The sequence below is a fragment of the Oncorhynchus mykiss genome, chromosome 23 (genome assembly GCF_057628025.1).
Source record: "Oncorhynchus mykiss isolate SJ-2025 chromosome 23, ASM5762802v1, whole genome shotgun sequence".
Taxonomy (NCBI): Eukaryota; Metazoa; Chordata; class Actinopteri; order Salmoniformes; family Salmonidae; genus Oncorhynchus; species Oncorhynchus mykiss.
In genome coordinates, this window is record NC_143044.1 from 25,881,543 (window position 1) to 25,953,631 (window position 72,089).

Consider the following 72,089-nt stretch of genomic DNA (forward strand, 5'->3'; position numbering starts at 1 on the left):
GAGCAAGGATTTCTTTCCAGAGAGACATCGGGGCCTGTAACATACTTTGTTTCACGGAAACATGTCTCTCTCGGGAGACTGTCGGAATCTGTACAGCCAGCAGGATTCTCAATACATCAAGCAGACAGGAATAATTATCTCTCGGGGAAGCAGAAGGATGGAGGGGTGTGTTTCATGATTAACTACTCATGGTGTAATTCTAGAAACATACACAAACTTAAGTCATTTTGTTCACCCGACCTAGATTACTTTACAATTAAATGGCGACCATATTATCTCCCAAGAGAATTCCCCTCCGTCATCACCACGTTTACATCCCACCTCAAGCCGTTACCTTGACGGCCTTCAAAGAACTACACTGGATTTTTTGCAAACTGGAAACCACATATCCTGAGGCTGCATTTATTGTATCTGCGGATTTGAACAAAGCAAATCTGAGGACTAGGCTGCCGAAGTTATATCAACATATCGACTGTACTACTCGCGCTGCTAAGACTCTCGACCATTGCTATTCAAACTTCTACAAGGCCCTCCCCCACCCTCCTTTTGGCAAATCTGACCACGACTCCATCGTGCTCCTCCTGTCCTATAACAAGAAACTCAAACAGCAAGGACCCATTCTTTCGAACTATTCAACGCTGGTCTGACCAGTCGGAATCCACGCATCAGGATTGTTTTGATCATGTGGACTGGGAAATGTTCCGGGTAGCTTGTGAAAATAATCTAGACGTATACACAGATATGGGGACTGAGTTCATAAGGAAGTGTATAGAAGATGTAGTACCCACTGTGACTATTAAAACCTACCCTAACCAGAAACCGGGGATAGATGGAAGCATTTGAAATTGACAGCACAAACCACCGCATTTAACCATGGCAAGGTGACTGGTAATATGTCCGAATATAAACAGGGTAGTTATTCACACCGCAAGGCAATCAAGCAAACTAAACGTCAGTATAGAGATAAAGTGGAGTTGCAATTCAACGACTCAGACATGAGATGGATGTGGCAGGGACAACAGACAATCATGGACTACAAATGGAAAACCAGCCACGTCACTGAGACCGACTTCTTGCTTCCGGACAGCCTAAGCATATTCTTCACACACTTTGAGGATAGCACAGTGCCACTGACGCGGCTCGTTACCATGGACTGTGGGCTCTCCTCCTCTGTGGCTGACTTGAGTAAAACGTTTAAACGTGTTAACCCTCGCAAGTCTGCTGGCCCAGACAACAGCCATAGCCGCATCCTCAGAGTGTGTGTTTACGGGCATATTCAATCTCTCCCTATCCCAGTCTGCTGTCCCCACATGCTTCAAGATGGCCACCATTGTTCCTGTACCCAATAGGCAAAGGTATCGCCTTGTAGCACTCACCTCTGTCATCATGAAGTGCTTTGAGAGACTAGTCAAGGATCATATAACCTCTAGCTTACCTGCCACCCTAGACCCACTTCGATTTGCTTACCGCCCCAATAGATCCACAGACGATGAAATCACTCTGCACACTGAATACCTATGTAAGAATGATGTTTATTGACTATAGCTCAGCATTCAACAACATAGTACCCTCCAAGCTCATCATTAAGCACGAGGCCCTGGGTCTGAACCCCGCCCTATGCAACTGGGTCCTGGACTTCCTGACGGGCTTGATTACCATCACCTCCACTCCGCTCAACACTGGGCCCCACAAGGGTGCGTGCTCAGCCCTTTCCTGTACTCCCTGTTCACCCATGACTGCGTGGCCAAGCACACCTCCAACTCAATCAAAAGTTTGCAGACAACACAACAGTAGTAGGCTTGATTACCAACGATGAAGGGACAGCCTACAGAGAGGAGGTGAGGGCTCTGGCCCTGTGGTTCCTGGAAAACAACCTCTCACTCAATGTCAACAAAACAAAAGAGTTGATCGTGGACTTCAGGAAACGGCAGAGGGCGCACCCCCCTATCTACATCGACTGGACCGCAGTGGACAAGGTGGAAAGCTTCAAGGTCCTTGGCGTACACATAACTGACAAACTGAAATGGACCACCCACACAGACAGTGTGGTGAAGAAGGCCTCAGGAGGAAGAAGAAATTTGGCTTTTACAGATGCACAATCGAAAGCATCCTTTCGGGCTGTATCACCGCCTGGTACGACAACTGCACCGCCCGCAACTGCAAGGCTCTCTAGAGCCGTTCCGCTCTTACATCATTTGTCCATATGTATTTAATCTTAATTCATTCCTACTTAGATTTGTGTGTGTTGGGTATATGTTGTGTAATTTGTTAGATATTATTGCACTGTCGGTGTCACGCCTGCCCCCGCTCCCCCTCTCTGGCGCTTGAGGGCGCCAGACAACCCGTCTTTACACGCACCTGGCACCATCATTACACGCAGCAGCGCTCATTGGACTCACCTGGACTCCTTCACGTGGTTGATTGCCCCTGTATATCTGTCTGTTCCTCGGTGGTGTTCCCTGTGTCCATATGAATTGTTATGTGTTCCTGTCCAGACGCTGTTCCTGTTCTGTTAATGTCCGTTAGTTATTAAACCTTCACTCCCTGTACCTGCTTCTCATCTCCTGTGTCAATCCTTTCAGTCGGAGCTAGAAGCACAAGCATTTCGCTACACCCGCAATAACATCTGCTAAGTACGTGTATGTGACCGATAACATTTTATTTGAAGTGTCTTAATATGGCTTTGGGCCACCATGAGCCACCAGAACATCTTCAATGTGTAAAGGTTTTCCTCATCTTCGTCTGAAGAGGAGGTGTAGCAAGGATCGGACCAAGATCCGGCGTGGTAAGTGTCCATGGTTGTTTATTTGAAAAACATAAACTGAACACTATGAATACAAAAACAATAAACGTGAACAAACCTAAACAGTACCGTGTGGCGACAGACACGGAAACAATCACCCACAAAACAACAGTGAAACCCAGGCTACCTAAGTGTGATTCTCAATCAGAGACAACTAACAACACCTGCCTCTGATTGAGAACCATACTAGGCCGAACACAGAAAACCAACTTAGAAACACAAAACATAGAATGCCCACCCAACTCACGTCCTGACCAACTAAAACAAACAAATAACACAAGAACTAGGGTCAGAACGTGACACAATGCACCTTGGCATAGATTCTACAAGTGGTATGGAGCTCTATTGGAGGGATGCGACACCATTCTTCACATGAGAAATTCCATAATTTGGTGTTTTGTTAGTGGTGGAAAACGCTGTCTCAGGCGCCGCTCCAGAAACTCCCATAAGTGTTTAATTGAGTTGAGATCTGGTGACTGACACACACATACACACACACACTTTAAACCCCCTATGCTCTTTTGAGACCCCTCTTTCAAAGTCACTGAGATTATTTTTCTAGCCATGGTAGACAAAATAACAGGCAACTAGGAATTTTATACATGACCCTAAGCATGATGGGATGATAAATGCTTAATTAACTCAGGAATCACACCTGTGTGGAAGCACCTGCTTTCAATATACTTTGTGTCCTTCATTTATCTCAAATTAGGATTCAGGTCTAGTGCAAGTATGTATCAGTGGGTGTGCTTTTATTCTGCTCTCATTTTCGCATGGTGTGCTTTTCATAACTTATTCCTGCTTGTACAATGACCACTTGCTGTACTTCCACAGATACCTGTTTTGGGACCCATGTCTGTTCTCCTTCTCTTCCCCCTGCAGGGAATTCTGCTTGAGCACCGTGAGAAGGAGTTTGGGGATAAAGTCAACCTGCTGGCTGTACTCAGATCAGCCAGGAAAATTCAAGATGGCTTGGCTACTGCGAAATAGTTTACACAAACAGCTTAAAGTCCCCATGCAGTCTTTTTAATTGTATTTTTAAATCATCACTGTATGCATAATACATCACTGTATGTGTGTTTATTACATGAACATAACTCAACATATATTTTGCGTCATTTATTGTCCTTTTGCCATTGAAATACTCAGTCTGACCTTGTGGGCATGTTGATACAAATGTAAATATATTTACACACACTGCCCTAATTTGCCAGATAGGATTGTCTGAACTATAGAGCCTACCTAACTTTTAACGTGGGGCGATTCCTATTTTCCACTTAATTTGTATTTAGTGACATACAGTGGGGCAAAAAGTATTTAGTCAGCCACCAATTGTGCAAGTTCTCCCACTTAAAAATATGAGAGAGGCCTGTAATTTTCATCATAGGTACACTTCAACCATGACAGACAAAAAAATCCAGAAAATCACATTGTAAGATTTTTAATGAATTTATTTGCAAATCACGGTGGAAAATAAGTATTTGGTCAATAACAAAAGTTTATCTGTAAGTCTTCACAAGGTTTTCACACACTGTTGCTGGTATTTTGGCCCATTCCTCCATGCAGATCTCCTCTAGAGCAGTGATGTTTTGGGGCTGTTGCTGGGCAACACGGACTTTCAACTCCTTCCAAAGATTTTCTATGGGGTTGAGATCTGGAGACTGGCTAGGCCACTCCAGGACCTTAAAATGCTTCTTACGAAGCCACTCCTTCGTTGCCTAGGCGGTGTGTTTGGGATCATTGTCATGCTGAAAGACCCACCCACATTTCATCTTCAATGCCCTTGCTGATGGAAGGAGGTTTTCACTCAAAATCTCACAATACATGGCCCCATTCATTCTTTCCTTTACACGGATCAGTCGTCCCCCCCCAAAAAAACAGCCCCAAAGCATGATGTTTCCACCCCCATGCTTCACAGTAGGTATGGTGTTCTTTGGATGCAACTCAGCAGTCCTCCAAACACGACAAGTTGAGTTTTTACCAAAAAGTTATACTTTTTTGCCCCACTGTATTTCCCCCCTATTTAGTGTCATTTTCACCCCCTGGTTTAAAATCACATACATTAAAGGTTCTTTATCCATTTAACATGGTAGTTTTGGTTATTTTATGCAAGAATTACTTTCCACTCACATGTGTTAGCCTCTCATTGTCTATGAGTATGCACTTTTGTGTAAAATGTATAGTCTATAGTGAATGTATTTGTGCTACTTCACAGTATGTCTGTCAGTCTCTGTGCATAGATTTGTTACTTTTGTACTTTTTTTCTGGCATCCATAATCCTGTAGATGATTTATACATAATTTAAATTGACCCAGCAGACCCACCCCCAAAACCAGCAGAACCGTTCCCTTTTTCATTGTGCTGAACCCATCCTGATCTCATCCCTGGACATGCCCTGTCAACAGTGCTGTGTAGTCCTGTGTACTGGTCTCAATACTGTCCGGATGTTGTCATGGGACTGTGTGGGTGTTAATGAAGGTCTGTGTCTAAACTCTGAATGATGAGAGCTCAGGGCTGATGCTTACACACGCAGTCACACTGCTCAATGGACAAAGATTAGGCTCGCTACCAGGAAAATGCATGAACTGTTACAACGCATTTGAGAATAATAAAATATATATTTATTAAACCTTTTACTGTTGTTTGTGGGTTTTATGCATACCGGCACTGCAAGTTGTTTACTAAATGGTTGTGTCATGTTTTTAAGACATACAAGTACATGAAATGTTCCACCTAATAAAATGGTTGTCTTCATTTTATATTTGTATACCTACACTTACCTACACACATCTTTATATATTATATATCTTTGTTTTTTATTCGGTTTTACCTAGGTCAATCTGTTTTTATTGTTAAAAAATAAGGTTGATTAGTTGATTTAAATCAAGGGTCCATGTTATCTTGTGCGATTTTCCCTGCAATGACTAATCCATTTATCTGGCTCGACTGATGCGCCTACCGCAAATTCTGATAATTTGAACTGGTAAATTTCTGCTGCGCTCTTCTCCGTCAACACAATATTTGTGAGTATCATACATTTTAATATACATTAGTAAAATATTATTAAACATGTTGCGAGCATTCAGACCCATAATATTTAAATCTGCACGCTAACTTGTAAACGTCATCATGCAGCCAAAATCTAGCTTGCTAGTTTAGCTAACTCAGATAGCCAGACTACAAACTACAGTGTCATTGCTATTACGAACTTCTAACGTTACTTGGCCTATTTAATGTATAAATCAAATAATACCATAATGGAATTTAGTTAGCGAGTAAAGCTCACTTTATAATACTACTTGTCACTTAACATGATTGTCTGTAGTGCAACCTCAAGGTTGCTTATCGTTATAAATAGGCTAGCTAACGTTAGCTAGCTATGCCAAATTGCATGGCATGAGTTGAGCTCTGCAAAATTATCTTGATAGGGTTTGCATGAAAAGCCTAATAATAAAATTCCACTCCGTTTGAAATAAGCTGTAAAACAAGAAGGTGCAGAATTCAGTCAATATTTAGATCTGTAACTAGCTAACTTTACATTTAATCTTTGTCATACTAATAATAGGCCCTATGTCCTCATTTTCATTGTCAATAACATTCCGTTTCTCCACTCATTGTCACTGTAAGATTAACTACTGAATTATACAATGTAAACATTCCTTTTCACTCTCTATCTACATGGTATACAAGGAATCCAGTCAAGTCCAGTTCATGACAGCTGCCAGGTAGTCTTTATTGGCTGCTGTTATCATTAGGGTTTAGTCCTTTGTCCTCTCTGAGAAGTGAACGTCACATTGCAGTAGTTACCCCTGTCAAGTCGCAGTGAAGTGCAGAACAGAGGACCTATCTGGGATTGAATGAGTTTAAATTGAGGGGCATTTCTCGAGTGAGTGCAAACCTTCAGTGGGTAATTGATATATGAATCAATGTTTGAAAATGAAATTAGTTTAAAAATAGTGACTGGACTTGACTGTTTGGTTTAGTCTGGTTTCACATATTTTCAATGCATGTAGGCCTAAGCATTTGGTGGACCATTTTAGAATAATCCATATCTTGAATAAATAACATCTAAGCTAACCATGACAATATATTAACAGTATGCTGTTTGTATTCATATACTAATAACTATGCTCAATTGACTACACTGATGATTTATTGTTGTGTAGCCTACTGGTTGTAACATTGTATGTTATGGCCCATCTTGCTTATACAAGGGGAAAGAGGACTAGCCATGGTAGCTGTGGTCTGAGGCATTAGGGTGTGTGTGTGTGTATGTGTTGAAATGTGTGAGTCACACGCATAACTGTATAACCACATACTGTGACTAGTACAGTTTGATAGTCTACTTAAGATAAAACGTAACATAAAACGTAACAAACTGAGCAGCTCACATGGTTTGTTTACTTATCCTGCATAAGTCATGTATCAGTTTAATTTTGAGGAAATGGAAAGTAGATGAGCAGGTTTACTGTCTTTCATTTGACAATGCATAATGAAATTTGAGCTGCCATAACGCTGTGGTTAGATTTGGCCTTTAGGCACAGTTCTAGGATCAGTTTACCCTCCATTAATCATAGAGGAATCATTGCAACACTGACCTTAGATCAGCATCTAGGAGAAACTAAATTATACTCAGTTAGGAATAGAAGTCGACCGATTATGATTTTTCAACACAATACCGATTTATTGGAGGACCAAAAAAAGCTGATACCGATTAATCGGCCAATTGTTTTTTTTACATTTGATAATTTTTTATATATATTTGTAATAATGACAATTACAACAATACTGAATGAACAATGAACAATTTTATTTTAACCTAATATAATAAATAAATAAAATCAATTTTGTCTCAAATAAGGAAACATGTTCAATTTGGTTTAAATAATGCAAAAACGCAGTGTTGAAGAAGAAAGTAAAAGTGCAATATGTGCCATGTAATAAAGCTAAAGTTTAAGTTCCTTGCTCAGAACATGAGAACATATGAAAGCTGGTGGTTCCTTTTAACATGAGTCTTCAATATTCCCAGTTAAGAAGTTTTAAGTTGTCATTATTATAGGAATTATGACGCTTCGACTATTTCTCTTTATACCATTTGTATTTCATATACCTTTGCCTATTGGATGTTCTTATAGGCACTTTAGTATTGCCAGCCTAATCTCCGGAGTTGGTAGGCTTGAAGTTATAAACAGCGCTGTGCTTCAATCATTGCTAAGAGCCATTGCCAAACTCAGTAAAGTGCTGTTTGAATGAATGCTTACGAGCCTGCTGCTGCCTACCACCGCTCAGTCAGACTGCTCTATCAAATATCAAATCATAGACTTAATTATAATAAACACAAAGAAATAAGACCTTTTGTTCATTAATATGGTTAAATAAAGAAACTATCATTTCGAAAACAAAACGTTTGTTCTTTCAGTGAAATATGGAACCGTTACGCATTTTATCAAACTGGTAGCAACCCTAAGTCTAAATATTGCTGTTACATTGCACAACCTTCAATGTTATGTCATAATTATGTAATATTCAGGCAAATTAATTATGGTCTTTGCTAGGAAGAAATGGTCTTCACACAGTTCACAACGAGACAGGTGGCCCAAACTGCTGCATATACCCTGACTCTGCTTGCACTGAACGCAAGAGAAGTGACACAATTTCCCTAGTTAATATTGCCTGCTATCATGCATTTATTTGAACTAAATATGCAGGTTTAAAAAAATACACTTCTGTGTATTGATTTTAAGAAAGGCATTGATGTTTATGGTTAGGTACATTTGTGCAACAATTGTGCTTTTTTCACGATTGTGCTTTTGTTAAATCATCACCTGTTTGGTGAAGTTGAAGTAGGCTGTGATTCGATGGTAAATTTAACAGGCAACGCTTTGATTATATGCAACGCAGGACAAGCTAGTTAATTAACCTAGTAATATCATCAACCATGTGTAGTTAACTAGTGATTATATGAAGATGAATTGTTTTTATAAGATAAATTTAATGCTAGCTAGCAACTTACTGTGGCTCCTTGCAGCCACAAGGCCCTTTTGATGCTGCGCTCGCGTAACAGGTAGTCAGCCTGTCACGCAGTCTCCTCATGGATTGCATTGTAATCAGCGTCCAAAAAGGCAGATTACCGATTGTTATGAAACCGGCCATAATTAATCGGCCGACTTCTAGTTAGGACACACCTTCAACTTCACAGTAATTGATATCGCTTGCCTCACCCAGACAACACTGACGAGAGTGAGAGATTTACATACACCCAGTGAAACTAGTTTTTCCTTTTTTTTTGTGTCAACAATACACATTTAAACTACATGTTCCCAGGCTGTCTTTAGTCTTTAGCCTACTTTTGGAACCTCAGTCACTACTTCCTAACAGTCATTGGCATGTGAACCCCATGCCATTTTTCGAACACAAATCATTTGACGCTCACGATAAAGGCTTCTGTTTTTTAGTTGTCTTTCCAGAGAATGGCTGAGGGTGCATTATATGAGTCAGAGAGAGAGAGTGAGCGCTCTGGTAGGCTCTGGTAGGCTGTGTTTACATAGTCATAATGGCCAAAGGTCCAGGCCCTAAGCTACAGCCCCAAGGGTCAGACTCTGCACTGCCTCTGGGGGGGGGGCGTCACTCACAACAGCCTCTACCACCCCTACAGCCAGACTCCCCTCTCTGAGAATCCAGGCTGCTGCCTTTTACCTCAGCACAGACTCATCCAGCCCTGACAGTAACAAGCCCAAATCAGGCAAGGAGCATTACATTATATTTCTCTAGTGACACATATTGTAAACATCCCTTGACTTTTCTCCCAGTTAATATTACGGCCTAGATCAGTGACCCTTTTTTCTACATTTTAGAATAATAGTGAAGACATCAAAACAATGAACAGTCTTGAAGGCAAGGGTGGCCATTTTGATTTGTTTAACACCTTTTTTGGTTACGACATGATTCCATATGTGTTATTTCGTAGTTTTGATGTCGACACTATTATTCTACAATCGAAAAAGAAAGAAAAACCCTTGAATGAGTAGGTGTGTCCAAACTTTTGACTGGTACTGTAAATTATGAGGAACTTCACAAGGTGGTGAAAGTGAAAGGTAAAGACTAGCTTGATGCTGCTTTCCAATACATATCGAGAGTCTTATTCTGGTGACATGATGATCAATGTTTTTGTTTGTCAAAACGGAACCAAAGCAATCTCGCTATTATGTCCCTAATAATTTCTTCTTTTTTAAAAAAAACTCTTGTTTATTAAGTTTTACACACACACACACGCAGACAAGACAAAGCAATATAAATAATATACTCAACTAGAATAAAAATTAAAAAAAATAAAAAAAAATAGCTTTAACGATACCATACTTTAGACAAGTTAAACACACCAGGCAGAAGGCTACAGAGGTTAAAGGGCAATCTATAGTACAGGGACAGAGCAAACACCTCACCATTGTTCCTGTAAACAGTCAAGGGATAAGGGTGGAGAAATGCAACCACTCACAGAGAGTCATGGCCACAGACCGACCATCCACTGGACCCCAAAAAAAGTTTACAATGCTTTAAAATAATAATAAAAAAAAAATAGAATGATTATTCATGTAGGCGTGAACAAAATGTAAAAATAACTGGGAAAAACAAGCTCACACTTCAGTCTCTGCCCGGGCAAGATGAACAAGGCATCTGCGGATCACAATCAATAAGCATATGGATCTTAATGCCCCCCCAGCAAAAACACAGAAAGAAGCTCCTCCAACCCTTAAGTCACAGACTTATTTTAGTATTAATTTAAAGTAAGACCGGAATGGAGCCCAAGCCTCATCAAACAGTTTGGGGTTCCCACGTGAATTATTATTATTTTTTCTAGTTTCAGAGAGCACAACACATCCCTCACCCAATATTTATAAGATGGAGGAGCTGCCATCTTCCAGTTCTGTAGTATTAGCCGTCTAGCTAAAAGAGTTGTATAAGCAACAGTGTCCGACTGGATTCTTGATAGGGGGGTACCCATGGGCAGTACTCCAAAAAGGGCTGTAAGGGGAGACGGATCTATAACAGTGTCATATATATCAGAGAAATATTTAAATATTAATTCCCAGAAGCCTGACAGTTTATGACAGCCCCAAAACATATGCAACAGTGTGGCTGGTTCCACTTTACATCTGACACAGGTAGGATCAAAATCAGAGAATATTCTTCCAAGTTTGGCCCCCGACCAGTGGATACAGTGAACCACCTTGAATTGAATGAGGCTGTGTCTAGTGCTAAAAGAGGACGAATCTGTGTGTGCAGCACAGATTCCCAGACGTCTTCCCCAAGTTCCTCCCCCAAATCCTTTTCCCATCGAGTCTTTAAAGGCACCAAAGAAGGGTTCTGTAAGTCATGAATGATTGCATATACATCTGAAATTGCGCCCCATGGAAGCTTGTTCAGCTCCAAAATGCTCTCTATAGCTGTATTCGCAGGCCTATTGGGAAATCCAGGTGTGTTAGCTCAAGACAAAGTTTCTAGTCTGGAGATAGCGGAAAAAGTGGGATTGGGGGAGATTGAACTTTTCCTGCAGCTGAGAAAAAGAGGCAAATGTATCATCAAAGAATAATTGGGCTAGCGAGGAGAGGCCTAGTGAGTGCCAAATGCCAAAAGCCCCAACATTCAAAGATGGAGGAAATAAAATGTTCTGATTGATTGGGCCTGATAGAGAAAAGCCTCGGAGGCTAAAGGCTAAACGGAACTGATTCCAAATTTTAAGAGACTGCTTTACACACCTTGACACACCTTTTGCCTAGGGACACTGGGAGAGATGAGCACAGCACAGAGGAAAGTGCTGCAGGTTTACACGATTCAGACTCCATCTGGACCCAGAGTGGTCTAGGGCCAGTAGGATCAGTCTGCAGCCAGTACAGAATGGCTCTGAAATTTGCAGCCCAGTAGTATGTCTGAAAATTTGGTAGAGCTAAAGCCCCCAATGACCTAGGCTTCTGTAAATGTTTTCTACCAATCCGTGGTACCTTGCCATCCCAAATAAAATGCATTTTTTGTTTGATCCAGTGAAATAAAAAAGATTTTGGAATAAAAATGGGTTAACATTGAAATAAATATAAAAATTTGGGCAACACATTAATTTTAATGACATTAATCCTTCCGATAAGAGAAAGGGGTAGCGAATTCCAAAAAGTAAAAGATTGTTTCAATCTGTCTGCTAGAGCAACAAAGTTTTCCTGAAACAAATTTGAATATTTCCTTGTCACTTTTACTCCCAAGTAGGTGAATTGATCCCGGACAATCCTAAACTGAGAACTTGTAAAAGAGCACTTTAAAGCAGCCCTGTTTACCGGAAAAAGTTCACTGTTGCCTAGATTCAGCTTGTACCCTGAGATTGATCCAAACTTTTTAAGAACAGATAGGGCACGTGGCAATGAGGTATCGGGGTTGGAGATAAACAAAAGGAGGTCGTCAGTATATAGCGAGACTTTCTGCTCCCAGCCCGCCCTGATTATGCCTTGAATGGCATCATTAGAGCGTAGTGCAATGGCGAGAGGTTCGATTGCCAAAGCAAACAACAAGGGGGAGAGTGGGCAACCCTGTCTGGATCCGCGGTGCAAGGGAAAATAGTCAGAGGACAAGTTATTAGTCCGTACCGAAGCCATGGGGGAAAAATAAAGAATCTTTATCCACGCAATGAATTTGGGGCCAAAGCCAAATCTATAAAGGGCAGCTGTTAGGTAATCCCACTCAACGCGGTCAAACGCTTTTTCGGCATCAAGTGAGACCACCACCTCCGGGTCCTCCGACGCTGGGGAGTACAGTATATTCATAAGGCGCCTCATATTGAAAAATAAATGCCTATTTCTCACAAAGCCAGTCTGGTCAGAGTGTATTACTTGGTTCAGCAAGCCTTCCATACGGATGGCTAAAAGCTTAGCTAGGATTTTGTAATCACAGTTTAAAAGCGAGATTGGGCGATAGGATCCACATTCCAGGGGGTCTTTGTTTTTCTTTAGTAGTAATGAAATTGAAGCCTGATAAAGACTAGGCGGTAGCTTTGAAGTATTAAGGCACTCTGCAAATAGTCGAGACAAGAATGGGCAAAGTAGACCAGAAAACGTCCTGTAAAATTCGGTATGAAAACCGTCCGGACCCGGTGATTTACCACTTTTCATTGCGGACACTGCTGTTGCAATCTCCTCAAGCGTAAATTCTTCTTCTAGATAGTCATGGGAGTCTGTATCAATTGGAGGCATATTCAAGCCATTAAAGAAGGAGTCAATCAGCAAAGGGTCTTGAGGGGATTCAGAGGTGTATAGCGCAGAGTAAAATTGTTTAAATTGATCATTGATCTCTTTATGTATAACTGTGGTGGCACCAGATGGGGTCCTTATTTGTGGGATTAAACGTTAGGCCTCAGATTTACGGATCTGATGCGCAAGGAGTCGCCTTGTTCATAGACTTTGTATCGAGCTCACAAGAGCTCACAAGAGTAACTGTTCAGCTTGCTTGGTAGAAAGCTCATCAAATTCAGATTGGAGTAGTTGGCGCTCTTTATGCAGATCAGAGGAAGGATCCGTAGCATACTTCTCATCCAATGTGGCTATGGACTCGCTCAGGTCCCGAAGTCGCTGGGAGCGAACTCTGTTTTGGTTGGCTGTATAAGAAATAATTTGGCCACGTAGGTATGCTTTGAGAGACTCCCATATGGTAGAGCAGGACATACCTGGTGTTGAATTAGTTTCTAGGAATAAGGTGATTTCAGAAGAAATGAAATTGACAAACTCCTTATCTGAGAGTAAAATGGGATTGAGACGCCATTGATAACACATAAGAGGTCGCTGGGGAAACTAGTTCAAGCACTAATGGTGAATGGTCAGAGATAACAATACTCTCGTAAGTACACTGCCGAAGGTCAGGCAGAAGTTTTTTGTCCAAAAAGAAGTAATCAATCCGGGAGTATGTTTGATGAACATGAGAATAAAAGGAATACTGTCTATCTGTAGGATGTAGGAAATGCCAGGCCTCAAACTTAGCATATTTCTGAAGAAAGGATTGAATAAGTAGGGCACATTTAGATGGGCCTGTATTTGTTTGTGAGGACTTGTCAAGAACTGGGGACATTTTACAGTTGAAATCCCCCCCTAAAATCAACAAATGAGAATCTAAATTGGGAATAGCAGACAGAAAGGAAGAAATGAAACTTGTGTCATCCCAATTGGGAGCATAAACACTAGCCAAAACAAGAGGGGTAGAAAACAGTTCACCGGTTACTATGACGTATCGTCCCTTAGGATCAGCAATAACCTCAGAAGCAACAAAGGGAGTAGCTTTATCAACCAGAATAGCAGCACCTCTTGATTTACTATGAAAGTTTGAGTGGAACCCTTGACCAACCCAGTCCTTACGCATCCTAAAATGCTCACCAGTCCTCAAGTGAGTCTCTTGTAGAAATGCAATATTTGCATTCAAACCCTTTAAGTGTGTCAACACCCTCTTACGCTTCACCGGGTTGTTAAAACCCTTTGGTGTTCCAAGAAATGTACTTGATCGCATTATTTCGGCCCCTCTGGGCATTCCCGTTATTCAACCCTGTCATTAGAGCATAGAATGGAAAAGCAATGAGCGCCCAAAACCCCCAGAATAACTTGTCTCAGAGTAATAATGTACGGTGGTAAATGTTTGGAAAAAGTAGAAGAAAAAAAAACAGTAAAAAAAACTAAAAAGACAGAATGACAACATTAGAACTGAACAATTCAACAATTATGTCACGGGGCCTCTCCCCATCCCGGGGCTTTGGGCGCAGCGACCGGTGGGCTCGATCAATCAGGGGCTTTTCATCTAAGGCAAGAACATCCTTCAGCAGCCCTGAAACGAAATCCGTGGCGCGATGCATTTCCGCGGACTCTGGGACCGATACAAGTCTCAGATTATTGCGGCAAGAGAATCCCTCTAAACTCACACAGCTCTCCTTCAACTTTTTCAAATCCGCAGCTAGGCGTTTACCTTCAGCCTCCAGGGATGTAGTTAAATCGGAGACATTAGTAGCGGAGGTCTCCAGTGCTGCAATCGTTGTAGTGTGTGACGCAGTTGTTGTTTTGAGTAATGTGATTGCTGGCACAGTCTCGTTCCGCAGGATGGTTAAATCTGCTTTTAAAGTATCAGAAACCTCCTGTATTCTGGCCTCAATCATAGCAACCACCTGTGTTTTTCATTTCAACTATCTCAGAGCGTAGTAGTTTGATGGCCTCAAATGTTCATTTCAGCGCCGCCGGGCCAAGCCGCGCCCCCGGGTAAAGTGTGCGTCCCCGGGCCCTCAGACTCAGGAGAGGGCGGTGATGAGAGCGGGTCTTGTAGGCTGGGTTTTCTCAAAGTCATGCTTTTGGCCTTATGTTTGGTCGACATGCTGACATTCGGAAGCAAAGTAGTCTTGGTTTTTACGGAAAGGGATCACCAAATTAATATTTGAAAATAAATACGGTTCTGCTGCAGAATTCACATAAACTTTAAGAATACCACGGGAGCAAACGGAAAACACGTCAGTCGCACATGGCGTCCCCTACCATCCTCCCATCCCTAATAATTTAATCATTTAGGTAGCCTATCTGCGAGTTGTTGGAAAGACCAGAGTGGAAAGACCAGAGTGGGCACATTCACTATACAACACATTTTGTTTGTGACAAAATGATCAGTAGCCTAGAGTTGAAAATGCAAAGGAAACCTATTTACTTGTATTTTTTATTCAGTACAATGGGAATTTAACAGCAGAAGTAATTTTTATGTGCACTACGTCATCACGCACAGCTTTTTATCCGCAACAAGTCAATTTGATGGAAACACATTTCTGGTGGGAAAATGCACATTTAGTTTTTATGCAGATTTTCGAGTATTTGCATGAAAATCTGTCGCTTATTGGATGGAAACCTAGTTACTAACGGTAAAGTCCCATGAACTGACCAAACGAGAAGTCATAAGTGTGGCCAACCAGAGTTTGGCCCCCTCCCCCTCACTCCTCTAGTTCTGGTTCCTCTCAGTTTCTTCTTTCCCAAGAACAATATATTTTGTAAATTGACTCCGATAATCATGTTTGTCTATGTCTTCTCCTGTCTTTGTCTGCAGTGCTGTCCTGTCTTCGAGGTGGAACTGTTTGAGATGGGGATTTGGTCTCTGGGTCTGGGGGCCTTAGGAGCAGCCATCGCAGGGATCTTCCTGGCTAATACTGACCTGTGTCTGACCAAGGCTGCTCAGGCCTCGCTGGAATACCTGGAGGACGCAGACCTTCACTCCACTGGAGACGGTACGAGGGCACAGGTTCTCATATTCTACCACCACATAGAAACATTGCACAGGCCATGAATTTAGACCAACGACATGACAATTGAACCAGTTTTCCAAACCTTAACCCTTGATGGTCAGTCCTTTGTCTCAGGAAAGGTGACGTCACGGCGCAAGGCTAAAATCAGCTTCCTTCCTCGACATCGGCAGAGTTAGTCATTTACATTGATGAATTCATTAAAAAATATATATATTTCAGTCCATATGTTTACAAACAATTTAAACTTCCATCCCAAGTGAAAGATTCAATTTTTGTATTATCCTATATAGGTTATTGTAATGTGGGTAAGACGTGCTGTACTGTCCACAAGCTAAATCCTCGCCCATACATGGTAGGCTATAAAACTCCCGCTAAACACAAAACGCTTTGAGAACCCCCAGTGAAAAGCAGTCTTTAAATGCAGACCATTATGAGCCAGCCTATCCTATGCAATTTTCCCTCCGCATGTAACAAGGGCTTAATGTAAAGAGGGAACATGATGTAAAACTGTTACGCTCTCCTTGCTAAGTACATTTATCCATGTGTTTAACCCAGTCTTTATACGGTGCCTTAAGAAAGCATTCACATAACTTTTTCCACATTTTGTTGTGTTACAGCTTGAGTTTAAGATATTTTTTGTGTGACTAGCCTACACACAATACACAATATGAAAGTGGAATAATGTGTTTTTTAAAAAATGTTTACAAATGATTGTAAAATTAAAAGCTGATGTGTCTTGAGTCAATAAGTATTCAACTTTGTAGTTATTCCATAATATTAACAGAATTACAGAATTAAAATAGTCCAAAACATGCATTGTTTTTGCAGCAAGGCACTAAAGTAAACTACAAAACATGTGGCAAAGCGATAAACTTTATGTCCTGAATGAAAAGTGTTATGTTTTTTTTTTTTTTCTCCCCAATTTCGTAGTATCCAATTGTTGTAGTAGCTACTATCTTGTCTCATCGCTACAACTCCCGTACAGGCTCGGGAGAGACGAAGGTTGAAAGTCATGCGTCCTCCGATACACAACCAACCAAGCCGCTGCTTCTTTAACACAGCGCACATCCAACCCGGAAGCCAGCCGCACCAATGCGCCGGAGGAAACACCGTGCACCTGGCCACCTTGGCTAGCGTACACTGCGCCCAGCCCGCCACAGGAGTCGCTGGTGCGCGATGAGACAAGGACACCCCTACCGACCAAGCCCTTCCTAACCCGGGCGACGCTAGGCCAATTGTGCGTCGCCCCACGGACCTCCCGGTCGCGGCCGGTTACGACAGAGCCTGGGCGCTGGCGCTGCAGTACAGCGCCCTTAACCACTGCGCCACCCGGGAGGCCTTAAAAAAAGTGTTATGTTTGGGGCAAATCCAAATCAACACATTACTGTGTACCACTCTCCAGATTTTCAAGCATAGTGGTGGCTGCATCATGTTATGGATATGCTTGTAATCAGGTATGGAGAGTTTTTCAGGACAAAAAATAAATGTAATGGAGCTATACACATGAAAAATCCTAGAGGAAAACCTGGTTCAGTCTGCTTTACACCAGACACTGGGAGATGAATTCACTTTTCAGCAGGACAATAACCTAAAACACAAGGCCAAATCTACACTGTTGTTGCTTACCAAGAAGAGAGTGAATGTTCCTGAATGGCCGCGTTACAGTTTTGACAAATCTAGTTGAAAATCTATGGCAAGACCTGAAAACGTTTGTCTAGCAATGATAAACAACCAACGTGACAGAACTTGATGAATTTAGAAAGGAATAATGGGCAAATGTTGCACAATCCAGGGGTGGAAGAATTTACCCAGAAAGACTAACATGTATTGACGCTGGGGGTTGAACTCTTATCTAATCCAGATATATTCGTGTTGTATTTTTCAAATGTTTTTTTTCAAATGTTATAATTTTTCTTCCACGTTGACATTACAGAATATTTTGTGAAGATTGTTGACAAAAAATGACACCAATTTAATCAATACTTTGTAACACGACAAATGTTGAAAAAGTCAGGGGGTGTGAATAATTTCTGATGGCACTGTACATGTAACACTGCAAGCTTGGAGTTCTTCTTGGTCATGTAGTCAGGGAAAACTCTGGGCCATACATTAGGGGACAGAGGTATTTAATGTACAGTTGAAATCGGAAGTTTACATACACTTTAGCCAACTACATATTAAACTCAGTTTTTCTCAATTCCTGACATTTAATCCTAGTAAAAATTCCCTGTCTTAGCTCAGTTAGGATCACCACTTTATTTTAAGAATGTGAAATGTCAGAATAATAGTATAGAGAGTGATTTATTTCAGCTTTTATTTCTTTCATCACATTCCCAGTGGGTCAGAAGTTTACATACACTCAATTAGTATTTGGTAGCATTGCCTTTAAATCGTTTAACTTGGGTCAAACGTTTTTGGTAGCCTTCCACAAGCTTCCCACAATAAGTTGGGTGAATTTTGGCCCATTCCTCCTGACAGAGCTGGTGTAACTGAGTCAGGTTTGTAGGCATCCTTGCTCACACATGCTTTTTCAGTTCTGCCCACAAATGTTCTGTGGGATTGAGGTCAGGGCTTTGTGATGGCCACTCCAATACCTTGACTTTGTTGTCCTTAAGCCATTTTGCCACAACTTTGGAAGTATGCCTGGGGTCATTGTCCATTTGGAAGACCCATTTGCGACCAAGCTTTAACTTCCTGACTGATGTCTTGAGATGTTGCTTCAATATATCCACATAATTTTCCTCCTCATGATGCCATCTATTTTGTGGAGTGTACCAGTCCCTCCTGCAGCAAAGCACCCCCACAACATGATGCTGCCACTCCCATGCTTCACGGTTGGGATGGTGTTCTTCAGCTTGCAAGCTTTCCCCTTTTTCCTCCAAACATAACGATGGTCATTATGGCCAAACAGTTCTATTTTTGTTTCATCAGACCAGAGGACATTTCTCCAAAGAGTATGAGCTTTTTCCCCATGTGCAGTTGCAAACTGTAGTCTGGCTTTTTTATGGCGGTTTAGGAGCAGTGGCTTCTTCCTTGCTGAGCGGACGTTCAGGTTATGACGATATAGGACTCGTTTTACTGTGGATATAGATACTTTTGTACCTGTTTCCTCCAGCATCTTCACAAGGTCCTTTGCTGTTGTCTGGGATTGATTTGTACCTTTCGTACCAAAGTACATTCATCTCTAGGAGACAGAACGCGTCTCCTTCCTGAGCGGTATGTTGGCTGCGTGGTCCCATGGTGTTTATATTTGCACACTATTCTTGGTACAGATGAACGGGGTACCTTCAGGCATTTGGAAATTGCTCCCAAGGATGAACCAGACTTGTGGAGGTCTACATTTCTTTTCTGAGGTCTTAGCTGATTTCTTTTGATTTTCCCATGATGTCAAGCAAAGAGGTACTGAGTTTGAAGGTAGGCCTTGAAATACATCCACAGGTACACCTACAATTGACTCAAATTATGTAATTTAGCTTATCAGCAGCTTCTAAAGCCAGCACATCATTTTCTGAAATTGTCCAAGCTGTTTAAAGGCACAGTCAACTTAGTGTATGTAAACTTCTGACCCACTGGAATTGTGATACAGTGAAATAATCTGTCTGTAAACAATTGTTGGAAAAATGACTTGTGTTATGCACAAAGTAGATGTCCTAACCGACTTGCCAAAACTAGAGTTTGTTAACAAGAAATTTGTGGAGTGGTTGAAAAAACAAGTTTTAATGACTCTAACCTAAGTGTATGTAAACCTCCGACTTCAACTGTATGTGCTCTGTCTAATTGATGTACTGTGTATGTGCTGTAGATGAGAAGACCATGAAGGCCAAAACTCTGTGGGAGAAGACCGGAGCAGTCGTCATGGCTGTACGACGGCCCGGATGATTTTTGTGCAGAGAGGTGAAGTAGTGATTTTACTGATACTTTACAGTGTAGTCAGCTTTTTTAATTATTTCAGAAATGGTCTTAATTCAAGTCTATATTCCACACCATATGTTGTTATGTAGATTCCACTGTATGCATTGGGAGAAATCTGCAGGCCTAAATTACAAGTAAACAAGACCCTATCCTATTATTTCGAATTGTGCTAATTGTGTGTGTAGGAGGCCTCTGAGCTGTCCTCTCTGAAAACCCAGCTTGAGGTTCTTGGTGTCCCTCTGGTTGCCGTGGTGAAGGAGAACATCGGCACGGAGATCCAGGACTTCCGACCATACTTTGCTGGGGACATCTATGTAGACGTGAAGGTGAGACTGACCTGATGCTCTTTGGGTGCATCTCAATAGTTTAACAAAGGCTTCCTCTCCTCCTTTCCTTCATCTGTACTGGCCTGAAAGAACTGTGAACATGTTTGAATAGATCACTCCATAGGCCTGCCATGAAGGAGAGGAACTGAACCATTTGTAGATCAGAGTATGTGAGCGGAGCGAGGAAGCGAGGTTCCCAAAGGTTGGAGCTTCGGCCTTCTCGCCCGCTCCAATTTCGTTCCAGTAGCGCTCACTTCACGAGCTCAGGGCATGCCCGGCCCAGCATGCATTTGTAATCTACTTGTGTGCTGCTATAGACCCTTGCTTTAGCTACTGTCATGGCGTTTGCTAAATATTTTCATAAAGAAACTGATTTACAAAAATGAGTGTAGTGTAGTGATTTGGTGTCCACAACTAAAGAATCATTGTGGAATCTGAAGACACGTATCCTGAAAGCATGATGGTGTACTTACTATGTGCACATGCTAAAAGAAAGGAACGAGTTGGGTAGATAACAAAGTGTGTCATTGTAGCAAAGTATTTATAAACTAAACATCAGATCTCAAACATTTAAACATAGACCAAAAATGTTATCTATAAAATTGGAAATATTTGATTTTGGCATATTCTTCCATCCTATTCTCCCATCCCAGCTTTCTGTTTTGATTGGGTTATTTTGCCTAAAAATCTTTAGGCCTACCTATAGAAAAATTTAAAAACAAGTCTGCATCTTTGCCCAGCCTGGTAAGGGTGGCCAAAACGGTGTTTAGCATCCCCGGTGGCTCTGCAAGTGTGGAGAGGATATTCTCTGCTGTCGGCCGGCTCTCCAGTCACCATCGCATGAGACAGAAGCCACAGACTGGACAAATTTGTGTTTCTAAAAACGAATTCAAAGGCACTAAGTCATTTTTTTTGTAAGTAAGTCACAGCCTACATGCGCAATGTAGACTAGAATCATTGAATACAATAGAATATGTTGTTTTTATATGCTGAGTGCTTTATGTCCCTACCAGACTTTTGTGTCATAGGTTATAGCCTTGAAATAATATAGTTTAAATAATTCATTTTCGTCATCTTAGGCTGGCTCCTCACCTATTTATTTAGAGTGCTTATATGTTTAATATGACGTAGCCTATAAGAAATGTGCACTTCTTACATTCACCTTTTCATGTTTATTCAAATACTTTTCTTTCAGAGCCATATAGTTTGGTTTCAATACTTCAAAACCAAATGTTAGGTCCTGGTAGTCACAAAAATACATGGGTGTTGGTTAAATTGTGATTTTAATGATTGGAGCGAATTTGGAGCGGCTTTTAAAAAAAAAAAATGTATTTGAGTGCGGAGCGGCAGTTGGAAAGGACAAGGAGCGGAATTTCTAACAGCTCAACTTTGCTCACATGCTCATTGTCTATGCCTGACTTTGTGAAGTTTTATTTTCTCCAAGGACTGATTTGATTTGCTCGTGTCCGTTGCAGCATCACTTCTATGGCCCACTACAGAGGAAGATGGGAGGGCTGGGATTCATCCGTCGGGGGGTGTGGCAGAACTTCATGCGGGCCTGGAAGGCCGGTTACCAGGGCAACATGCTGGGGGAGGGCTTTGTCCTGGGAGGTGTGTTTGTCATCGGCGCGGGGAATCAGGTACCACACCACACACAGGGCTGTGCATCTAGGCTCAGCCACAGCTGGGAATCATTGATTGGAGCTGTTAGACTCAAACTGCCAACACATACCGGGCACAACCACTTTATCAACTCCTTAGTAACCAGGACAATATGGATACAAACATGATTTAATGAAAACTAATGGACAGAGAGCAGCATTGTTGGGAGCTTGTTTGGTATTATGCATGTCCCTTTTTAAATTAATGTTGTCTTTTGTCCTCAGGGTATTCTTTTGGAGCACAGGGAGAAGGAGTTTGGCAACAAAGTGGAGAATGAAGATGTTTTAGAGGCTGTGAATAGAATTGTGCCAGTGCAATAGATTTGAGTTTTTGTAAGTAGCATTAGTTCAACACTGATAAAGAGGCCTCAGACACAACTACTTGGTTATTTCCTGCATTTGTCTTTTCTCAATTCCCTTCAAAACTGAACCTTATGCAAACAACAATGCAAGTGTTGAGTTTTGTATGATTACAAAACATCTGACATTTGATCTAGAAAAGGGCATTTTCCGTATCTGTCGTTCACATTGGTTAACCTTTGAGTTCTCAGATTGCTAGCTCCACCTATCATAGGACATATGAAACGTGTCACTTCCTCGATAAAAATGTGAATGTTCTAGTATGCTCAGGTGAATAATCTTCACTGCTCATTAGCTCCTACACCATTAACTTCCTGCACTCATAAGCCCATTGGAAAATGAATGTGTAGCTTCTCTTTTCTCTAGATGTGTTCTATAGCCTAAAGGCCTGGGTCAGGTCGTTATTGTAAAAGAGAATGTGTTCTCATGTCTTACCTGGTTAAAGACATTCTCAGTCAGGGACCTTACAGCATGCACTAAACTGTGAGAACACTTGTACATTACTCATCCTTTGGGAAAGAGAAGTAGATCTACGATGGTGTGTTTCACGCTTTTATTGATGTCTCCAATGGAGTCGAACTCAACTTGAGGAATGCATGGTTCTCTATGCCAGTGTTTCCCAACCCTAGTCCTCGAGAACCACCAACAAAAAAGTAATACTTTTTTTTATTGTAACCCTGGACAAGCACACCTGATTCAACTTGTCAACTAATCATCAAGCCCTCAATGAGGTGTGTTTGTCCAGGGCTACAACGAGAATGTGTACTGTTGGGGGTACACGAGGACCAGGGTTGGGAAGCACTGCTCAATGCATCTGGATTCTATGTATTTCATGTTTACCTGTGAATGAATGTGTTACATGTTCAGGTACTCAAGCGTGACTTGTGTGTGGTCTGTGTTATTAATGAAGACCTGACTGTAAACTCGGCAACGAGGGGAGCAGGTTCGATATCCAAACACACACTGCCTCACTATGGCCAGGGTGCCTGAAACAGGTCTGTATGAGAATGCAAAGCACAATAAACCCTAGACCTCGTCACACCATCATCCTCTTGTCTCTTTTCATCAGGACGACTTGGCTTATTGTATTGGGTGTTGCTGCCACCAGTCTTTTCACACAGGTTACTGGGTGAAAAAAAAATACATTTTTAGAAAGTTCTACATTCAGAACATCCCTTTCATGTCACAGTTCATCTACTTATGTAGCTCTCGTTTTCTTTTTCAATCCCTCCTGTTTTTACTGGCTTTTGGACAAAGGCATTCTACGAAACAAGTAGAGTTTACCTCAGGCAATGGTTGGTGTACTATAGGAGGTGCTGTAGGTGACCTTGTAGGACCACTCCTTTGTTGGAAGACTGCGGTCTGTAAACATTGAGCAATGCGGAGTGTGTCTCACCCTAACGTCAGATCCGTTAACACATTAAGCAGGGCACAATGTTGTGGAACATTCAGATTGAAATAATTTATTTTAACACTTTATTCTATAGCTCTGAGTAAATACATCTTACATAGTTCAGGTGTGACAACACTTCCAATGCAATAAAACAGAGGGGATAAAAAAAAATCAATAAGTGAATTCCAATACTGACAACTACATGGGTATTGAACAACAGTACAAGAGTTACTGGAAGTGGACACACATTGACATGAAACATCCATGGAGTGTAGCGACGTCATATTGCCTTCAATGTGCTGCTGAGATCATATTCTATGACATGCCGAAGCTAACCCAGAGATATATTTAACATGAAAGTTATTATATGAGGATAACCTGGTAGATGCTAGTCAAATAAAGCTTAAGCAATGATGAACTTAAGAAGCTCTGCTTTTCCAACTTTATCAACCCCGTCTCTTCCTTGGCTAGGTTTGTAGCTGTGTGTGATACACAGCACATCTTTGCCTTGACTAAATTAATAGTGCAAGCCTTGCATGTTTATCAGCATGATCTAGCTCTAGGTTAATTTTTGTTCTAATCACATTTCATTGACCTCCCCACCAAAAGGACCAGAAAACAATAATAGTAATAATAGGCAAGTGAATGAGTGAGTTTTACAATGATGTCAACTTGCTCATCAAATACATGAATATAATAAATACCAATTATGGACTTAAATTAATGTGACTTGTGGAATATCCATTTACTCTGCATGTGTGCTTATGTACAGTACAGATGAACCAGTATCTACCAGGATTTCAATTGTCAATTGAAATGGAACTACCTCCAACCCTGGTATTCACAGTTGAAAGCCATGGCATAAATGTAGCAATGTTTACAGTATGGCCATAATAACACTGTGCTGCAGTGCAGCTGATTGTCTATGGATGATGATAAACATTTGCACTAAAAAGTATGAAGAATCTAGCCTGGTTCCAGATCTGTTTGTGTTATCTTGCCAAATTCTATGTTCGCTGTCACACTAAACAAGACGGCACAAACAGAACTGGGACCAGGCTATGTGGAGTCATTCCTAAAAATAGAGCAATAGAATAAAAAGTCAGAGGAGATTCATTCATGACCACTGACCACTGAAATGTCTTGTTACAGACCCTTAAGAATCACAAATGTCTTCATTGCACGTCTCTCAATTAAATATCTGATTTAATTGAGAGACGTGAGCAACTACTAAGCAGTGGGATGGTAGGCATACCATAGAGTACCTCAGTATTAGTCATAATACCCATAAAACCTAGCGGTTAAACAGAACTGGTTCCAATCGTTAAAATAAGGGCTGTGATTCGTGTAGGCTTACGCTGGCATGATGTTTTGATAACTATGTAAATCTCTCTCGGACAATAGGGACTTTTATCAATATAGTCACCTGCATTTACCCCCGAAAACTGAAATGCTAATGTGGCTATCATAAAGAACTACAAATGCCATGATGATCTGAACGAGACTGCCGAATCGAGGCAAAGTTAAGAATCTCTGGATTAACTATCGAATGTTAGCGTCAGCTAGAGATGACGAGAAGCAGCTTGCAGGTATGTCGTTTTGCATGTCGTCTACTTTGACACTAATTAGCATTTTTGAATCAGAGTAAATAGAGACGAATAGATAAGTCACCTTGTCCGAGAGATGTACATGGTTATCAAAACTTCACGCTAGGGTAAGCCGGCACAAAACACAGCCCTTATATGAAATGTTTCTAAAATCCCCTATGAGAAAAATGAATGGTGAAAAAACAATTGGAACCATTTCCCTGTTTGACCGCTAGGTTTTATGGTTATTATGACACCTCAACTGTGGAGCTCTATACTGACTTTGACAGAGGAAAAGGTGATCTATAGCCTGACAAGACAACAAACAAATCTGGTACCAGGCTAGGTGACCGAGCCTTACTAAAATCAACCAGCCAATACTGATGGGTGGTTTTGATTAATACATTCAAAGTCGACTCTCAAACACAAAAACACAATGGAAATGTGTAATAGTTAGTTGGTCTTACTGCCACCTAGTGAAGAAATGGAGCAATACAATGCTCAAAAAAATAAAGGGAACACTTAAACGACACAATGTAACTCCAAGTCAATCACACTTCTGTGAAATCAAACTGTCCACTTAGGAAGCAACACTGATTGACAATACATTTCACATGCTGTTGTGCAAATGGAATAGACAACAGGTGGAAATTATAGGCAATTAGCAAGACACCCCCAATAAAGGAGTGGTTCTGCAGGTGGTGACCACAGACCACTTCTCAGTTCCTATGCTTCCTGGCTGATGTTTTGTTCACTTGAATGCTGGCGGTGCTTTCACTCTAATGGTAGCATGAGACGGAGTCTACAACCCACACAAGTGGCTCAGGTAGTGCAGCTCATCCAGGATGGCACATCAATGCGAGCTGTGGCAAGAAGGTTTGAGGTGTCTGTCAGCGTAGTGTTCAGAGCATGGAGGCAATACCAGGAGACAGGCCAGTACATCAGGAGGCGTGGAGGAGGCCGTAGGAGGGCAACAACCCAGCAGCAGGACCGCTACCTCCGCCTTTGTGCAAGGAGGAGCACTGCCAGAGCCCTGCAAAATGACCTCCAGCAGGCCACAAATGTGCATGTGTCTGCTCAAACGGTCAGAAACTGACTCCATGAGGGTGGTATGAGGGCCCGACGTCGACAGGTGGGGGTTGTGTTTACAGCCCAACACCGTGCAGGACGTTTGGCATTTGCCAGAGAACACCAAGATTGACAAATTCGACACTGGCGCCCTGTGCTCTTCACAGATGAAAGCAGGTTCACACTGAGCATGTGACAGACGTGACAGTCTGGAGACGCCGTGGAGAACGTTCTGCTGCCTGCAACATCCTCCAGCATGACCAGTTTGGCGGTGGGTCAGTCATGGTGTGGGGTGGCATTTCTTTGGGGGGCCGCACAGCCCTCCATGTGCTCGCCAAAGGTAGCCTGACTGCCATTAGGTACCGAGATGAGATCCTCAGACCCCTTGTGAGACCATATACTGGTGCGGTTGGCCCTGGGTTCCTCCTAATGCACAATGCTAGACCTCATGTTGCTGGAGTGTGTCAGCAGTTCCTGCAAGAGGAAGGCATTGATGCTATGGACTGGCCCGCCTGTTCCCCAGACCTGAATCCAATTGAGCACATCTGAGACATCATGTCTCGCTTCATCCACCAACGCCACATTGCACCACAGACTGTCCAGGAGTTGGTGGATGCTTTAGTCCAGGTCTGGGAGGAGATCCCTCAGGAGACCATCCGCCACCTCATCAGGAGCATGCCCGGGCATTGTAGGGAGGTCATACAGGCACGTGGAGGCCACACACACTACTGAGCCTCATTTTGACTTGTTTTAAGGACATTACATCAAGTTGGATCAGCCTGTAGTGTGGTTTTCCACTTTAATTTTGAGTGTGACTCCAAATCCAGACCTCCATGGGTTGATAAATTTGATTTCCATACATCATTTTTGTGTGATTTTGTTGTCAGCACATTCAACTATGTAAAGAAAAAAATATTTAATAAGAATATTTCATTCATTCAGATCTAGGATGTGTTATTTTAGTGTTCCCTTCATTTTTTTTTGAGCAGTGTGTGTATATAAATATATAGTTATTTAGTAAACACTCATCCAGAGTGACTTACAGGAGCAATTAGGGTTAAGAAACTTGCTCAAGGACACATCGGCAGATTTTTCACCTAGTCAGTCCGGGGATTCGAACCAGCGACCTTTCGGTTACTGGCCCAATGCTCTTAGCCACTAGGCTACCTGCCGAAAGACCGTGATATGGGGCGGAAACATTATGCCTAGATTCTATCCTAGATAAACCTTTCTGCTGGCATATCATTGTCATCAGTGCAACTAGGAATGTGCTTATTGAAACCTCAGTAAGGAGTGCCCACGCAGTGTCATAGCATCTCTAAAGGTTTTCTTCGTAACAAAACAGACAGGGTTACTAGGGTGAGAGGGGTTGATAAGGTTATCTGGTGGGACAGTGTGTGTAAGTACATTTCCAAGGGCAGTGGTGAGAGAGGGAAGCTTTGCTCGTCAACTGGGTAATGTTCATTAGGGCACACTGAAGCAATAGGTTTTACAATGATAAACAAAACCCTGGCAGACACAAAAAGGAATTTAATAGCAAGCCAGTCTATATTGTTATAATAAACCAACTGTTGTATTTTACTACAGACTACAGTAGAGCCAATTTGAGGGAGTGGATATCTAGCAGATTCAATTAAACTATTTTCTAATTCCAAGTCATGAATGGTTTCAGTGTACACGGCTTAAAAGGGTACGATCTCAAACACATTGGAAAAAACAAATACACCTTGGGGAGAAAAAAATCTCTCTGGGATTGAAAACGAGGGGTGATCTAGTTTGGGGTGAGTTGATAGAACTTGTCATTCAGTAACATTCAGTAATTAAACAACCCCAGGGAGGATAAACGCACAAAATAGAAATAAAATCAAACCATAGTCTGTTTGTCAATGTAGCAGTATAAGATGTGTCACACTACGCTCGCATGCGTTTCATTACTTCGAAGAGGCTTTCTCCCCTTGTCTCCTTTCCTGCATCTATACTGAACAAAAATATAAAACACAATATGTAAAGTGTTGGACCCATGAGCTGAAATAAAATATCTGCAGGAATGTCCACCAGAGCTGTTGACAGAGAATTGAAAAGGTAATTTCTCTACCATAAGCCACCACCAACATAGTTATAGAGAATTTGACAGTACGTCCAACCAGCCTCACAACCGCAGACCACGTGTAACCACGCCAGCACAGGTGCTCCACATCAGGCATCTTCACCTGTGGGATCCTCTGAGACCAGCCACCCGGACATCTGAGGATGTGGGGGAAAACAAATTCTAATTGGCTGGGCCTGGCTCACCAGTGGGTGGGCCTTGCTCCCAGTCATGTGAAATCCATAGATTAGGGCCTAATTTATTTATTTCAATTGACTGATTTCCTTATATGAACTTTAACTCAGTCAAATGGTTGAAATTTTGCATGTTGCTTTTATATTTCAGTGTACAATCAGAAATATTTGAATGGTAGGCTTTCACCAATCATTTCAGACAAGGAAGCAACTTTGTAGGACTGAGACGCACCCCTCACTATCACCTCTCCCAAATAAAACATCAAAAAAGCCTAGAACATCAAACAAACAGGTAAATAAAAAATAGGCATAAATATAATATTATCTTTGGCCTTACAGTTGTTCTCACTGAGCTGTAGTAGCAAGGTCCAACCAGCAGATGGGGATTATGCATGGTGGGTGTTATTGTGTGGTCCTAAAGGCCTTTGTTGAAGAAGACAGTAGTAGTGTGGGGACTGCTATGTAGTATACTCTCCTGAAGATCTGTCTCCAGGCTGCTCACTGCCATAGAACTACAGAGAGAGAGGGGGAGGGAGAGAAAACAGACCAGAAACAGAGAGAGAAAAATACATTGATTATTAGAGAGTACAATCTCTATGTTAAAGAAAAGCAGATCCACTGTCTTTAGCTAAGGTATGTAACATATGGCCATACTTTACCTCTTCTGTGGGAAGAGGGCACAGCACAGAGGAGTTGCAAACACCAGACTGAAAGAGAGAAAATAATGTTTGGTAAACAGTGCAATACAAGCAGTACGCGGAATACAATCGTGACGTGCAGTATTCAGAACATGTTATGGTTAGTTTGCTTACAGTGCATGTCATTGAGAGAGGAGAATTACTCCCTTAGATACTTACCACAGACCCACCAGTCCCACCTGTACTGGGGCGTTTAGGACTGGGAACCGCTGAGGAGAAAACAGAGACAGAAATTGTGAAAGCAACTCCAAGCTGAAGCAATTTTTTATGAAACCAACAGACAGTATATAGACATTACACTGACAGTATCGAAGAGCTTAACAAGCCTGGTCCAAGATCTGTTTGTGCTTACTCATATGGTCATTGACAAAACAGCACAAACAGATCTGGGACCAGGCTAGAGATTGTGGATCAACACAGGATATCAGACACGACAAAACACAGAAGCCTGGATTTCCACTCGCCTCTCATGACACCAACAAACAAGTAGCATATTTTACATGGCTAAACCCCACACATAGAATGACACTATTTAATTAAGTGGTTTGAACTCCAAATAGAGGGTAGGCTTAGTACAACAGTGGCTACATGCCACAGATTATCCTCCACACACACTGACTGTATGTAGTACCGGCTCCAGTAAACCCACTGACTGTTGAGAGCATGACAGGCATCCATTCGTCTCTTGTAACATTACCTTCATAAAGGCTTTCTTCTCCAGGGCGTTCATTATCACAGGTGGGATAGCTGTGGACAGACCGAGAGAGAGAAAACAATGAGGACTTTCAAGAGGCAACACGTATTTTATAAAATGCGTTTTTTGGCAGAAATGCCTTCTGGAACATGTTAACTTTCATGTGCCTTAAACTTGCATGCCATCTGTAAATACGAATACAATTGTTAAATCGCAAGCCTAGTTGGTTTAGCCACAGAAGGACAGGAAACTTCCCGCTAGCCATGATTGGCTGAGATAATGGATGGGCAGGACATGGCGAGAGAGAGAAGTTCGGATTGGTCTGCCATGTAACACGCTTCAGTCAAACATGAGCTGCTCAGTATGTGTAGATAATCCTTGCTACTGCAGCTTTATATTATTACCTTAGCCATGGAGAACTTCAAAAGTGTTGCTACTGCCCACAACAACATTGCTGCCCTGAATTTAGCCGGTGCTATCGACAAAGATCAGTGGGGAAAAAGTTGTGATGGACTACTTTCTGCACACGGTCAGTGTGAACCTGTGTGACTTGACACAACGTGGACCAAATAAGCTGTACAAACGAAATGGAAACACAGGACGTCTTAGTTAGCTAAAGGGTTTCAAGTCTGCTGTGAAGCGTTCATCCATGTATACGGCTAAGAGTCCAGCTAATTTTTCAGATATTATACGGTTTCTAATTTAGTCAGAAAGTCATTTTCATTGCAAGTTAAAGCATACTGTTGGCTAGCTAGCGAATGTTAGCGTGCTGCTCGCTAGCTAACGCTACGTGTATGATCTGTGTAGTAATATTATTTGTATCTGAGGAAGCCATTTGAATTGCTAGCTATAGTCTAATGTTAGTTAGCTAACAATGAACTTAGTTTGTTAGCTTTAGCTACTTGCAGATTCATACTATAGCATTTCATGCATAGTGGCTAGCTATGACAATCTGTTTGTATTGCTAATAGTATGGGTTGGGATTATAGTTCATCGTTTAGCTAGCTAGACAATAATGACCCATCCACTTAGCTAGATGTGGCTTGGGTTGGTTATAGCATTTCTTTCACATGAACCATCAATTTAGACAAGTGTGTCTAGGTAAGCATCTAATAATTACACTATATTTTTTATGTGGATACTTCCTATGCAAATATGCAAGTAACCATTTCACTGTACCATTTACCCCTTCTGTATCCTGTGCATTTGACAAATAAACTGATTTAATTTGATATAGTGTGCGTTTATCAGAGACGGTAATGTCAAGAACATGACCTGCACCAAAGTCACATTAGGATATAGACAAGTGTATTTTTAACTGGAGTTTTTCCTTGTTGTAGGCTACTACTTTGATAGTTTACTACACTACCTTACTAACTCTGTTTAGGACATGGCCTCACACATTCATTCTTAAAGAGATGGGTGGGGCTAAGGCTTAAGAGGGTGTGAACGATGCTGAATAGGTGTAGACAAAGAGCTCTCCAGTAGGTGTACTAAAACATTGAAGGGCCATTTTCTCAAAAGCAGGGTTACATATTCATCAACTTTCAAAGCAGAATTACTTTCACATTGTTCCTCTAGTGCAGTGTTTGATACACAATTTTGTAGCTCGGAGTCTCTACTTTCATCCAATGTAAAAAAAAATAATAAAAAAAATAAAAAACACCAGTCCAAATCCAGGTGGTCAGTCACATTGTGTCCGAAACACAGTGCTTACCCATAGCTGGCACAGCCATGCCAATCCTGGACACCACCACCTGGATGATGCCTGACTTGGCAGCGGTGACTGACTCTCCTAACCGGTTCCCTTCCTCGTCTGTCACTGAAATGCCGTACTTCAGCTCCCTAAGAAAAGGGACATAAGGAGAGAATGAAATTCAGCCAAATCATGTTGCTATGTCCAAAGTTAACCAGGATATTGTTGCATATGAGTCATTCGTGATTTGAAATGCAAGCAAGCATTTTAGTTTGAAAATAAAATAAAGCCATCCTTGAATAATTTGTGTAAACAATAAATCGTTCCATTTCGGCAATTGTATTCACGAATGCATGAGACTGTTTTTAGTGTCGTTTGAATGTTATTTATTTAGTGTTGCTTACATTGTTCCAAACGATAAGAAAAACAGCACCTGTTTGGCACACACAATAAGCACATAGCACTTGCTCCTTACCTTCTTTTTCTTGATCTCCAGTATTTTCCACAACTTGTCAAATGTATTCCACATGTCTGACTTCCCCTTTAACTCCTGAGCAACCAGTAAACATTCCCCCGTTTCGAGTTTATTTGTCACGTTCTCGGCATTCATTTTGCTGTCACGTGTTAGTGTTCAGAGTTTGTTATAACCAATTTATTGATTGCTATAAATCAGGCCCTATTGGTCACGTGCATGCAATGCATATATGTGTCACCTAAAGAGAGCAAGGGTTGAGGGAATGTTTTTCCTACACAAGAGGGATTTCGGTAACAAAACTTGTCAGAAATGGCTGTAATTATGTTGCAGCTTCAGCAACACGGACAGCGCGATAAACACTGTTGATTTTCTGTGGTATTGAGGAGAGTGAGGAAGGAGTGCTAGTCACAAAGTCAATCGCTGTGATTTGTGCCACAGCAGGGAGGAGAGAGACAACGTAACTAGTCAGTCACTCAATGTAAAATATATTATATTTTTTTACTAAGTCCGGCCCTGCACAATCAAATCAATTGCCGTCGCACTCCCTCGAGTAATTTGTGTGTCTTCATTATTTAATCAAACAGAGAGTTTAAAGCATCAGACAAGCTCAGTGCATATAGCTGATTTGAATAAAACACATAGGAAGTGTCTATATATGGAAAAATACACCATTTAAAATGTGACCAATCGATTGTTCGACAAAGATGACTCTCAGTTGCATTGAACTTTGATAATGTGTTGATTCAATCACAAATCCCACAGTAAAGGGAAACGCTGATAGTGTTAGCTAAGGGGGAAAAATCTGAACTTCACTCAACTTTCTAATCTTGTGCTTCTCTGCGTGGGCTCACATTTCTTCTGCGCGGCAGTCCTGGGGCACACCCGCAGCTTAGAGGGAACATTGGTTGTGGTGTCTTTAAATTCTAGCTCACCTCTGCCTCATGAAGGGGATGTTGATACAGTTGGCAGCCGCTACAGCAAAGAAAGGGACGAACCGGCTCATGACGGCTGGAAGGCGCTGGGGAGAGACGGAGTTTGTTTCAATGTTGATTTTTCATGGAGCTAAAATGTAAAGCGAAGTGTAAATCAACTTGAACTAAGATGATCCTTAGACAGTCCCGTACCTTGGCTAGTGACTTGAGTCCCAGGGCTGTGACTACAGCTCCTGTGGTGGCACTGATGTACGCTGCAGCCAGCTGACTGAGAGAACATAGGGGCGCACATTTACATCTTAGCATCTTACTAAAACAATTTACTGAGCCTCAATAATGTTCCTGTTCCAAGCATTTACCAGAATCTAGTCTTATCTAATACGCAGAGAGAGGTCTCAAGTCACAATGCACATGGTCACAATGCATACGGAATACATGCATTCAAATCATAAGCAATATTTATTGCAAAACTTGACAAGTCAGGCAGACATGACGATGTACAGTTCAGGAATCTCTCCACAGTAATAATGATTTAAAATGGTCCCCAGTCATGACATGCTCTTTCCATATAAACTGAGAAGCACCAGCATTGCTTGTTCTCATTCCGCATGTGTCCTGGTTAAGTAGGTGCATATAAATAGTCTAAAGTGGCACCCTTGGCCCCAGACCAGACACATGTATGCTAACGCCTTGCTTCCTATATCTACTGTAGACAGTGAAGCAGAGTTACAGCTACAGTCTTTCAGGTGGAATGGAGGAGCATACTGAACTAAAGAGTGGGTTATTATACCGCTGTAAGGGGAATGTAGTGGACTGGGGTTCCACTGGCTAGCCTCTGCTTTGCCCTGCATGACAGGAGGCCCCCATACAGAGCTAGGCTAGGGGTGCACATCAATAGTCTACTATGGTCTTCTCTCCTTGTATCTTTTCCTTAATCTGCACCGATGGAGAAAGAGAAGACCGGTGAAAGCAACAGCGGGGAAATGTTATGGGGATTTGCTCACCACCTATCCATGTCCTTTCAGATCAGTACTGATGAAGGAAAGCAGATGAGGAGTGGAAGATACAGTAGCTAAGGCTATGAGATGCACCATAGTACTAGCCAGTTACAGGTACTGTAGGGCTGGTTTAGTAATGTGGTTGTGGTGTAAGTGGTCCCAGTCCCTACTTGGTGGTGAGGGCAGAGTCTCCACTGCGGTTGCTGTAGTTGACCACAGCGTTAAAGGACTGGTTCACCCACTGCCAGAACACAACGGCTGGAGTCGTCCTGGAGGAGTAGAGGTTCAAGAGAGGTGAGAAGAGAGGAGGGGAGGAAAGAGGGTCAAAAGGGGTGAGGGGAGGAGAGAAGGTGAGAGATGTTAAAGGGATTACAGAAAGGGGAGATAAAAGGGAGGGGATATGGAAAGGCAAAATTATGTAAAAATGGGAGAGAAGGGTAGGGAAAAGGGAAAGATGAGAGAAGGAGGACAAGGAAAGTGAGAATAAGCATGAATCATTTCTGATATTTCATTGAGGCAGATTGTTTGAATTTCTCCTAGAAAACAAAGCTAAATCATGACTTTTAAAACAGCTAAAAATGTAACTTTCCACTTCCGTGCAATGTTTACATAATGGTGTTACAGTGCGACTTTATTTTAGCAGGGAAATCCCATTGAGACCAAGGCCTCTTTTTCAAGGGAGCCCTGCATGTACACAAATCATACAAATACAATGCATAAAAACATAAAATAGTTACAAGCAATTCAAGAAAAGCAGTCACATTCCTAAACACGGAGGTCCTCCATCAACAACCTGAACTGCCCTAGAGATAACAGCCTCAAGGTGCAGAGGGCTCTACAGAAAATTCCATACGGGCTGCAAAAACACAGAATGCAGATTGACCTAATTCCGTGGTAAAACAGGCTGAATTTATTTCACATAATCTATGCATTTCTCTCAAACAATTTCACCATCTGATATGTTGGGATTGTTTTTTACCTGTTCTGTATGTTATGCTACACACAAATTGTATTTAACATGTATTAAATTGAAAACGGAATACACCCTAGTAGTACCTGTAGAATGTGAGCATGCATCCGGTGATGGTCATGTTCATGGGGACCTGGGCAGACATGCGTCCCACCACCACCATCTTTTCGCCAGTGTCAGGGTGGAAGGCAGAGTCATAGATGTACTTGGCTCTCCACAGCTCATCTTCTGTCAGACCTGGCTTCACCACTCCTAACCTGGACACAAGTACATCAAACTCTTTAAACAATGAATGAATGAATGAATGATTGACAAAAATTCAGCACAAAGCATAATATAAGTACATCCGTTGTTTTAAAGGAATGTGCCCATTTCTGCATTTGTTCATAACAAAGACACAGCTTAGTCTTACATATTTATTTTTGTGTTTTCAGTTCATCTCTGGTGTAAAGGAGAAACCAGTAGGCCAGATGTTCTAGCCTACAGGCCAAGCCTAATTAGTTGTTTGTCTGTCAAATGTTGTTTGTTTCTTTCTCTTATTATGCCGTGGTGGGAGGGGGGAGATCAGGTTATGACGACAGCTAGCTAACTTCTTGAACTCTTCAGTTCAGAGACACTGCTATAGATTGTTTCCGTGATCATACATGACGAGCCACAGAATCAATAGATTTTTGGTTTGATGCTTCCAATAATGTAAAGGAATTCCTTCCCAGGCACCACACACCCCATCGTACGGAGAGGGGAGTAATGCAGTAGCTTTCCAATGTATCATCATTTTCCTTCCCAGGACCTCACCCCTCCTCCATCTATACCTGTTAATTATCCAGTGACCCATGTGCTCTCAGCATCTCATTTGACAGCAGTTCCACCCACCCGTTCCGCCACATTATCCTCACCCATCCTTCCCTCTCCTCCCACCGTACCTGTATTTCTCCACAGTAACCCGTGCATCCTCCAGGGTCTCAGAGGACTTCAGAATGTTCCTGGGGTCAGTGACGAAGAAGAAGTGCTGGGCGCGGCCCATGAATGTGCTCTGGTCCCATCGTGGCTCCTTGATGTTAATGTCCAGATCTCCAGACATCCTTGTTTTACTTTGAGACCCGTTAACAGAAACATATGTTAGTTAGGCATGGGTTTAATTCTCTGCACATTTGACAAAGACTTTCTTCAGTGACATTTTGGGGGGGACAAAAAGAAAGACAAAATAGACCTTGTCAACAAATTCAACATATTTCAAAAGATAAGTCCTTCTCCCCAGCTAGGCCTAAGCCTTGATAGCACGGTAAGTCCCCTACCTCTCCGATTCATTTATAGCTCTCACTTCCTCTCTTTCTCTGTGGCCAAAACAATCCTAGTGATTGGAGGGGCCTACTGCACCTATAGTCTCCTCCTCAAAATCCTAATACAGGAGTGTTGAATACAAAAAGTCAGGCCTTATCTAAATTCTCTGACAAATTAGCTTGCTCCTAAATGCATCAGAATTATTAGCCTAAACATTATTGAAGGGAATTACATTGGCATTCTGAACCTTCTTTTAGCATTAATTCAATCTGAATTAAAAATCAAATCATCAAATCAAATTGTATTTGTCACATACACATGGTTAGCAGATGTTAATGCGAGTGTAGCGAAATGCTTGTGCTTCTAGTTCCGACAATGCAGTAATAACCAACAAGTAATCTAGCTAACAATTCCAAAACTACTACCTTATACACACAAGTGTAAGGGGATAAAGAATATGTACATGAAGATATATGAGTGAGTGATGGTACAGAGCGGCATAGGCAAGATACAGTAGATGGTATTGAGTGCAGTATATACATATGAGATGAGTATGTAAACAAAGTGGTATAGTTGAAGTGGCTAGTGATACATGTATTACATAAAGATGCAGTAGATGATATAGAGTACATTATATACATATACATATGAGATGAATAATGTAGGGTATGTAAACATTATATTAGGTAGCATTGTTTAAAGTGGCTAGTGATATATTTTACATCATTTCCCATCAATTCCCATTATTAAAGTGGCTGTAGTTGAGTCAGTGTGTTGGCAGCAGCCACTCAATGTTAGTGGTGGCTGTTTAACAGTCTGATGGCCTTGAGATAGAAGCTGTTTTTCAGTCTCTCGGTCCCAGCTTTGATGCACCTGTACTGACCTCGCCTTCTGGATGATAGCGGGGTGAACAGGCAGTGGCTCGGGTGGTTGTTGTCCTTGATGATCTTTATGGCCTTCCTGTGACATCGGGTGGTGTAGGTGTCCTGGAGGGCAGGTAGTTTGCCCCCGGTGATGCGTTGTGCAGACCTCACTACCCTCTGGAAGCCTTACGGTTGTGGGCGGAGCAGTTGCCGTACCAGGCGGTGATACAGCCCGACAGGATGCTCTCGATTGTGCATCTGTAGAAGTTTGTGAGTGCTTTTGGTGACAAGCCAAATTTCTTCAGCCTCCTGAGGTTGAAGAGGCGCTGCTGCACCTTCTTCACGATGCTGTCTGTGTGGGTGCACCAATTCAGTTTGTCTGTGATGTGTACGCCGAGGAACTTAAAACTTACTACCCTCTCCACTACTGTTCCATCAATGTGGATAGGGGATGACCAGTCCAGCACACAGTCTGCAAATACGTTACTAGCTGTCTTTTACATGCACATCTAGGCTATGCATCATCTGACCAAGGCTACATCAGAGCCTTGCAGTACAACAATAAACAAACTGAAAAATGAAAAGCCTAGCTTTCAGCCACTAGAGTTATCATGATGTTTGGTTTCCTAGGTAGTCAGATGATAAACAGAGGTCTTTCTAGCTGAATGGTCTATCTGCAGACCATGTTTACTACATGCCATGCCCACTATATGTCACTTAATACATGCCATGCCCACTGCCATTGAGGCTACAAGCTTGCTAGGACACTGGCACAGTGTCCTTCACTCCCACCTGTCGAGTACTGCTTTCACGCAGTTATTTTAATGTTATGGCGAGGGTAATCACTACCCAGTATAGCCCTTGATCATGACACTCAGTTCCATTGCATTACACATTGGATGAAGGTGTCGGGGTAGTCTTGTTAAGAGGCCAGACACTCAATCTGGACATTAAGACTCGTGGCTTGCGGTATGGTTTTGGAAGCATTAGGACCTTATTTTTCATATCATATCAGGACGCACTGTATATGCACATGGTGTAGCTCTTTAAAAAGAAATCAGTTAAAATATTTTTTTTGGGGTGGGTGGGATGTGGAGGGTTTAGTTATGTTATTCTAATAAAAGTTATTTAACCACCTCGTTTTTCTGTTCTTATGGCTCTCAATTTTACAATAGAATTTAAGCTAAATTATCCAAGTGAAAATGCTAAACTGTAAAATGCACCTAGAATGTTTGTTTGATGCTAATGCAAAATGAAAAAAGCTAGACAGGTTAGAATTATTATTTTCCTAATTAGTTAATAAAATACGATTTAAATATAATCAAGGCTTTTAGGAAACAAATACCAAGACATTTGCTTGTTATTATGCATTTGTCTTCCTGATAATAGTGCACAAATAAATATCCACATTCTGTAAATGACAATTGAGTCCCATGAAGTGACAGGCGTCGATACTTTCATTGTTGATCAATAGTATACGAGTAAAATCAGACTGTTCTCCAATGCGTTGATAACGTGACCGGTCTTTTTTTTTTTTTTTTACGAGACGACGCCTTCGTTAGGACTAACAAAACAAATTGGGTAAAGTACATGGACATGTGAATCCATTTCATTTCGTTTTAATGGACACCTTATTTTACATGGGCGTACCCCCTAATGGACGCCATTTCCGTTTTTTTTAGCGTCCGATATGGCGCAACGATATGCTACTGTAAATAATAATTGTACCCTAAAATTACAAAGTGAACCCAAGGCAAGCTTTAATGCAATAACGCATGTGATTGGTGCCTGACACTCACGACAGGTAAAGGAGAAAGGAAGACCAAGCTAGAAGTGTAAAGTTACCTACAATTTTCAATATATAGTAGTAGATGGATACAAATCAACCTGCATCTCGCAGCGATATGAGTGCAGTTAACGTTATCAAAATCGGAGGCTAACGATAGCATGCTTAAGTTTAGGTAGCTAACGTTTGACCATTTCAGTTTGCTTGTCCAATATTGTAGCATGTGAGGCTGACATACTGTCTTGACATAAATGACTATATTGTGAACGAACACGGTGACTTCTTACTATGTGCAATTAAAAAACAACCACTAACGTCAGCTAGCTAGATGGCTAACTTCTAGCTAGCGCACGTTTAAGAAATAGGAAACTGCAGAACGTTCGCGTCTTCCGTTAGCTCGAGGTAGCTACACATTTACAACATGTAAAACACTGTCAATAAAATCACCAAAACATACCTAGCTTCAATGTCAAGCTGTGCTCACTCTACACACCTTGCAGAGACTTGAAAAACAATTACTTATTCTTTGGGATTTCGTTGGCGGATCCCATCCAACTTTTAGGTGCATACACTGCCACCTACTGTACGGGTGTGTGAGGCCATTCACGGCCTACCTAATTATATTATTTGATACAATATTATAAAAACTGGGCACTGAATGCTGATTGGCTGACAGCTGTGGTATATCAGACCGTATACCACGGGTATGACAAAACATTTATTTTCACTGCTCTAATCACGTTGGTAACCAGTTTATAATGGCAATAAGGCACTGAGGTTTGTGGTATATGGCCAATATACCACGGCTAAGGGCTGTATCCAGGCACTCCGCGTTGTTGTGCTTGAGAACAGCCCTTACCCATGGTATATTGGCCATATACCACACCTCCTCGAGCCTTATTGCTTAAATAACAAATTGGGGGAAAGGAAAATTGCCCTACCACCTATTAGCCCTCTCTCTAAAAAAAAAAAACACACACATTCCAGTATTTTACCTTATCTAGTACTACTCCAGAAGACTAGATAAGGTTAAACACCCCCTGCAACTGTTCTGCAGTAAATCCTTGCAATCTAAAGTACTTCTCTGCCGCTGCCACTACAACCTCTATTTTCTGTGACTTTCCATCCATTTCTGCAGTACAATTAACAACCATGGCTATGAATGCTAAAAATCCCACTTTACTGAAGCACATATTATTCCTATCACTCTCTTGATCTCTGCCTACTCACAGGAATCCTCTCAGGATCCCTCACCCTGTACCCATGCGTCAGCATACGGCACTTTCTGTACTACTCTAACCCTGGCAACCTCAATCTGCCTTTCTCTCACAGGACATCTCTGATCTCCAGCCCCATGATCACCCCCACAACTAACACACATTTTTCTCCACCGATGTGTGTTCCGCACATTCCTTCATCTCATGACCATTGTGGCTGCTTCGCGTGATGTATTGTTGTCTCTACCTTCTTGCCCTTTGTGCTGTTGTTTGTGCCCAATAATGTTTGTACCATGTTTTGTGCTGCTAACATGTTGTGCTGCTGCCATGTGTTTCTACCATGTTGTTTTGCTACCATGTTATGTTTTCACGTGTTGCTGCCATGCTATGTCGTCTTAGGTCTCTCTTTATGTAGCGTTATGGTGTCTCTCTTGTCGTGATGTGTGTTTTGTCCTATATTTTATTTAGTATTTTTAATCCCAGGCCCCATCCCCACAGGAGGCCTTTTGCATTCTGGTAGGCCATCATTGTAAATGAGAATTTGTTCTTAACTGACTTGCCTAGTTAAATTTAAAAAATGCCCTCCTGCACACCTAGGCATCTCCCTCTTACACACTGCTGCACTATGCCCATAACCTTGACACCTAAAACACCATAATATTTTCATAACATAAACTCTCACGGGATACCTGACACTTCCTACCTTGACCTTATCTGCTAAAAACTCTGCATCAAAACTCAGCATGACATATAATTTCTTCTCCGTTTCCCCACCGTATCTACATCTCACCAAACAGCGCTGTCACAGACATTGGGAATCTTCACTTTCAACTGCTCCTCAACACTTAATGCCACCCCTGTTATTACATCTTTCAACGGCGTCCTGCTCCGGAGAGCAAAGCACTAATCTCGTAATCCGGAACGCCCGCTCCCTCTGGGTTGAGGAAACACAAAAAAATACAGTCCACTCGAGTTACCTAACCCAACAGTCCCCAACCTCTCCTCCACCCAACCTGACACCACATATGTATCAACCAAAAAGCACAGATACATTCTCTCAACAAATCTCACTCCTACTGTGCCCAAATCATCCTTGGGACGAGACCTGAACTCAGCAGTCCTCACCGCAGGTACTTCACTCTCAACAAGTTCCATCTCTGATCTACTGGAGCACGTATTCCTGTTTTTGCACTTGACGCCCACCTTCCTCACCTCACTATTTCCCTCTACACTCAACTTCTTCTCAGCAATCATAACTGCACCTGCTACCACATTTAATTAATCCTCACTCTCATCATGTTCCATTTCCTCCTTAAACTCTTCCAAAAGTTCTGGGCGATCCTCCATTCCATATTCACTCAAAACATATTCTATATCGCTCCTTTTTTTCTCGTCCATCATCTTCTCCTTCACCAGATCTTCCAGAAGGCCTGTGTAATCCCCCACTCCATGTTTATTCCTAATATTCTCCACTTTCTTCCTTACTTTCTTCCTTATTTCCTTCCATACTCCTCCTTAAGCATTTAGCTTCTTTCTCCTACTTCTTCTTCTGTGGGTTTTATGGCAGACTACAACCCAAAAAGGTGTATTACCACCACCAACTGGACAGGTTTGGAAAAAAAGGTAAAAATAACACCCATACAAGATAGAGGAAACTAACTTAATCCACCCACAATAAAAAAAATAAATAACACATTGACAAAACCAAAACCCCCTAACTCCCACTTCTTACAAATCTCCATACAGTATCTCCCTTCTCAGGCTCTATGACTTGAGAGGTTGTACGGCTTGTGACAATACTCCATGCAACTCCTCTGCTGAGAAGTCTTTAAGTCCCAGGAACCATTCCACCGCATCCACAATATCTATTTTCCTGGACTTCCTCTCCACCTTGGCAGTGCCATTAATCACCATAGAAATAAAGGTCACAAAGTCCACCTTATATATAACCTTTAACATATCTGGGTCCTGCTGTTGAACAGCCTTCAGTGAAGGCCTATCCACCACCATGGACTCTTCAGGAGCACCATTCAAACCCTTTTAACTGCATATGAAATGCTCTCAAAAGCCCTGACATTAGCCACCTCATGGGTAAAATAACACATCCTAGATCTGAATGAATGAAATATTCTTATTAAATATTTTTTTTCTTTACATAGTTGAATGTGCTGACAACAAAATCACACAAAAATTATCAATGGAAATCAAATTTATCAACCCATGGAGGTCTGGATTTGGAGTCACACTCAAAATTAAAGTGGAAAACTACACTACAGGCTGAGCCAACTTTAACTTTATGTAATGTCCTTAAAACAAGTCTAAATGAGGCTCAGTAGTGTGTGTGGCCTCCACATGCCTGTATGACCTCCCTACAATGCCTGGGCATGCTCCTGATGAGGTGGCGGATGGTCTCCTGAGGGATCTCCTCCCAGACCTGGACTAAAGCATCCGCCAACTCCTGGACAGTCTGTGGTGGATGGAGCGAGACATGATGTCTCAGATGTGCTCAATTGGATTCAGGTCTGGGGAACGGGCGGGACAGTCCATAGCATCAATGCCTTCCTCTTGCAGGAACTGCTGACACACTCCAGCCACATGAGGTCTAGCATTGTGCATTAGGAGGAACCCAGGGCCAACCGCACCAGCATATGGTCTCAAAAGGGGTCTGAGGATCTCATCTCGGTACCTAATGGCAGTCAGGCTACCTCTAGCGAGCACATGGAGCACAAAGAAATGCCACCCCACACCATGACTGACCCACCGCCAAACCGGTCATGCTGGAGGATGTTGCAGGCAGCAGAACGTTCTCCACGGCGTCTCCAGACTGTCACGTCTGTCACGTGCTCAGTGTGAACCTGCTTTCATCTGTGAAGAGCACAGGGCGCCAGTGGCGAATTTGTCAATCTTGGTGTTCTCTGGCAAATGCCAATCGTCCTGCACGGTGTTGGGCTGTAAGCACAACCTCCACCTGTGGACGTCGGGCCCTCATACCACCCTCATGGAGTCTGTTTCTGACCGTTTGAGCAGACACATGCACATTTGTGGCCTGCTGGAGGTCATTTTGCAGGGTTCTGGCAGTGCTCCTCCTGCTCCTCCTTGCACAAAGGCAGAGGTAGCGGTCCTGCTGCTGGGTTGTTGCTCTCCTACGGCCTCCTCCACGTCTCCTGATGTACTGGCCTGTCTCCTGGTAGCGCCTCCATGCTCTGGACACTACGCTGACAGACACAGCAAACCTTCTTGCCACAGCTCGCATTGATGTGCCATCCTGGATGAGCTGCACTACCTGAGCCACTTGTGTGGGTTGTAGACTCCGTCGCATGCTACCACTAGAGTGAAAGCACTGCCAGCATTCAAAAGTGACCAAAACATCAGCCAGGAAGCATAGGAACTGAGAAGTGGTCTGTGGTCACCACCTGCAGAACCACTCATTTATTGGGGGTGTCTTGCTAAATGCCTATAATTTCCACCTGTTGTCTATTCCATTTGCACAACAGCATGTGAAATGTATTGTCAATCAGTGTTGCTTCCTAAGTGGACAGTTTGATTTCACAGAAGTGTGATTGACTTGGAGTTACATTGTGTTGTTTATTTTTTTGAGCAGTGTATATCCCATCTGCACTTTAGTAAGGAGAGACTCCAAATAAGAAAATAACAGATAAGACTCTTCACTTTTTCTTTAATTCACCACATGATTCATCCGAGGAGCATCAATCACTCCAGGAATATTTTTCATCTCTACCTCATCGACTTCCCACGAAGGTCCTTCTTTGGTATAATGGTGTTCGCAACCATTTATATGTGCATTCCGCCAGCTACTGTGCGAATGGATAATAATTACTCCCGCATAATTATTGTAATGACCTGACTAGATCATAAAGGAACAATTGTCCAGACTGAGGCTTGAAGTTTACGAATTGACGGTTTATTGACCCAACTTTACACAGGCTACTGTTTGGCCGTAGCCCACGCCAAATAAATGAAAGACAACCCACAAGCCATCCATGACCTTCTCTTGTGAAGGCCAGACGTAAGAGAGAGAATGGCTAAACCTGGTCTTAACTTCCAATGCTCCATCCCCCTGCCCAACCCCCCTCCACGCCACTCCGCCAACCGCCAGGATGCTCGGCATCAGAACATTCCAGGCATTCCCGCGATTGGCAGATAGCAGGTTGTTTGGCGTGTCGGACCCCGCGAACACTGGTAAGTACAACACAACCCACTAATAGCCTAACACATAACACACAGCTTGTCTGTGCGGGTCGCTACATTATATATATTTTTTAAATTAAAATTCCCACAACGTTAGCCCATTTTGTTCCATTGTTGGACTTCACTGTTGTAAACTCATCTTTCTCACTAACTGTACTTTACGTGCTTTCAGCTTCAAACAACACTTCAGCTTCTGCCATCTCAACCTCCGTCTGTAAACTGGCTCCCCTGCGAAACATCCTCACGATGACCTCTGATAGTGCCGCACAGGTTGATGTACACAGTCCCAGTCGATCTATCCCCAGGGGTACGCGCAATGCCGACGGGGATACTCTAAATAAAAAATGTGATATATATTTTTCTCGCCTGAGTAGCCTCGTTTCACTGCCAAAAATAAAACGAAACCACCTAGTGTTCAGCGAAATAACAACACAATGTCAAATACATGCAGCCCAGTCAAATAATTAACATCCAGTCACATTAACCGTTAATCTCTAGCGGGAATTCCACAAACGGTCAGTATGTAGCCAAACGTAGCTGCTGCTCATTCGTTTGCTTGAAAATTGATAAATGGTTAAAAAAAAAGCAAGGCCCCCATCCATAGAGACTCATACCAGCTCTACTGGTAGTACTGCTACTACCAGCAGTACTACACCTGCACCTGTCGATGACAAGTTGTTCTGCTTCCACGAGCACTTCCAATGCTAGCATCAGTAATTCTACATTTATTGTTAGGCCAGCTAGCATGGACACTGACAGTTGTGAATCTGATGCAGCCGACGAGCTACCGCCCCCTTACCTGGGAAAGCCCCGAACAATAGACAGGAACGTTGGACCATTGAAGAGGCGCAAATATGATGAGAACTACATTGATTTGGGGTTCACTTATATTGGGAGTAGTGCCTTTCCTCAGCCACAGTGTGTCATATGTGCAAAAGTACTACCTCACTGAAACCTCCACTCTTGCGCAGACATTTAGAAACAAAATATGGCAATTTGAAAAATAAGCCACTGTTTTTGTGAGCGATAATTAAGACATGTATAAAAGCAACAGATACCATTAATAAGAAGGGGCTAGAAGCATCTTATATGGTGAGCAACCGAGTGGCTAGGACAGGCAAGTCCCAAGGCATTGTGGAAGAATGAATTCTTCCTGCAGCCGCGGATATGACTGGGACAATGCTGGGAGAAAAGGCCAAAAACTCTACAGACAATGCCTTCATCAAACAACACTGTTTCACAACACATCAGTGACATTGCAGATGTTTTGAAACAATTACTGCTCCGCATACAAGCCAGTGAATTCTATGCGTTACAGCTGGATGAGTCAACAGACGTGGCGGCCAGGCCCAGCTCCTGGTACATGTCCGTTACGTTTATGTGGGGTCAATTAAAGAAGACATCCTCTTCTGAAAACCACTGGAAACCAGGACAACAGGAGAATACATTTTTTAAGTACTGGACAGCTTTGTGACATTAAATGGACATTGGTGGTCAAGATGTGTTGGTATCTGTGCTGATGGCTCAAAAGCCATGATAGGGAGACATAGTGGAGTGATAAAGTGCGTGCAAGCAGTTGCTCCTGACGCCACTTAGGTACACTGCAGCATTCACGGAGAGGCTCTTGCTGCCAAATGTATGCCTGACAGCTTGAAAGATGTTTTGGACACTACAGTGAAAATGGTTAACTTTGTTAAAGCAAGGCCCCTGAACTCTTGTGTATTTTCTTCACTATGCAATGATATGGACAGCGACCATGTAGCGCTTTTACAACATACAGAAGTGTGCTGGTTATCAAGGGGCAAAGTATTGACATGTTTTTTTAAAATTGACTGATGAGCTTAAAGTTTCCTTTACTGACCATAATTTTCACTTGTCTGACCGCTTGCATGATGACGATATCTGAACAAAAATTGATGACGATGCCTGATCGAAATTGCAACAAGCGGTTCTGTGAAAATTGAATTTAATCAGAAGCCACTGCCAGGTTTCTGGATCGGGCTGCAGTCAGAGTATCCTGCCTTGGCAAATTACGCTGTTAAGACACTGATGCCCTTTGCAACCACATACCTATGTGGGAATGGATTCTTGGCCCTCACTAGCATGAAAACTAAATACAGGCACAGACTGTGTGTGGAAAAAGACTGAGACTCTCTCCAATACAACCCAACATTGCAGAGTTATGTGCATCCTTTCAAGCACCTCTCGTTAACCTGTGGTGAGTTATTCACAATTTTTGATGAACAAGTACGTTTTTAAACAGTTGAAGTCGGAAGTTTACATACACTTAGGTTGGAGTCATTTAAACTTGTTTTTCTTCTTTCTTTATTTTTCTTTTATTTTAGTGAATTTTACCCCTTTTTCTCCCCAATTTCGTGGTATCCAATTGTTGTAGTAGCTTCTATCTTGTCTCATTGCTACAACTCCCGTACGGGCTCGGGAGAGACGAAGGCTGAATGTCATGCGTCCTCCGATACACAACCCAACCAGCCGTACTGCTTCTTAACACAGCGCACATCCAACCCAACTGTGTCGGAGGCTACACCGTGCACCTGGCAACCTTGGCTAGCACGCACTGCGCCCGGCCCGCCACAGGAGTCGCTGGTGCGCGATGAGACAAGGAGATCCCTACCGACCAATCCCTCCCTAACCCGGACGACGCTAGGCCAATTGTGCGTCGCCCCACGGACCTCCCGGTCGCGGCTGGTTACGACAGAGCCTGGGCGCGAACCCAGGGACTCTGATGGCACAGCTGGCGCTGCAGTACAGCGCCCTTAACCACTGATGTCATGGCTTTAGAAGGTTCTGATAGACATATTGACATAATTTGAGTCAATTGGATGTGTACCTGTGGTTGTATTTCAAGGCCTACCTTCAAACTCAGTGCCTCTTTGCTTGACATCATGGGAAAATCAAAATAAATCAGCTAAAACCACAGAAAATAAATTGTAGACCTCCACAAGTCTGGTTCATCCTTGGGAGCAATTTCCAAACGTCTGAAGGTACCACGTTTATCTGTACAAACAATAGTATGCAAGTATAAAGACCATGGGACCATGCAGCCGTCATACCGCTCAAGAAGGAGACGCGCTCTGTCTCCTAGAGATGAATAGACTTTGGTGTGAAAAGTGGAAATCAATCGCAGAACAACAGCAAAGGACCTTGTGAAGATGCTGGAGGAAACAGGTACAAACGTATCTATTTCCACAGTGAAACAAACCCTATATCGACATAACCTGAAAGGCCACTCAGCAAGGAAGAAGCCACTGCTCCAAAACCGACATAAAAAAAGCCAGACGACGGTTTGCAACTGCACATGGGGACAAAGATCATACTTTTTGGAGAAATGTCCTCTGGTCTGATGAAACAGAAATTGAACTGTTTGGCCATAATGACCATCATTATGTTCGGAGGAAAAAGTGAGATGCTTGCAAGCCGAAGAACACCATCCCAACCATGAAGCACAGGGATGGCAGCATCATGTTGTGGGGGTGCTTTCCTGAAGGAGGGACTGATGCACTTCACAAAATAGACGACATCATGAGGATGGAAAATGATGTGGATATATTGAAGCAACATCTCAAGACATCAGTGAGTAAGTTAAAGCTTGGTCGCAAATGGGTCTTCCAAATGGACAATGACCCCTATCATACTTCCAAAGTTGTGGCAAAATTACTTAATACAAAGTCAATGTATTGGAGTGGCCATCACAAAATCCTGACCTCAACCCTATAGAAAATTAGTGGGCAGAACTGAAAAAGCATGTGTGAGCAAGGAGGCCTACAAACCTGACTCAGTTTCACCAGTTCTGTCAGGAGGATTGGGCCAAAACTCACCCAACTTATTGTGGAAGGCTACCCAAAACATTTGACCCAAGTTAAACAATTTAAAGGCAATGTTACCAAATATTAATTGAGTGTATGTAAACTTCTGACCCACTGGGAATGTGATGAAAGAAATAAAAGCTGAAATAAATCATTCTCTCTACTATTATTCTGACATTTCACATTCCTAAAATAAAGTGGTGATCCTAATTTACCTAAAACAGGGATTGTTTTACTTGGATTAAATGTCAGAAATGGTGAAAAGTTTAAATGTACTTGGCTAACGTGTATGTAAACTTCCGACTTCAACTGTATATGTAAGATGGCTAAATAAAGAGCATAATTATTGATGATTATTATTATTATATTATTATTATTTGTGCCCTGGTCCTATACGAGCTCTTTGTCCCTTCCCACGAGCCGCATTGTGACAAAAACTTACACTCATTCTTATGTTTAATTAATGTATCGTATAGTGTGTGTGTGTGATGTCATAGGATTGACCTGGATAATTAAATACATTTTTGGGACATGAATCATTTAAATGTTTTTCCATAGAACAGTCTATCATAGTTGGTGCTATAATATGACCTTCATCAAGCCTTCAAATGTTTGTGTCCCTCAACTTTAAGGCATAGTTTGGGATTTTGACGTCAGATGAACTTGTGGATTCCATTTTTATGTATCTTTGCCCAGTATAAAGAAAGTTGCACACAGATAAATAAAAAGGGTATCCACGAGTTCATTTGACCCTGGGGAATTTGATAATGGGCCTCATTGTCAAAATCCCGAACTATCCCTTTAAGGTGAAAACAGTCTTTCCCCACCACAGCCCAACTATGCATGAACAACCCAGTGGAAACTAACTCTGACTCACCACAGTGATCCTGTGACTCACCAGTGGTCCTTGCCCACCATTTTGGGTGACAGCTTGAACTGAGACAAGTCTTGAGAGAGGGAAGTATAAGAAATATGTTATGCATCACAATGTGTGTGTGTGGGGGTGGGTGGGTGGGTGCAGCAGCACCATGTGCTAATAGATATGATTGATTGACAAGTTAACAGAAGATGCTTTCATTCATAACTGAGTTTATAAAATTTATGATAAACTGGGTTGTTCAAGCCCTGAATGCTGATTGGCTGACAGCTGTGGAATATCAGACCGTATACCACGGGTATGACAACATCTATTTTTACTGCTCTAGTTGCCAGTTTATAATAGCAATAAGGCACCTTGGGGGGTTGTGCTATATGGCTAATATACCACGGCTAAGGGCGCTGTATCCAGGCACTCCGCATTGCGTTGCGCTTAAGAACATCCCTTAGCCGTGGTATATTACCTTATTGCTTAATTATAAACTGGGTGGTTCGGGCCCTGAATGCTGATTGGCACCCCCTCGTGACTTATTGCTTAAGTAGACTACTAGCCTACATTTCCTTCATTATCAGGGATCATATACCACTGTCATGAGATGGAATTACTCAGACAGACGATGGCAGTATAACACCAATACAAGATAATAATATATTCTACCTCTGACACCAAGGAGCAGTAGCCATGTAGTCTAGTCAATTACAATAAGTATGTTATCTCATTAATTATCTCCTTAAAGTGTCAATCAGCAGTTAAGACAATAATAAAGCGTACTCCACACTCCTGTTTGTTATGGATGCAAAGGCCATCCTTGATATTAACATTTTAGTTTTTTTTAACCATTTTTAACCAACATTTTAACCATGTTTTGAAGCTATATAGTGTTTTTTTTACATTAACTTTGTTTCTAAACATTGGAGTGAAATAACTTATATTTTGGGTTCTGATGGGGTACGACAATTTAACTGAGCACATGAGTCATTTATACGTTTTATTCTTCAAGAATCATTCATTCATTAGTCCCAAAACGTATGAAGCAACTGCAGATTGTCCCTTTAACGAAGCAGGTGAACAGCAATTATGTGACTTTAGTAGTTTCAGTTTGTTAAAGTCTCTCTAAGATCTAAAAGCACAGGGAGTTTTTTCTTAGTAGCCTAACTACGTTATTCTAGATAGTTAGTTAGTTACTGTGTGAGTCAAACAGCTTGTGTGTTTAGTGACTAAAGCAACCTCAATATTAAAAAAAAAAAAAAATTGCTAATTTGCAAGCCTTATAATTTAAGCACGGGCATAGACACCTGGCTACGTGATACAGTGTAAGGATTAATTAATACCCAAGACAATTGTCACTGTCCAGAGCAAATGAGATGGCACTAATGTGACTTAAGCCATCCGCAGGTGTCCAATGGTATGAGAGAGGGGCGGGCTCATGCATGTCTATCTGTGTTAGTCATAGGTGAGGTCACAGAGCACAACATGGTTACAGGTAATGTTATTGTTAAACTTAGCTGAATAGTTTGCATGCATGTGTTGATGGGGAGTGTGTGTGTGTGTTTAACTTTAGAAAACTGTTTAGGTAGGCTATTATTTATTTATTTATTTAACAAAGAACTAGTTTGATACCGAGCCAAACTTGTTGTTATCTTTTGTGTGCCTCTGTTGCATCTCTTTGACCTGTTAGGGATCCGCTTTAGGTCCATGTTAAGTATCCGTGAGCCTAATTATGAAGTGGTCTTGATATGAATCCCTTTATGGGCTTCATATCGTTCGTCATTGCGCTAATGCTTTATGTGCTGAAGTCACCCTTTAAGTTATTCTTATACTAAAATAACTTTTATCTAAATTGGACTAAACTGTCTACAAACTTCTGAAATACCAAAGCCAATATAAGGTGTCATCGGTACTATTAGAGAGGGGGCTCCTCTTGCGGGGCAGGTATTTAGCTAAGAGTAAAGCTTTAATTGTATTTTTTTTTGTTGCTTTGTTTGTTTACGTAACCCGTTGCTCGAGCACTGTCCAAGGTGCTGAAGGGGAGCTGCTGAAGTGGTACGCTGCGAGTGAACTCCATTGGGCAAACGCTACAAAGAATTGTCTACACAAATTGTATCTACTTAGGTGCAGGACTTATTCTACCTCCACTCATAATGACAATCAAAAGTAGTTGTGTATACTTGAATAAATCAAATAATCTATACTTGGTGACAGGTTAAGTGTGTCTCAAGTAGCTTTTTAGAAGGTGAGCAGTGTTTGAGATACCTCGCATTATGAAACCGTACTCCACACTATGTCACCTTTATCTTTTTAATAAAACATGAATGTTTTCGGGGCCGTTGATATCCGACTACGTCCCGTGGGTAATCATGGAAGTTTTTTTTTACAGAGCGGTGCCCGACGACGTCTCGCTTCATAGATGGGTGAGCGGTGCGCTGGGACAGCATGGCCGAGGAGAATGGACTCAAAGGCCACTGTGGCAGACATCGTGGCCCCGGCCGCTGGACCGGAGGAAGTGGACGACCCAGTTGGAATGGCAAAAGAAGGACATCTTTCTGGATTAAAAGTGACTGGTCTTGAACGGTGACTGCCATGGATGTGCCCCGAAGTTCATTAACAGACAGCTCATTTCGATGTCTACAAACAAGCCTAAGGATGCACTTAAGGATACAAATATTGGACTATTTCAGTCCCATAACTGTGCCTGGATGAAATACTTTGGGAGTGAGGGGACTTAACTCTTGATTGATTGATTGCAACCTGACTAGTTGTCATAACTTATTAATCTCCTTTAACAAATGGACTCAATTTAATAATTTAGTTTTTTATGTCTCTACTAGCCTAATGTGGCTTTTGGACTTTTCTGCATTGGACTTCACTATTGACAAGCAGTAATGGATGGATTGTTTTTACTTGTTCCGCCTGTTTAACTCTTGATTGATTGATCCAGCCAAACCACCCACCCACTCACTCCCCTCTACCTCTCCTCCCATCCCCTCTGCATCTCCAGGCGAGTCCCTGGTGTGGATGAGTGTGGGAGGGGGAGTAGGCCTCTCGCCATGGCTCACTCCTCTGACTACCACAACCATAGGGAAATGACCAACGGGCGAGGACATCCTCTCCCCCACCCTCATAATGGGGGAGGCTACCCTCACCCCCACAATGGGGGCCATGGGGGCCAGGCTGGGGGATCCCACTCGACAAACCGCTACATGCAGAAGAAGCATCACCGCCACAGGGGAGGCAGGTCCTCACCCATGGGCAGAGTCATCCTCATCAACTCTCCTGTCGATGGTGATAATTTTACTGTGTCTACTCCCCCTCCCACAGTAACTCAGTGTTGTATGAACTCTTAAGTCCACAAAACTAAAGCCTGCTGAGCTAAAGATCCTTCATTAGTTCAGGACAATTATACATTTTTACTTACAACTCCCATATTTCTGCTGTATCCAACTTGTTGTCAATACAGTGTTTCTACTGCATTGGATCTCAGAGTGCCTGTTCCCTCTTGTGTACAGGTGGGGATGACTGTGAAGACCTCCACACAGTGACAGTAGATAAGAGTGCAGACGGCCGTCTGGGATTCAGTGTTAGAGGTGGTTCAGAACACGGACTCAGCATCTTCGTCAGCAAGATAGAGGATGACAGCTCTGCAGGTAGGTCCTATAACAGAGGGAGGGAGGTGTGTGTGTTGACCCCATAATGACCCCTGTTTGTTTTTACGAGTGTATTTGTGTGAGTATGCGTTTACATACACGTTAGCCAAAACATAAGAATGAGTGTAAGTTTTTGTCACAATGCGGCTCGTGGGAAGGGACAAAGAGCTCGTATAGGACCAGGGCACAAATAATAATAATATAATAATAATAATCATCAATAATTATGCTCTTTATTTAGCCATCTTACATATACAGTTGAAGTCGGAAGTTTACATACACGTTAGCCAAGTACATTTAAACTCAGTTTTTCACTATTCCTGACATTTAATCCAAGTAAAACAATCCCTGTTTTAGGTAAATTAGGATCACCACTTTATTTTAGGAATGTGAAATGTCAGAATAATAGTAGAGAGAATGATTTATTTCAGCTTTTATTTCTTTCATCACATTCCCAGTGGGTCAGAAGTTTACATACACTCGCTTAGTATTTGGTAACATTGCCTTTAAATTGTTTAATTTGGGTCAAACGTTTCGGGTAGCCTTCCACAAGCTTCCCACAATAAGTTGGGTGAATTTTGGCCCATTCCTCCTGACAGAGCTGGTGCAACTGTGTCAGGTTTGTAGGCCTCCTTGCTTGCACATGCCTTTTCAGTTCTGTCCACAAATGTTCTATGGGATTGAGGTCAGGGCTTTGTGATGGCCACTCCAATACCTTGACTTTGTTGTCCTTAAGTAATTTTGCCACAACTTTGGAAGTATGATAGGGATCATTGTCCATTTGGAAGACCCATTTGCGACCACGCTTTAACTTCCTCACTGATGTCTTGAGATGTTGCTTCAATATATCCGCATAATTTTCCTTCTTCATGATGCCCACTATTTTGTGAAGTGCACCAGTCCCTCCTTCAGCAAAGCACCCCCACAACATGATGCTGCCACCCCCGTGCTTCACGTTTGGGATGGTGTTCTTCGGCTTGCAAGCTTCCCCCTTTTTCCTCCAAACATAACGATGGTCTATTTTTGTTTCATCAGACCAGAGGACATTTCTCCAAAAAGTACGATCTTTGTCCACATGTGCAGTTGCAAACCGTAGTCTGGCTTTTTTATGGTGGTTTTGGAGCAGTGGCTTCTTCCTTGCTGAGCGGCCTTTCAGGTTATGTCGATATAGGACAAATTTTTACTGTGGATATAGATACGTTTGTACCTGTTTCCTCCAGCATCTTCCGAAGGTCCTTTGCTGTTGTTCTGGAATTGATTTGCACTTTTAGCACCAAAGTACATTCATCTCTAGGAGACAGAACGCGTCTCATTCCTGAGCGGTATGACGGCTCCGTGGTCCCATGGTGTTTATACTTGCGTACTATTGTTTGTACAGATGAACGTGGTGCTTTCAGGCGTTTGGAAATTGCTCACAAGGATGAACCAGACTTGTGGAGGTCTACAATTTTCTGAGGTTTTGGCTGATTTCTTTTGATTTTCCCATTCCATGATGTCAAGCAAAGAGGCACTGAGTTTGAAGGTAGGCCTTGAAGGTAAGCCACAGGTACACCTCCAATTGACTCAAATGATATCAATTAGCCTATCAAAAGCTTCTAAAGCCAGCTTCTAAAGCCACGACATCACTGGAATTGTGATACAGTGAATTATATGTGAAATAATCTGTCTGTAAATAATTGTTGGGAAAATTACTTGTGTCATGCACAAAGTAGATGTCCTAACCGACTTGCCAAAACTATAGTTTGTTAATAAGAAATTTGTGGAGTGGTTGAAAAACAAGTTTTAATGACTCCAGCCCAAGTGTATGTAAACTTCCGACCTCAACTGTATGTGTGCGTGTGTATACATGTGTCTGTACTGTATGTGTGCGTGTGTATACATGTGTCTGTACTGTATGCGTCAGTTAGTCTGTGCTTAAATCCCTTCGTCTCTCCCCTCCAGAGCAGGCAGGTCTCTGTGTAGGGGACAAGCTGGTGGAGGTGAATGGTATCAGCCTGGAAAGCATCACTATGAGCAGTGCTGTGAAGGTCCTGACGGGGAACAACAGGCTGAGGATGGTCGTGAGACGTGTGGGGAAAGTCCCTGGTATACGCTACTCCAAGGAGAAGACTACATGGTGAGAGGGCCTAGTGTAGTGTACGGTACTGTACACTCTTAGAAAGAAATACGATATCTAGAGCCTAAAATTTTTCTTCAACTGTCCCCATAGAAGAACCCTTTGAATAACCATTTCTGATTCCAGGTAGAACATCTTTGGTTCCAAGTAGAACCCTTTCCACAGTGGGTTCTACATGGAATCAAAAATAGTTCTACCTGGAACCAAAAAGGGTTGTTTTATTGGGACAGCCGAAGACCCCTTCTGGAACCCTTTTTTCTAAGAGTGTACTAAACTGTTATATAATGTCACATAATGTACTGTGCTGTACTGTTGTTATGTGATGTAGTTGGTCAGTTCCTAATGTAATGGTTAGTTGAGACAGGGACACATGTGTAAATGAGTGTAGTTGTTAATCAGCATTCAAGTTCAAGTGCAACCTGACTAGTTCAAGCCACCTGAAGCACTGTAGTGGAGTGAGCGAAGTATGGGTAATGAGACAGGCTGGTATCATAGACTAGACGTAACATTGTAAATCCAAATCCAAATTAGTATGATATGTTATGTTTGATATAGTTACATAAGACAGAAAGTTTACTTAAGGAAAAAACTAAAAGAGGGTGGTTGGTCGGGGTAAACACGAATGTCTAGCATCCCACACGTTCAGTGTTCAATCGCATTATGGACAACTTTAGCATGTTAGCTAACCCTTCCCCAAACCCTAACCTTAACCCCTAACCTAGCTAACATTAGCCACAAAATTGGAATTCGCAACATATCACACGAAATGGATGATGGACATCCATACATCCACATATAAATGCATACATGTACCATACCAAACGTTACATGTCATACTAATTTGAGTGTCCCAGGCTTTCATGTACTATGCTACGTCTACCCCTGAGTCCAGGTTTCAGGCAGGAGACTACCTGATGCATATGATCAGTACAACAACAACACTATACAGAGCACAGGAGGTTGGAGGTACCTTAATTGGGGAGAATGGGCTCGTTGTAATGGCTGGAGCGGAATTAGTGAAATTGTATCAGATGCATCAAACACATAGTTTTAATTTGTTTGATTCCATTCTATTCGCTCTGTTCTAGCCATTATTATGAGCCTTCCTCCCTCAGCAGCCTCCACTGTTACATAGTTAGTGTCACATGGTTCCATATAATATGTATCCGGTTTTGTGATACCGTGTGTATCGTATGCATCAACAGTGTGTTAAATGCATCACGATCCTTATGAAATTGATCCCATTAGGCTTGGTTTGTGAATTCTTTATAAGTATTACGTTTTTCATAGTGTCTCATCAATAAAACAGCTAGTATTATATCTCTATGGTCACATCAGTATGATGCGTCACCACTAGGTTATCTTGCTGCTGAGGGATCTTGGTTTCATGGTGCACGGCTAGATGGATTTCCTCTATGACTATGGCTATTTGACTAATTGATAGGAAGGCCAGAACTCACTGGGGAATGGGGCTGCTGTTGTGTGTGTGTTAGTAGGTGAGGAGGGAGGTGTAGTATGTCAAATTAAATCTAATTTGAGGGTGGGGGGGGGCAATGCAAATAGTCTTGGTAGCCATTTGATTAGATTTATTTTATTTACCCAGGCAAGTCAGTTAAGAACCAATTCTTATTTTCAATGACAGCCTAGGAACAGTGGGTTAACTGCCTGTTCAGGGGCAGAACAACAGATTTGTACCTTGTCAGCTCGGGGATTTGAACTTGCAACCTTCCAGTTACTAGTCCAACGCTCTAACCACTAGGCTGCCCTGCCGTATGTTCAGGAGTTCAGGATGTTCAGGAGTCTTATGGCTTGGGGGTAGAAGCTGTTCAGAAGCCTCTTGGACCTACACTTAGCGCCCAGGTACTGCTTGCCGTTTGGTAGCAGAGAGAACAGTCTATGACTAGGGTGGCTGGTGTCTTTGACAATTTTTAGGGCCTTCCTCTGACACCGCCTGGTATAGAGGTCCTGGATGGCAGGAAGCTTTGCCCCAGTGACGTATTGGGCCGTACGTACTACCCTCTGTAATGCCTTGCGGTCGGAGGCTGAGCAGTTGCCATATCTGGCAGTGACGCAACCAGTCAGGATGCTCTTGATGGTGCAGCTTTAGAACCTTTTGAGGATCTGAGGATCCATGCCAAATCTTTTCAGTCTCCTGAGGGGGAATAGGTTTTTTCGTACCCTGTTTACGACTGTATTGGTGTGCTTGGACCATGTTAGTTTGTTGGTGATGTGGACCCCAAGGAACTTGAGACTTTCAACCTGCTCCACTGCAGCCCCATCGATGACAATGGGGGCGTGCTCAGTCCTGTTTTTCCTGCAGTCAACAATCATCTCCTTTGTCTTGATCACGTTGACGGAGAGGTTGTTGCCCTGGCATCACACGGCCAGGTCTCTGGCCTCCTCCCTATAGGCTGTCTTGTCGTTGTCGGTGATCAGGCCTACCACTGTTGTGTCATTGGCAAACTTAATGATGGTGTTGGAGTCGTGCCTGGCCGTGCAATCATGAGTCAACAGGGAGTACAAGAGGGGACTGTGCACGCAACCCTGAGGGGCTCCTGTGTTGACTATCAGCGTGGCGGTTGTGTTGTTACCTATCCTTACCACATGGGGGCGGCCCAACAGGAAGTCCAAGATCCAGTTGCAGAGGGAGGTGTTTAGTCCCGGGATCCTTAGCTTATTGATGAGCTTTGAGTGCACTATGGTGTTGAACGCTGAGCTGTAGTCAATGAATAGCATTCTCACATAGGTGTTCCTTTTGTCCAGGTGGGAAAGGGCAATGTGGAGTGCAATAGAGATTGCATCATCTGTGGATCTGTCTGGGCGGTATGCAAATTGGAGTGGGTCTAGTGTATGTACATATCTGTGTGTGTTTGTATGTACAGTAAGTTTATGTACATATCTAGCATGTGTTTGTTTCTGCAGGGTGGATCTGATCCAGAGGCGTATGGTAGTAGAGGAGAGTGGTCGTACTCCTTCAGATGCCAGTTCAGACAGTGTTCTCCGTAGGATGGTTCACCTCTACACAACCTCAGAGGACTACTGCCTGGGATTCAACATCAGAGGGGGCAAAGAGTTCGGACTGGGCATCTACGTCTCTAAGTACGTGGTCCTGGGGAAGATACAGGTTGTGAAGGTTTATGTTCCCACCTATCACTAGATTAAACTGCTCAAGTGTACAACACTGTTGCTCTCAACAACAACAAAATACAGTGGAGATACCTTTGTTTGTAACATGTAAATATATTCAGAATTGACTTGTGGGAGACGTGAGCAGCCCTTAATTGAATCTGAACAAACTACTGGATGGTAACTATCAGAGAACAATGTTAGAACAACGTTTGAAGCTCAGAGCAAAACAAAACACAACTCAAAACAACCGGCCATCTCCACGACACATCTTCCTTGACTTCTCTGTGTATTATGATCAGGTTGGACCCTGGGGGTCTGGCGGAGCAGCACGGCATCAAGATGGGCGACCAGATCCTGGCGGCCAATGGGGTGAGCTTTGATGGCATCACCCATAGCAATGCCGTGGAAGTTCTGAAGAGCCACACCCACATCATGCTGACCATCAGGGTGAGAGAGAAGACTCATCTTTGTTTGCGTCACCCTGTTACCTTTATAGTGCACTACCCCTGTTGGGACGCAAACTTTTTCTTTAGCTATCTATAGTGCTTTCACCTATCCAGTCCTATCAGATCTGTGAAGTGGAGTGAACTAGCTAGGGCAGATGGAAGGGAACATCTCTCTGAAATGAAACACAGCCATTATAAGTGCATCTCAATAGTCTAAAGTTGCCTCCACTCCTTGTCTCCTCTCCATCATATACACTGATCTGTACTGTTCTCCTAAATGCATGTACATCAAGGTTGAAAGTGGTACACACTAACCTTTCATATGAAACATGTACTCAATGTTCAATAGGTTAGATCCATTTCATACCTAACAGTTGATCACGTGGTGCTCTAAGTACTCTGGCACATTAATGGATGTTGCAGTGCGTTAAACAACACCGGCTCTTCTTGCGCTGGGGAGTGAGACAGCATAGTAAAGCAGACAGCTGGCACCTGGCCCATGCATTCCTCTGTGTTTGTGTGTGTGTACCTGTGTGTGTACCTGTGTGTGTGTGTGTGTGTGTGTGTGTGTGTGTGTGTGTGTGTGTGTGTGTGTGTGTGTGTGTGTGTGTGTGTGTGTGTGTGTGTGTGTGTGTGTGTGTGTGTGTGTGTGTGTGTGTGTGAGTTTGTGTGCACGCCCAGCCCCTCGCATTCCAGTGGGCTCACTTTACTCCTCTCATCTCAGGTTCCGTGCGAGAAAAAACGCCAGAGACGATGTTCATTATTTACAAGGCAGCAAGATCAAGTTATAATCAGCAGAAAGCCTTGTTTTATGTCTCTCCTCTGCCCCGCGCTAAACCCCATTATGGCTCAAAATTACACACATAGGAGCCGGGTTAGTTTGCTAAACGCCCCCCAACACCTGCCCAGACCAAGGCCCATTGTGGAAGCTCTCGGAGGGGGTCCACTGTGACTTCTGCCTGACCTGAATTGGTGGCTTTCCTTTGTGGTCTTAAGTGTAGGGATCTTAGAATTTGTCAAGTAAAACTTGTGTTTGACCTAAAATGGTGCCCTGTTCTCCATGTGGGCCTGTGCTAAGTAGCAGTATGGTGAGAAGGCATAAGCTTCCCTGGAGAGGTGGTGAATCTGGTGAGTGAGTGTCTGCCATCTTGTGTCAGGGCTCCAGTTTTTCCCTAGAGCTGTGTTTCTGTAAAATACTGTGTGTGTGTGTTTCTGTATAATACTGTGTGTGTGTGTGTGTGTGTGTGTGTGTGTGTGTGTGTGTGGAATTGCAGTGAGGTCCGCCGCCAAGTCCCTAAGGGTCACTTGTCCTTGTAGCACCCACAAACTTTCATTGAGTGGAAGGTCACATGTGCCCCAGAGCCAGAAGAAACTTCTGTGAGACTCTGTAAAGGTCATGAAATAGAGGCTAGTCTACTTATATTCTGTCCTCAGAACACCTATCCTAGGGTAAACGCATCCAGATATCCACATATAAGGACTGACAACTGAACCTCTGATAAAATATTTATAGAAATGTCATGTGTGATGATGAGTATGATGGAGAGAATAAGGTGGAGGATGATGATGATGATAGAGAACGAATATGATTATGATGACGATGACTATGATGATGATGTGATGTTTATCTTCATCCTAACAGGAGGCAGGAAGATACCCTGCATACAAAGAGATGGTGGCTGAATACAGCTGGCTCAGCAAAAGTATGTATCTCTCTTCTTAGTATGCTACTCACACACAGACAATCCTGAATGTATAGTATACTAATGGAAGTACAATGAGCTAATAAGTAATATGAAAGGATTCAAACGTAGAAAATAAAAAATAAGTACATTAAACGCTTGACCTCAATGTTTATTTGAATATTCCATTCATTTCATGAAAGCTTCACCAATTCTAGAATCCCAATCTCCAATTAAGACTCTGCCAGATTCTACATTACATGACGTGTCAATCTAAAGTAGAGCACCGGCTCATCACATGTACTTTAACTAAATCCCTCTGCGGTATTCATCTCAGTCCCCAGATCTGATCCTCTGCTTTTTGCTTAATATGAGTGGGTCTGAAAATAGCGCCAGATTAGTGCTGTGTGTGCTCAGAGACAGAGTAGTACTCTGGGTTGGGCACGGCGTGTTATGACAGGTTGGTGACTGGGTGGCTGGATGGGTTGTGTCCCAAATGGCATCCTATTCCCTATTTAGTGCACTTTTGACCAGTGTCTATAGGGCTCTGGTCAAAAGTAGTGCACTACTGTATATAAGAAATAAGGTGAGAGTTGGGACATACTCTCTGTGTATTTAGGTTGCTGGGATCTAAGGCTACTGAATCATTTCTGGCTTTTATATGATTCTTCCTGATGATTCATGTCGTTGAATTGATTCTCTGGATTTACTGTAGTTAAAGCCAATGGGATTAACTAACACAGCGGTTTGTTGTTTTAAAGTTTTGAAAATCTCTGAAAAAGTGTTATTTTTAAAAAGTTTGGTTAGTTTTTGATCCCGTGATGCGGTTAGCCTCAGTTGCTTGTACCGCCATATCTGTCCAGGGATACTGCCAACCAAAAGTTTGAAGACATGCTTGGCGTGGCAGCTAGCCTAGCTACTAACTAGCTCTCAAGCTAGCAAGGTTTCTTGACAGATTGAACACACGCAGTTATCCCTTGTGGCTGGGACAGCAGATTGTCCCAGGCTTGTGGCTGTCTGAATCCCTGCTGTTTGCTGCTGTTTAAATCTTCCCTGCGACCTGCCCTGTCTTCTGGAACTGCATGGAGTACCAGTATTGGCATGCAATCCTACCATGGCATCCAAAGCTAAAGGTGGGAGTCATGGAGGGGACAGTATTTCTATATCAGGTGAAGGATCTTTTAAACAAACAAAAAGAGTTTGTTGCAAGCAGTTGTTACAACAATAGGAAAATAGCTTCAAGAGCTTTGTCCAAATACTGATGGACTCAACTAACAAAAGAATAGACGATCTGATCTGAGAGGTCCAGGACCTTCAATAATTGTTTACAAGGAGAGGATGTCCTGAAAGAAACTTGCAGCAAGATTATTTTTGACCCAACAATCAACTGTACTAGTTGTTTAGGCTCTGGTCTTGTCCCATCTTGATTACTGTCCAGTAATATGGTCAAGTGCAGCGAAGAAGGACTTAGCCGTGCTGCAGCTTGCTTAAAACAGAGCCCTTAACTGCACATACAGAACAAACATCAACAACATGCTTGCCAGTCTTTTCTGGTTGAGGGTTGATGAGAGATTAACTGCTTCTCTTCTAGTTTTATGAAAACTATTATTGTGGTGAAAATTCCAGATGATCTGCATAATCAAATAACATTCAGCTCAGACACCCATACATACCCCACAATACACCAGGGGTCTCTTCTCAGTCCCCAAGTCCAAAACAAATTCCAGGCAACGCACAGTTTTCTACAGAGCCATGATTGCAAATGGCAAATTTACCTTTAAAAAACAGATTAAAAACACACTAACACACACATATATTTTTAATTGTATTGTTTGTATTATATTTTAGCTGCTTTGTTTGTATGTCGTTGTATTTAAAATGTGTGTGACTGTCCTTGTCTATCAGTGTTTTGTTACTTGTCATGTTTTGTGTTTTTTGTGGACCCCAGGAAGAGTAGCTGCTGCTTCTGCAAAAGCTTATGGGCATACAAATAAACAAATAAACAAACAGTGAGCTCAGCCAGATGTCAGTCTGTACCAACTACAAAGGCTTTATGATCGTGTGAAAAATGTGTGTTATGTATACGGCTCGTGGACTGTGGGATGGGAACTAGAGTTGGATGATTTGAGGACACACTATAAAACTGAGGAAAACATGACTTCATTCTGATTACACAATAAACTATGATTTCAACGCCACTTATTATGTTCACTGGTGTTCACTTTCATCAAACTACCAATACGTGTATTTAACATACATTTTGCATCATTAGAGAATATTATATTGTGTCCTTTGCTATTGAAACACTATACATTTACTTTTCAAATCTCCACCTAGTGTTTCTAAATGAGTTCCTCTTCTTCCCCATGCAGTGGCCAATGGAGGTCCTCCGTCCTCCTCCCAGGGCTCTGACTCTTACTCCTCGGCCTCCTCCCTGTCTTCCACCCCCCTCAGCTCCCTTAGTGGTCTCTCCCAGGTCCTCTTCCCACCCGCCTTTGGCTCTGACATGGTGGACGTCTGCATCTCCACTGAGGACCGCTCTCGCCGCACCAGCAATTCCGAACGCACCGCAGAGACCGCCATGCAGACTGACCTACACCCCCCCTTGGATTCTAACGCGTCCCCTTTGCCTAATGGAAGGCTGGTTGCCATGGAAACCAGCCGGACGCTAGGCGCCACTGTGTTTTTGAAGGACACACCAATTCGGGGGAAAGGAGAGGGTCCTGTGGAAAGGGGAGGGGCTGGAGATGGGGGAAGGGGCAAAAGGGGGATGTTGTCACCAGGGGAACAGGACGTGGCGCAGGACTCCCCGAAAACGGCGGTGCTTATGGCCCTGAGCAGACCGAGAAAGCCCATCAGACGATCCCAGAGCCATATCACAGTTACAGGTGAGGAGCAAAACTATGATCAGTTCATGTAAATAGTTCCCAGTCCACAGCGTATGATCCGCATGAAATCGAAAGGCCTAAGAGAACAGAGGCCAAAGAATCATAAATGGGAAATACACTGTTTTCAAAGAGCAGTTTTTGGTGTGTATCCCTCCCTCCTGTTTTTGATACATGAATAGGCATACCTGTATATCTAATCCTAACCCAGAGCAACTATCTCCTTCGCCACACTAGAGTTACCCAGAGTTCAGTTCAGTGCCTGTGGCTGTGGGTGCCTCTGGGTAACGAGATACGCCCTCTGAGCTTTAGGGAGATCCCCTCTGAGCTGGAGTCTGATGACCTGCACACGACTCCACTGGCCCTCCAGTCACCAGGAAGTCAACGAAAACAACACCTGAAGCCTTTTTCACTCTACAGGGCCAACCCGAACCAAACTGTGCTGGTCAGGATATTTTCATTTCACATTGTCCTTTCCAGCATGGTTTCAGAACTATGGTGTATGCTTATCCAGGCCAGCATTGCGCAGCTCGACTTGGCTCGATAGTGTGAATCAGGCATTACTGTCTGAGGGTGAATTTCAATAGTCTATGCTCTCCTCTCCTTCAACTGCACTGTTCTGAAAACAAAGAAAAGGTGAAAGCAGTGGTGATACCTACAGTAACAGGTATTTGATTTCACCCGATGGTTACTTTATGCAGATGATGGAAAGGACATAAAGAAAGTCACTTCAGACTATTGAGATGCACCCCGAGTCATACTTTTGTTAATGTTATCCAGATGACTGCGGCAGAGCTTTCAAAAATAACAGTGAATGTAACCATCTGTGTACAATACATCAATATTACCGGGTTGTTGCCTACTAGGAATGATTTACTGGAGAGGGCAGAGAATGTGACTGGATGAGAGATGAACAGTCTTTAACCTCTTACTGAAGAGTGTATCATCCACTTTTATTGGCCAGTGTGAGCATAGAACCATGCAAAGTCTAATGAATTATACTTTGAAATAACAAACACATACAATTATTTTTGTAATTTTTCTCTGTAAACCCCAATCTGGCAAAGGTACATCCACAAGCAAATTTAACAAAGACCCGTAACAAAGAGATGACTTGTAACAAATGGGCTTTTCACATGGTAGTATTTGATTTAATTTAGTCAATTTACTTTAAAGGTGAATATGCAGAAATCGTGCTGGCCATTTCCTGGTTGATAAAATTTATATTTTTTATTTTGTACTTTATTTATCGATTTTCAGATATAACAACAAAAACAGTACAACCGCAACCCCTCATTCTCCCATCCATCCATCCATCCATCCATCCATCCATCCATCCATCCATCCATCCATCCATCCATCCATCCATCCATCCATCCATCCATCCATCCATCCATCCATCCCCTCCCTCTCTCTCTCCCTCCCTCCCTCCCTCCCTCCCTCCCTCCCTCCCTCCCTCCCTCCCTCCCTCCCTCCCTCCCTCCCTCCCTCCCTCCCTCCCTCCCTCCCTCCCTCCCTCCCTCCCTCCCATCAAGGCATCTATAAAAAAATAAGTTAAATAGGAAAGAAAAGCAGAAACAAACAGTAATAGAGACAAAAACAATGGGGGAAAAAAGTTATATGAAAATTATCAGCACAAATGACCACTAGAACAGACATGACTGCTTACCGAACTATGCAAGTGGGGACTAGATTATGTCTAACTTTTGTTGGGACCCAAGCACAGTGTACCTAACCTTCTCCAGAGGCAGAGATGACATCACTTCCTTAACCCACTGCATAAAGGAGGGCGGCTTTGCAGACTTCCAGTGAAAGAGGACAAGGCGGCGAGCTAACAGAGTGGCAAATGCGAAAGCGTGGTAGCATTCTGGTCTAGGGGAAGTTCCCCAATAATGTCAGTGACCGGGTTGGGGCTAACAGTTGTATTACACATATGTGAGAATGTCTCAAAAATGGGGTCCCAGAGGTCACTCAAAGATTGGCATGACCAAAACGTGTGTCCCACAGTCGCTGCATCTCAAACACTTGGGGTCAACATTTGGGTATATTTTTGCCAATCTGTCATTTGAGTAATGGAGACTGTGCAAAACCTTAAACTGAAGAAGCCCATGCCTTATTCAAAATGATAATGTGTGGATACACTCAATACTTTGTTGCCATATATCATCGGGTAGCTCGCCACCTATGTCTTGCTTGCTCCCATGCAGATTTTGTATTTGCAAAGAAAGGCGGATTAATGGTCTGTATTATGTTGTATAATCTCCAGATTGTGCCCTTCAGATAAGGGTTAAGATCTAAGCACCTCTCGACTGGACACTTAGGCTAAGCACCTCTCGACTGGACACTTAGGCTAAGCACCTCTCGACTGGACACGAGACAGTGGGCTCCATTGTAAAGGAATCTAAATGTTTTTTGGCAAAGCTGTGAGTTTGCAGGTATCTAAAAATGTGTTGGGTATTGGGAATATTATGGTCAACCCTCAGAGTATTGAATGAGACCTATGTGTTATCAACAAATAGGTCACAAAAATAACACCAGATCTCTCCTGTGTCAGAACTGGAATGCCGTGTCAATCTGTGACCCTGGGAAGAGATGATTAAATGTTAATGGAGAGCAGCCGCTTGCTTGTTTAAGTATAAAGTGACTTTGGAATTGGGACCAGATTTTAAGGGAGGGTTGCTAAAATTCTAAAAGTTCGCCTAATTTCAGTTCATGTGACTAAACAAGCAATGTATAGTGTAGAGAATCAATGTACATTCTAAACCGCTGGGAAGTATATTGTCAATAACCAAAATTGGCACTGCACTGCCTTCACAGGAAGGCCCAAAAGATCATCAAGGACAACAACCACCCGAGCCACTGCATGTTCACCCCGCTATTATCCAGAAGGTGAGGTCAGTACAGGTGCATCAAAGCTTGGACCAAGAGACTGAAAAACATCTTCTATGTCAAGGCCATCAGACTGTTAAATAGCCATCAATAACACATTAGAGGCTGCTGAATAGAACACTAGTCACTTTAATAATGTTTACATATCTGTATTCTGTTCTACTGTATCTTAGTCTGTGCCGATCTGACATTGCTCGTCTCTATATATTTATACTATCATTCAAAGTTCACTTAGAAATGTCCTTGTTTTTGAAAGAAAAGCAAAAAATTGTCCATTTAAAATAACATCAAATTGATCAGAAATACAGTGTAGACATTGTTAATGTTGTAAATGACTTTGTAGCTGGAAACGGCAGATTTCTTTAATGGAATATCTACATACAATAGGTGTACAGAGGCCCATTATCAGAAACCATCTCCTGTGTTCCAATGGCACATTGTGCTAAATTATCCAAGTTTATAATTTTAAAAGGCTAATTGACCATTAGAAAACCATTTTGTAATTATGTTAACACAGCTGAAATGTGTTGTTCTGATTAAAGAAGCAATAAAACTGGCCTTTAGACAAGTTGAGTATCTGGAGCATCAGCATTTGTAGGTTCAATTACAGGCTCAAAATAGCCAGAAACAAAGACATTTCTTCTGAAACTCATCCGTCTATTATTTTTCTGAGAAATGAAGGCTAACATAGTCTTCAAACATAGTCTGGGACAGTTGTGGAATGCGATAGATCCCAAATTAATACAACCACTAGCATAAAAAAAAACGCTTTATGCAATGTGGCTGACATAACAGATCAGAACATTTAGCTTGAAATGTTTCCAAACTATTAGGCTAATTCTTCACATTATGAGCACAGCAATGCGCACATGGTAGTAGACTATAAGCGGAATGTTCCATTAGCAGAAAATACCATTATCAAAAGTGACCACAAAAGCAATTATGCATGTTATGCTTTTATTATAAAGGTGCATTTTTGTGAAGAAAATGTGTCAGATCTCTCCAAGGAGATGTAGGTGTGGAGTCAGGCGCAGGAGAAACAAGTTCCAAAGAAAAGGGTGTTTTATTTAACTAGCTCAAAAAACAACAGGACACCGGACTACAGTAATAGCCACGAAAACCCCACTCAGACTCAGTCCAGGGAAAAACCACCTGTAAAACACGAGCTAATAAAACGAAACCCAAACTCACTGACAGTTCAAACGAAAACAATCCCGCACAAAACACCAAAAGAAATGTCAAATTAAATACCCCCCCTAATTAACCAAATTGAAACCAGGTGAAACACAAAACAGACATAACCAAAAGAAAAGGAAAAAGGATCGGTCGCAGCTAGTAGGCCTGCGACGACGACCGCCCGAGCGCCGCCCGAACTGGGAGAGGAGCCAACTTCGGTGGAAGTCGTGACAAAATGATCTATCCCAAACTTTACTCAACCGCTGCTTATGTATGCCAGTTTGCTCTACACCACTTGTAAAGCGGATTATTGAGCTTTATTATATTAAGAAGTTATTTGGCCACTTCAGTTGTGATACAAACCTTGTCAAAACCATATAGGCCTATCAGCTAGGCTACATGAGGTGTGCAACTATGATTTGAAAAAGTCGCAAAAAAAGCATTGTTTCTTATGCTTGGCATCATTCACAAGTGATAATATAATTCACAAGTGATAGGCTAATATTGTCACCCATCAGACTATTCCTGATTTAATCTTGTCTTTACATATACTAAATAATATGTGTGACATTTTTTTTGATTCAGAATGGACCATTATCATGCACCTGCACTGAAACTGGCAATACATGTCATCTATGCACTTGAATATATCGAATGGAGGACGGTAGGCTATGCTCATGTTGTAAATATAAGCAATGTGCTTAATATTAGGAAAGGTGAGAAATAAATATAGTAGACCTAGCCTATAGAAAGCTGATTGGATCCTCCTCTTTTTAGTAGATGCCATTACTCTGTTTTCTCGCGCAAATGCATAGCCTATAGAAATGTTGTGCAACATGAGCTCATGGGCTCTCATGAAGTGTTTGATTAGATTTCCGATTACATTTGCATTGACATCAGAGTGATTAGAGGGACAATAGAGTGCTGAGGACCAGCAGTTAGCAAGTTTGGTAGGCTATTAATCTTGGGGCTAGGTGTCCCACTAGCGGGATTAAAGCCGACAACATCCGGTGAAATTGGAGGGCGCACAATTCAAATAAATATTTGTAATATTAAACATTAATGAACATACAAGTGTCTCATATCATTTAAAAGCTTATCTTCTTGTTAATCAGATTTTCAAAAAGGCTTCATGGCGAAAACATACCTTGCGATTATCTGAGGACAGCGCCCCATTTCATCATATTTTTCAACCAGCACAGGCTTCACAAAATCACAAATAGCGATTAAATAAATCACTTACCTTTGAATATCTTCCTCTGTTTGCAATCCCAAGGGTCCCAGATACAACATGAATGATTGTTTTGTTCAATAAAATCCTTATTTATATGCCAAAAAGCCAGTTTAGTTGGCACCATTGATTTCAGTAATCCACTCGCTCAACATGCAGACAAAAGAGTCCAAAAAGCTACCGGTAAACTTTGTCCAAACAAATCAAACAATGGAAATAAACTGTAATGTTTAACACAGAAAATACTATGTTCAATAGGAAAGGAAAATTCGTAAGCGCACGCCTTCGCCCTCCTTGAAAGACTGATTGGTCCAGGTGCTCTCCCAGCAAAAACTCCAAATACTTGTTTGTTTTTCAAAAAAGAAGCCTGAAACCTTGAATAAAGACTGTTGACATCTAGTGAAAGCCATAGGAATTGCAATTTGGGTGACGGACATTGGGGTTTCCAACAGGTGTCCATAATAAGAGCCTGGGAGCTGAAAAAAATAATTCTAGTTGGATTTTCTTGGGATTTTCGCCTGCCCTATCAATTCTGTTATAGTCTCAGACATTATGACAGACAACTGTTTAAGAACCGTTTAAGAAACATCACAGTGTTTTCTATCCAATGCTACTAATATTAATATATGCATATCCTGGCTTCTGGGCCTGAGTAACAGGCAGTTTACTTTGGGCACATCAGTCAGGCAGAAATTCAGGATACTGCCCTCTAGCCCTAAAAAGTGACCAGCAGCAGTATCAGAGAGAAGCCTAATTACCGTGACTAAATGGTCACATGGAATTTGACTGCCTTCATGACTCATGACCACCAGTGTGGCGGTAATACAGTCACCGCAACAGCCCTATTCATCAATGTTTGCTTCATTCATGTGACTGACCAATACTGGGTCATTCTTCTTGCTAAACTGAGACCTTGAAACTGCTTCGTTCTCTAAACAAGGGTCTGGGCATACTGCCAAATTCCAGATACTGATAGTGAGGATTTGTCACTTGCATGAACACCGAAATTAGTTATTAGAAAAGCACAAACAAAATATTTTCCATCATATTCCCTCCTCTTATCACTCAATCTGTGATAATTACTATTACATTTTATAGGTAAGCCTTAGCTTATAGCTTCTATCATAAGGTTCTATACTTTTATTGAAGTAAGGCAAATCAATACATAAAACCAGACAATTCATAATTTCAAAACCTTCATTCTGGGTTGTATAATTCTCCTTGTAAAACCATGGCTTAAGACATTCACTTCATACAGTTACACACATTATTACACAATTTCATTGATGGATTCTGGCAATGACATTTCCCGCTGGAGCTTTTGTCGTGAGTGTCATGTACTATAGATTTTGCAGCGTGCAGATCTCCACAATCATCCCGATACCTCAAAATCAGTTAAGGGCACAGTTGTCCACCCCCCTCCCATTTCAGTTGTTCCCAATGGCACATGTTAAAAGTGGATGGCCCTTGATAATGTCCCGATTTTCTCTCACCTGAGCCACCACTGTCCTTTACAGTCCATTATGTCTTGTTAATTTTCCTACTAGTACACCAGCAACATGAGAGAAGTTTGGACGGGATCTCTCTCCATGCTCACTCCACGTGGACTCATGTGGAGTGAGCACGGACTCAGGTCGCATGGTAGAAGTGATGAAGGACTATAGTAAACGCCATTGTCACCATTACTTCAGCCGGTTCGAGGGGGTGAGGTTCACACTGTTCTCGGACGATTTATCCCTTCATGCATCTAAATACCATCTGTGGTCACCTTCACCATAACCTCGAGAGAGGACAGACCAGAACAACAGTTTAGTTTAGGGCATTTCTGATTCAGGAAATCCAGAAAAATGATTTATTTTATGACACATTTTTCACTGTATGACAAATTATTACTACTACCAATATTCTTAATACAAATGTCTTAGACAAATGTCAAAGAGAAAAACAACACTGTTGAAACAATTTTTTTCCCTAAAATTGGCTTATACTCCATGGAAATCTCACTGCAGAGTTACAGGGTGAGGAAGTCAGAGGGCCAATCCTTTTTTGTTGAAGCAAGACAAAAACAAAGTAAACAAACAACAGCAATATACTTCTGGTAATGCCCCCTTTGGACACATGACTTACATCGTGATTCATGCATCCCCAAAAAACAACACTGCCTGTTAAATCAAAATAACAAATAGAATTAGAATTACAACCCGTAATGACTCCATCTTAACTTAATTGTATCCCATATGGTAATTCAAGGAATAGTAAAAAAGACTAGAGACAGGTGTCCCATATTCAGGGGCAGTGGTCACTCTCTCTCTTTCTCTTGTTCCCGAATCACACACAGGACTGTTGATAAATTCTAAACTTATTCCTAATTTTGCATACCCACAGCCCATTTAAATCTCACCCAATGGCTCTAGTCTTTCTAGCGAGGGCGATCAGGTCTCGCCAGGAAGTTAGAACAGAGGTCATTCAAGCCCATTAAGTGATTGTTTGTTTCCCTGTACCTCAGACATGATTGAAAGATATTTCAAACATTTTGTGTATCTGATTCACATTGGGTTTTTCAGTACATTTCTTATGAAGGTGGGTTGTGTGTGGGTGCTGGCGTGTGTGTGGTAAAAATTGTCGGATAAAAACAAACTAAATGGCCATTGCTTACTTAATTTGGGAGCTACCTCAACAGCTGGATTCGGGCACCTTTACACTGCACAGTACACAGTCTCAATAACTGCTGCCTCAGGAAGCCCCTCAAAGGGAAAGACACAGAACCAATGGAAAACATACAGTGGGGAGAACAGGTATTTGATACACTCCCGAAACCTGAAGGATCTGGAGAAGGTCTGTATGGAGGAGTGGGCCAAAATCCTTGCTGCAGTGTGTGCAAACCTGGTCAAGAATTACAGGAAACATATGATCTCTGTAATTGCAAACAAAGGTTTCTGTACCAAATATTAAGTTCTGCTTTTCTGATGTATCAAATACTTATGTCATGCAATAAAATGCAAATTAATTACTTAAAAATCATACAATGTGATTCAATGTCTCTCACAGTTGAAGTGTACCTATGATCAAAATTACAGACCTCTACATGCTTTGTAAGTAGGAAAACCTGCAAAATCGGCAGTGTATCAAATACCTGTTCTCCCCACTGTATAAAAAAAGACTTGGTTGTGGACATTCCATACGTCCTGGAAGAGTTTTCTGCATCTTGGGCATGAAGTCTTGATAAACCCATGCGCATTCAGAATTATACTTCAGACACATCAGATGATACAGTGTCCCGTCAAGCTGAATAGGCACCTTTTAAAGTAAACAGCCCCAGAGCTCCTCTCTTGTAATCATTGTCATTTTGACCTGTTGCATTCACATACAGTTCTGTACAAACTGTCCCTGGTACATAAACTAGTCAAAATATGAAACCTGCTAGGACCTTCAAAAGGTTGGTGCAGGATTATCTGCTCAATATTCATTACTAAAAACATTTACTTGGATCTACTTATTCTGGACACAATTCCATGTAATGGAAACAGATTATTGTTTTAGATGACATTACTTACTTAAATCAATGGACACAGTTCTATGTAATGGAAACAGATTATTGTGTTTTATGAAATTACCTTCTTACTTAAATCACTGGTGCCTCTCAAACTATAGAACTGAGTAATAATAATTGGAAATTGTCAAAAACGTGTCT

At 42.2% G+C, this 72,089-nt stretch overlaps 3 protein-coding genes across 4 annotated transcripts in view; 2 read left to right on the plus strand and 1 right to left on the minus strand.

The window, feature by feature from the left end:
* The first annotated feature begins 5,790 nt into the window (after positions 1-5,790).
* Positions 5,791-22,367, plus strand: selu (selenoprotein U). The gene is given in 6 exon segments (NM_001193546.1): positions 5,791-5,826; positions 15,899-16,076; positions 19,897-19,988; positions 20,192-20,332; positions 21,808-21,972; positions 22,219-22,367. Coding segments are annotated over 5 exon segments (639 nt in total). The 5' UTR covers positions 5,791-5,826; positions 15,899-15,931; the 3' UTR covers positions 22,315-22,367.
* Positions 22,368-23,790: 1,423 nt separating this feature from the next.
* On the minus strand, positions 23,791-39,640 carry LOC110502652 (sideroflexin-1). Of its 2 annotated transcripts, XM_090217195.1 has the most exons (12): positions 39,531-39,621; positions 37,308-37,639; positions 36,067-36,234; positions 35,230-35,400; positions 34,344-34,442; positions 33,368-33,443; positions 33,176-33,261; positions 31,790-31,917; positions 30,076-30,125; positions 29,538-29,587; positions 29,340-29,387; positions 27,909-29,192 (listed from the first exon to the last, which is right to left on the minus strand). In XM_090217195.1, the coding sequence occupies exons 2-12, from the start codon at positions 37,391-37,393 to the stop codon at positions 29,096-29,098; spliced, it is 1,059 nt and encodes a 352-aa protein (XP_090073321.1). In that variant the 5' UTR covers positions 37,394-37,639; positions 39,531-39,621; the 3' UTR covers positions 27,909-29,095. The 2 variants fall into 2 exon arrangements, with proteins under 2 accessions (XP_036816249.2, XP_090073321.1); XM_036960354.2 differs by lacking the exon at positions 37,308-37,639 and having other exon boundaries at positions 23,791-29,192; positions 39,531-39,640.
* A 12,485-nt stretch (positions 39,641-52,125) lies between these two features.
* Positions 52,126-72,089, plus strand: part of LOC110503107 (PDZ domain-containing protein 7-like) — a 44,810-nt gene continuing 24,846 nt past the window's right edge. Inside the window, exons 1-7 of the mRNA XM_090217199.1 lie at positions 52,126-52,482; positions 52,707-52,844; positions 54,786-54,960; positions 57,883-58,059; positions 58,389-58,536; positions 60,178-60,238; positions 62,590-63,105. Coding sequence (XP_090073325.1) covers positions 52,248-52,482; positions 52,707-52,844; positions 54,786-54,960; positions 57,883-58,059; positions 58,389-58,536; positions 60,178-60,238; positions 62,590-63,105 — 1,450 coding nt within the window. The 5' untranslated portion in view covers positions 52,126-52,247. The remainder of the gene's footprint in view (positions 52,483-52,706; positions 52,845-54,785; positions 54,961-57,882; positions 58,060-58,388; positions 58,537-60,177; positions 60,239-62,589; positions 63,106-72,089) is intronic.

Coding starts and splice junctions, on each gene's coding strand:
- LOC110502652 (XM_090217195.1), bottom strand. CDS start 37,393: ATGTCACAGGAAGGCCATAAAGATCATCAAGGACAACAACCACCCGAG. Junction 33,444..34,343: donor GACTCTGCCCTCACCACCAA/GTAGGGACTGGG, acceptor ATGTTCTCTCAG/TCAGCTGGCTGCAGCGTACA. Junction 29,193..29,339: donor GCCCTCTTCCCACAGAAGAG/GTAAAGTATGGC, acceptor CTCTCTCTGTAG/TTCTATGGCAGTGAGCAGCC.